Genomic DNA, 55,961 nt, shown 5'->3' on the forward strand with positions numbered 1-55,961 from the left:
TCGATACGTAAGCATAAAGGGTTTCATTTCAATTGTTGTGTCCATATATATATGTACATGTGTGTAATTCATTTTGGTAGGGTTTATTTTGTTTTTGAGTTTAAGGGGAATTGTTGAAGATATATTATATATTACATGCTGCTAAGGAGCCAAACTAAAAGTGGAAAAATGGAGACTACAGCAGGGACGAGTACTAGCCAAGATAAAGAAAGTTCGCGAGGTTCGGACAATGTCATGTCGAATAGTGTGTTAGAGCGGATATTGGAACAGATGAATCAGATGAGGAACGAAATGATAGAAACTAGTAATAAATTGAAGAGTGATTTGAAGAGTGAGATGGGTAATTTGAAGAGTGAGATGGGTAATTTGAAGAGTAAGATGGCTGAGAATAGTAGCAGGCTAGAGAGCCAGTTCGGTAATTTGAAGAGTGAGATGGCTGAGAATAGTAGTAGTCTAGAGAGCCAGTTAATGGAAAGTTCTGACGTATATCAAGAGCAAATTGGTCAATTAAGAAATATAATGAACGAGAGATCTAATAGATTGGGAAATATGATAGAAGAGAGCTATAATAGATTGGGAAATGTACTAGCCGAGAACAATAATGAAGTGGAAAGTAAATTAATTGTGGATATTAGTGAATTGAATAATAAGATAGCCGAGAATAGTAAAGAAGTGGAAAGTAAATTAATTGAGGATATTAGTGAATTGAATAATAAGGTAGCCGAGAATAGTAATGAAGTGGAAAGTAAATTGATTGAGGATATTAGTGAATCGAATAATAAGGTAGCCGAGAATAGTAATGAAGTGGAAAGTAAATTAATTGAGGATACTAGTGAATTGGATATTAAGATAGCCCAAAATAGTAAAGAAGTGGAAAGTAAATTAATTGAGGATATTAGTGAATTGAATAATGAGGTAGCCGAGAATAGTAATGAAGTGGAAAGTAAATTAATTGAGGATATTAGTGAATTGGTTAATAAGATAGCTGAGAATAGTAATGAAGTGGAAAGTAAATTAATTGTGGATATTAGTGAATTGGATAATAAGATAGCCGAGAATAGTGATGAAGTGGAAAGTAAATTAATTGAGGATACTAGTGAATTGGATAATAAGATAGCCGAGAATAGTAATGAAGTGGAAAGTAAATTAATTGAGGATATTAGTGAATTGAATAATAAGGTAGCCGAGAATAGTAATGAAGTGGAAAGTAAATTAATTGTGGATACTAGTGAATTGGATAATGAGATAGCCGAGAATAGTAATGAAGTGAGGAATAAATTAGCTGTGGATATTGATGAATTGGGAGATAATCTAGATGAGAATTGTAATGAATCGGATAATAAATTAGAAGAGAATATTGATGAAGTGAATAATATGGTAGCTGAGAATTGTAATGAAGTGGAAATTAAATTAGCTGTGAATATTAATGAGTTGAAAGAGAAACTAGATGAAAATAGTGCTGAACTGAAAGATAAGTTAGCTGAGAATATTATGAATTGAGTAATGAACTAGCTGAGAATAGTAACGAAGTGGAATTTAAATTAGCTGTGAATATTAATGAATTGAAAGAGAAACTAGATGAAAATAGTACTGAACTGAAAGATAAGTTAGCCGAGAATATTAATGAATTGAGTAATGAACTAGCTGAGAATTGTAATGAAGTGGAAATTAAATTAGCTGTGAATATTAATGAGTTGAAAGAGAAACTAGATGAAAATAGTACCGAACTGAAAGATAAGTTAGCTGAGAATATTAGTGAATTGAGTAATGAACTAGCTGAGAATAGTAACGAAGTGGAATTTAAATTAGCTGTGAATATCAATGAGTTGAAAGAGAAACTAGATGAAAATAGTACTGAACTGAAAGATAAGTTAGCTGAGATTATTAATGGATTGAATAATACGATAACAGGAAATAGTAATGAAGTGGAGAGTAAATTAGCTAAGGATATTAATGAGAATACTGAGGAATTGAATATTAAAGTAGCCGAAAATAATAATGAGCTGGAAAGTAAAATAACTATGGATATTAATGGATTGGACGATAATCTCGATGAGAATAGTAATGAATTGGAGTATAGGTTAACCGAGAATAGTATCAGGCTAGAGAGCCAGGTGTTAGAAAGTTATGGAGCATTCAAGGAGCAAGTAAATAGAGTAATCGAAAAGTTTTATGAGTTTGGGAGCTATAGTGGACTTGAGAATGAGAATGCGGAAACCATCACAAACATGGGGCGGAGGGCAGAAGAAGCCTTCCCACCCCACAGAGGGTACAAAAGCAATGACCATAATGACGGTTGGAGCAGGGATCGGCCACACAGTGCTGGCGGTCATGGTTTACAACCCTACAATAATGACCGATTTTCTAACAATGGTACAAAGCGGTACTGCGACGATCAAAGGAGTGAATATAGGAAGGGCTATTGGAGGCCACATTTTTCTGCAGGAGGAGAAAAAGTTAAGTGGAAGCATGCTGGTAGATTTAATGTGAGGAGTAGCGTGCCTCCACGTGTAAACTGTCAATTTAAGAATGGCACAATGACATATGAGGAAGGCCGCAGACGATCCCATTCGGAGAATGACGATCCGATTCATGATAGACATCCAGGCGACGTACCAGGTTAATAAACGAGAATTTGTGTAAAGTTGAAAATAATATGATTTTAATTATAAGAAAAATAAGAATGTGTTTGTTTTGTGCATGTAGTATTTGAGCGGTATAAGCAACTAGAACCAAGAACTGATTTCAGTGCTGAAAATGTTAACCTTGGGAAAATTTTTGTTACTTTTGTTTTCTTTTTGCCACCTTCAGAATTAGTTGTTTTTGTGTGTTTTCTCGTACGATCACGCGATAAGTAGTATTCCCTGTGGCAATAATTTAAAGATGATATTAATAAGAATTAATAATGATTAATAATAATGATAGAATATTTTTTTTAATTAACTTCATTTATGTTCATTCATTTGTAGAGGTTGAATGATTCGATTTGAATATGTATCCATTTTTTTTAGAATCAATATTAAGTGCCAGACCATCATTTTAGTTCGAGACATAAAGTTGTCCTCTATATTGAGGGGACGTTATTCGAGATGTGTATTCAAGGTTGCAGCTCATGTATGAGATATGATAAATAGAGTCAGTTAGTATTTCAGAAGTATTATGTATCGTTTGGTATAATTTTGATTCTGGTTAATAATTATTTCGGTTTTATGAATGTAAATGTGTTTTCAAGGCTGAAGCTAATGTATGAAGTATGATATAAAGGGTTAATTGGTATTTTAAAATGTAGTGTGTATTGTTTAGTGTATTTTTATTGTGGTTCATAATTCTTATTTCTATGTTATAAGTATAAGTATGTATCAAGGAACCGATCATGAATGTGAGTGAGAGAGCGCCATTGTATTCGGATGTGCCCTGAATGTTACGATTGGATGCTGTATATATGTCAGGTAGAAGTCAGTTAAACTGGCGTGTGAGATGTAGACAGGCGTGAGGTGTGTATATAGATTCATACATGTAAATAGTTGTAAATATGTAATAATTGTAAGTGTAAATTTGTACATTGTTTATAAGCATAGCAAAAGGTGTATCCAAGTGTGACTAATTAGGGACACCGGAGACTAGTAGCGAAGGGATTTTATGGGACGCCTCATAACAACAAATATTCCCTTGGGAATATTCTTTGTTATGAGAGGGCATTTGAGACGGTTCCTCGTATAGGATGAGGAGATTTTCATTAGATTAGTATTCCGTGTTAATATTCTTATATGGATAGGATGCGCGGACGTGTAAGTTAGTTTCAAAATCTGAGACGGAAGTAACAGGTGGACAGGAAGACCGAAAGGAAGCTAGGCGGACAGGAAACATGTGTCCAGGCGTGGAGTTGACTGATGAGGGAATGTATGGACTTTGCCTGCGGGTGGTCAGTAAGATGACGCCAAGCCAGGTTCCAAAAGAGATGATCTGGTATATGTCAGAGAATTGTCAGGACGCCGGAAGTAGGAGATGTTCTAGTTAACGAACAATTTTTGAAGAACGCGTCTTAAGTGACGTAAGTGTAATCATGGCCAATCAGGATTCTTAATAGAGACACGTGATATATAGATAGGAGGGTGAAATTCTATGTTTGGTGGTTGAAAGTAGAGGGTAGATTTCGCAGATAGACAGAAGGCATATAGAACGCGTACGGAGAAGTTGCACTCCACATATTCTCGGCAAACCTAACTCGGAAGTATAACAATTTACGGACTTAGAAATTTTTAGTGGGTGTAGTAAGAAGTCGTGTGTTGCATTATTATTATAAGTCTGAATTCTTTCCTCTCATCACGTTATCAACTGTCCGTTATATTACTGGTGTTTTATAGTACAAAATATATAATTACGTGAACTCAGAAATTAGTATACCAACTTGCGGGAAGTGAGAGCGAGATATTATACACTTGGACGCGCATTTCTGCTGATCTGAAACGAACACTTAATAGTAATAATAAACGCTTTCATAGTTCTTACCAACAACTTCTGGTGTGCGCCTACATCATTTCAACCTACGAGCACGTCTCCCAAACCCCATGTCCCGACCGTTTTTGCAGCTGACCTGGGAATCTCATACCTCTACCGGAGTAATCTCGAGGAGGCTGGCGCCCAAATTAATCAGTGTATATAATTAATTATTGACATCGACGTGGCATCCTCGAGATACTTCCATATACGACTGAGCTGGCAGCCGAGGGCAAGGAAAGGCGTCGTGGGCAACGACGACGACGACGACCGACCGCTACAAATTTGGCGCACCAACGACGACGAAGCCAACCGCTTCATATTTCGGCGCCACAACGATGGCCGGGCCGCATCAGTATGGATCTATGATTAGAGAAGGAATTAAAAGGAGGGTACGCAATTTATTTATTTATTTATTTACTTACAGATCTTATATTTTTGTCTCTGCCTCTGTGCAACGTCACATTTACGGTAGGGAGAAGAGGAGATGGCAGATGCTTTTTAATACCCTGGACGCCCATGACTAAGTAAGCCACTTGAAATTTAACGGTCACTGACAGGCAGGAATATAATGTAAAATCTGATGTTTCAATATACAGTATCTCTGCCGATCAGTGATTGTTAAATTTCAAATGGCTTATCTTAGCCGGGGGCGTCAGCGTATTAAAAAGTATTACAACTTCTTCATCCTCTGATTGAGGTTCTGGCTGATATGTACCTCTATTATCAGGCAGTACCTCTCAATTGACGATATGTGTCAGAGGAATAACAAATTGTTTGTATAGATCTGACGTCTGATTAGTGCAACATGTAGCTAATTGGTGATTTATGCAATGGAGGGGAAAAGGAACTGGCCATCCTACCCCATTATCTCCTGGCCTAGTTGTCTCATAAGTGGTGATTTTTGGTTATCATTTGTGAGGGTCAGACTTGTCTTCGGACAGTTCACTAAACAACAACAACAACAACCTTTTCCTATAGCATATAGTGGTGTGACAAGATTAGATCAGTGAAGTTCTCAGAAAAGGAACTCGTCAGGACTTAATTGTTTTCTAATAAATATGAATATTATGGCAAAGCAAGCATGACAATGGCGTTGTTCTGGAATCAGTATTGACAAAACTATCGAAGATTAAACGACTTCGTAGTTCATTTAGGTAAGCTGATGGTTAATGAGAATATTAAAATAATGATCAATATTATATTATGTGCAGCCTTTTAGATTTAGAAGCAAGCAACAATTTGGTCAGAAGGAAAATTTTCTGGAAATGTACAGGGAAACTTTCCTTCTCACAGCACTTCACAACCTCCAATCGCAACTTCTGTAACTCTCGGGTTGCGCAGGGCAAAAAAGTATCGTGTGAACACTACGCGCAACTTTGAAGCTGCAGTAAAAAAGTTGTGCGTGTGACCGGACCTTAACCTATACCCCTGGGCTATGCTTAACCATACTAGATGGTGTTGGCGAAGGTGGTCTGGAAACGTTCTACTGTTGGATGTTAGATGTCGCGCATTGTTATATCATGACACGAGATTGTTAGCGAAGAACTGACACACGAAACACCTGTTCATTTTAAAAGCTAACCAAAACGGAAATAATGAATTTCACTCTTTTTTTCTGTCAGTAAATCATTCAACAATGTTGTTAATATGTTATCTCTATGACACCTATAGGCAATATCGATATTATTCTTTATCATCAATGACTAAATTAAATCAAGCAGTCGCGTGACTATGTCCAGCATGAAACAAAGTAAGAAAGCAATAATGTTGTTCCATTACTCGACCTCGGTGAGTGCTCTCTGAGTGGCCTGCGCCCCGAAGCGAGCGTGGATTACGTCGCATACTTTCGTTATCAATGTACAACACTACTGAATTGTTTCAGTCACTGTGTAGCTATCCCATTGTTTAGTGAGATCGCCATGGTTTGTTGCTCCAAATATACAGGCAAGGCCCGTCTTGACGGGAAGACTGCCATCGTCACCGGATCAAATACCGGCATCGGCAAATTCACCGTACTGGACTTCGTTAAGAGAGGTACGGTACCTACTTAGTCATTAGGAAGTTTTAAATTGTCAGTTCGTCCAGATTTGTTACAAAATAAAATCTCTCTTTTCAAATTGTTACGAGTAGAAGTTAGAGGCGCAAAGATTAAAACACATATATAATGATCAATAGTCATCAATAGGGTTGGCAGGCCTAAATAAAATTATTCCAAGAATAATTTTATCAGGAATAATTTTATCATCGATTTCTATAATATTAGGTTTAACTTTATGTATATTAATCATCAATATTTTTAAAGGCGTTTAGTTAATTTTAAACTAATATCCTTCAAAAATGTAAATAAAGATTAAATTTCTTTAAGCCTTAGTAATTAATAATCATTAATTAATTCTCTAGTATTTTTGTGTTGTATTTATTGCTACATACTATAATATAAAATTAATACACATAACAAACAAAGCGCACACCCGTCTGAGCAAGCTCGTGTCAGTTCCAATAAATAATTATTTTGTACTCAAATACAATATAACAAAAATTCAATAAAATTACAAAATTTAAGGGGAGTCTGTACTGCCTATCCCAGCAATGTAAATTTCATCTAATTTAGGTGCACTTTTCTCAGGACTTAGATAAGATACACATTTGAAATTTTTAGGGGTTATTCTTCAAGTATTATTGTATGTAACAGGCTAAAATTACGGTCTTTATCTTTTATTGCTCTGCTTTACATTGCTGGAATGCAGTACAGACTCCCCTTAATATTGAATGAATAAATATATTGATATTAAAAAAAGAAAAAGAGGCATTAATATTAATGATTTTGCTTAATTTTAAAATTAAATTTATCAAAATTAAAATTACCTAGGTTTGGATTCATTGTCACTACGGAGTTGTATAACTTTGGCCCGTAACTCTGACTATAATTTGGTCCAGTGGTTGTGTAGCATTTCGATTCAGCTAAAGGATATGTCAAATTTCTTCTGGTGGAATAAACATGCAGGTCTACTTTATAATATTCTTTTACGATTTTTATGATATTTTTTAATATTGTATATTTATTTGTTCAATTTCGAAAACATTAAAATCGGAAAAAATCAAATTTGTTGAATAATCATTGACATCTTTAAGCAAAATTCAATTATCCGCTTTTGAAGCAATGATCAGTGGAAAAAAGTGTACATTTTGTTATTCCTCCCCATCCGATTATACCATACTGAATGGCAGATTGAACCAAACCTACTTAAACTAAACGCAGAATATTTGTAGGGATGTAAGAGCGAAGAATAACAAACTTATAAATATTATTTTACGAAGTTCGTTACATGAGATAGAAACATGTTTATCACACCTAAAATGCTGGTCAATAATAATAGTAATAATAATAATAATAATAATAATAATAATAATAATAATAATAATAATAGTGCAGAGTAACCATGAGCTAAAGAAAACTGCTTCCCACAAGCTAGACACATTTTTTGTGTTTAAATAGAAATGTATCACTAACGTTAGAGTGAAAGGCATTATATTGTACGTATAGTGAACAAAATGCATGGAATACTACTTTAACTTTATCATTTTAGTTTCACTAAAAATTATCATTTTTAGTTTAGTTTCTATTAGGCATACATAACTTAATATCATGCATGGAATTTATAAAATTTATTTCTTCTGGTTTATACACTATAACAAAAGCTACATTTTTTATTACAGCTTAGACTTATTTTTAAATTTTTGAACTCTTATTTCAATTCTTTGTATAGGTACCTATCTAATTGTTTTTCTGATTATGTGAATTATTTCACAAAAATTAACATGTTGCCCACCTGATTTCTTTACTAGCATTTTGTCAGATTAATCAATACAGTTCGAAAGTTGGAAATCAATGACATACTCATACTCTCAGTTCTACAACAAATGTTCGAAGTGAGCGCCATTCAGCAACTATTAAGTTAAATTTGTTTTGGAAAATAGAATTCATGGCCTGCTATAATCTCTAAATCATTTACATTCTCTGCACCTTGTTATTCTGGTCAAAATCAGTAGCAGTTACACAAGCCTAGTTTTTACTGAACTAAAATGTATTACGGAAAAAATAAAATTAAGTATCCATACACTGAATTGTGAGCGGACTTCAAAAATGTGGAAATAAAATACTATAGATTGTCATTTAAAAATAATAACGAGCTTTTTGTCACACTCTGTATAGCTACTAGCGGAAATAAATTTTCTAAATTATATGAATAGGTCATTAGAAAAAGGGCCCAAATCCACAATTCTAAATTTTTCAGGAGAGACAAAAAAAGAATAGTGACTTCTTGTAATTTGCAGAGCTCAATGATTTTTTCTCTCATGGTAGATAGGGTATCCACACACTTGCATGTAATGTTTGAATGTTCTACTTGCTTTAGTTTATTAAATACATATTTATTAATTCTGCGAATTTGGGCCCTTTTTCTACTGAATTAGTTTAGACGATATAAAAAATGGAAATTGGGGGGAAAAAAATGTTATTCTGCTATCATTGCATTAAAACAGTTAACTACTAGTTACATACAAACTATATATCACATTTAGAAACTGAGGAACAAAAATATGCAGTTATGTGCAATGAAAAATCATCATAATGTCTTACTCGTCGTCTGCAGTAATGATATGGGTAGCAATTTAGTTTCTATAATAGACAAGAGCACTTTATTTATTAATGTACTTTGTGAGTTTAAGAACATCTTTGAGTTTATTTGCATTTATAGGTAGCATTGTGTTAGGGCCTATACAAAGGCTGTGTTGGAAAAGGTACTGTTTTAATACCAGGTTTTATAGCCTAACTGAAATTTCTCACCCTCATGTCTCCACATTATCTTTATGTTGGTCCCTAAATACAAACTCCTTATATTTTGTTATTTGAAATTTATAACCTTTATTTGTTACAACTTTTTTTGAAATACGGTACACAAAATGCAGAAACATAGTCTTTGATCATAAATCCTTTGACATCAACAACAGTGAATTTTTCATTTATCATTGTCTCCGACGATAAATGGTCAGTTAAAGTTGTTTACATTTGATACTCTTATTTAATTAACAAAATGAAATGGAGGTGTGGAACGGTGTGAGATGGTTTCGGATCTTTTTAGGGATTACATGAAGCCCAACTGTTAAGAACTAATCAACCGCATTTCCAAAATTTAGCCTCCACAGAATCTGTAAAATTGTCTGCAAATAATACGCCACTGCACTGCTTGTTTCGCCCTCATTAGTTTTTGTTATTGTACCTATTTTAGAATAAACTGTTAGACGAAGGCTTTGATGTAACCGACATGTCAGACCTCGGGCTAAAAGGTAGGATGTTAGTCTGTCCGCGGTAGTTTTCTTAATCTCCATATTTTATTGATGAGAAATCTGAATTCTTTTTTTTCTAAACCTCCGAAATATGTTGTATTTATTTAATGTTTTCGGCAACAGTATATTTTATAGTAACTTGCTAGCTAATTTCATACACTGGCCGAAATTTAGTGAGCAATGAAAAATTTTCCATTACACAAGCAGACAAGTAAATTTACGCACTTGAATGTACCTACGTTTAAGGTTATACTTTCCTTCAAATTCTGTCTTGCAGGTATTAATAATAATATTATGAAGTTGACAATGAGTAAGCAATACGATTACGCAAGTCAACAATGTCGCAGCAAAACAACGGCAAGATAAACAGGAAGTCTTAAAGTGAGAAGAGGGAATGCATCATTGAGTGAACAGAAGAACGTCCCATATCCTGGAAATGGGACCTTTTTCTAGTCAACCCATATTTTAACAGTAATTTTAGCATGCTTAGAGTTGGTTCAGCGGGACACTTTTCCACTCAACAGATGCGCGCTTACATCTAGTATGTTTATATGCAAAAAAGTGAATTTAAAAAAAAAGTGGAGTTGGGCCCTTTTTCTAATGACCTAGTCATATGCATAATACGTTTTAAGAGATATAATGTCTATTTAACATGTTAATAAAAATTCAAATTAAAACGTTATAACATTCCCCTGTATATAATGTATATGTCTGTCCGTCTCTGTCTATCTGTCTACCCAGCTACAAATAATGAGCGTAACAATAACGATAATGAATGTACTAGCAGACATAGGCGGAGTTATGGGAGGGCATGGGGGGCACTGCCTCCCCAAACTTGTCTGAACTCTTTTTTTTTTTCTATTAACGTTACAAAATATTGAATTCAAAAGATCGTTTTTGCTTTTATTTATGATTAAGTTTCTGTGCTTAAATTGATGAATTAATGTCTTCAGATCATGCGTCTGGACTATAATATTTATTTTAAATTTCTGAATGTATAAGAATTCCTATACCTCATTTGAGGAATGGAAGCACTGTAATTTTTCTTTTGTAACAGCCTGTACTTGTGTTGGAAGTCTGCAGGTGTTCGGGCCGTCACTTGGAGGTGTATGAATAACATACCGCACAACAAAGCAGAAAAAAGAAAAGTGATCCGGTATAATGTGTACACTTAATGACGAGATTAAATAAAATAATTAGAATTTATATTTCATATGATATCTTCCGGAAGGTAAGCTTCATATAAAAAAATTTCTGTTAGCACTGTTTCGTAGTTCTATTGATGTATGCATGTGTTTCTGTACGAGAGAGAAAAAGAGGGAGATTGTTTTAAGTTATGCCCTATCATAATTTGTAGCAGACCTCCAGTTCAAGCCCTATACAACTTGGTTCGAAACATCGCGGATATGGATGTAACACTGTAAGAAACATGTCTCCCGAAAATACCTTTATTAAATAATCATATTCCGATATAAGTAATGTACTGTACCACGGTCAAGCTATAATGGGATGAGGAGGTAAATGATGTCCCCCATAACCCCGTTATATGGGGATTCTATGGTTTTGCTTTGCCCTCCCCCCTGCAAGGAAACGGATCTCTTTCCGCCTATGCTAGCAGACAATGTTAAAAAAAACGACTTTTGTTCTATCTTTGATCATCCATCTATTGAAGGTAAATCGCAGTGTTACGATGACTGACCAGTTATGAGTTAGGACGTAAGGCAGTGACTGGCTATTGTATGTGTATTCGAGATGAGTAAAAATAGCTCGAACAGTTTTTTTTAAACCATTTCAGTACAAAACAGTTTCGTGAAATAACCTGTTCCAACTGCTCGTGCAACAGAATATAGTACCGCTCAATTTATTTGTACGAATCAAATTCCCTAATAAATCCGATATTAATAATTATTAGCTGCCCATTGATGGAGAATATGTTTATGGTGTTTATGACATGGTGTTAATTAATAGGCCTATACCGCAAAAAATATTATCGGATGTGTTATCGTTATTAAACTCTCCTAGGGTTATATGCGTTATTTTTACTAAAATCGATCCATTTTTAATTGCAGTTACTTACTGTGCTCTTTAACAGTACGGTAACCTACGAAAAATGAGACTTTCGTCGTCATAATACCACTGTCTACTGTATACAGTCGCGAAGCTCAATATGTAGTAAAAATGCAAACATGGGTAGTTGCCCACCACTAGGATCGCTACTATCGCCTCATCATCACAGATCTCTCCTAGCAGATGACAAAATATGTTACACTTTCGTTGTCGTGTTCTTTTGGAAAAATTAACACCTTCCTTTCATTATTGAAATATGAAATGGATAAAGTTCATTTATTATTTTAATGAAGTATATTAAATTCCACCATAAACTCGAAGATACCTGCAAGAAATAAGTTAATATTATTTTTGTTCGTGCAAAACGAACTGAAATTTACTATAATCGCTTCACTCATTCAAGATTATAGCGATAATGAACTATGAAACCAATAAATATTAATTTTCATTTCCCTTTACAACAATATAATAACAATAATAATAGAAATATAAATTAATGGGAGTAACTTACGTGTACCGGTACTTGTAGTGTAAGCTTACGTAGTTAACAAAGTGGGATGAGGTTAAGCAATCATAATCACACCAGAATTGGAAATAAAACGTGATCAATAAATTTTATTGTAACAGACTTACTTTTTCTACGTCTCTAGTAAAGTAACAAATAAAAATAACAACAAAATTAACAGCTATAATTAAAAACATATCCTTTGAAAAAAAAAAGTAGGCCTAAGTTGTCTGAAAATGTACAATTATTCAAGGAATCAGCTGATACAGACGTAGAATTAGTGCAAAGCTTTTGTTTCTCAGCTGCAGGTAATAACAGAACAGGTTTATTTGAAACATCAAATAAAGTTGGAACTGCATTCCAGATTAATTTATTTTTGTTTTCATTCATAAATTGTGTGTTTTCGAAATGAAGAGAGCAAGACTTTATATTATTATAAAGATATGCTTCATTCTTTGTCATTAGATCTTCCCTCCTGCTGTTTATTAACCACTTTTTGCTTCTAGAAGTAAAATAAGAAATAGATGTTAGGATTTTTCTTCACGAGCATCAATGTGAAATACGCAACGACCTAGCACTCGATGGAAATACGACTCAGTCCACACTAAATCCAAAGTCGACCGTGGACAGTCTATTGTTTCTAGTTGCTAACCGTTTGGAGCGCTTTATCGCGAGATTTGCAAAAAATCACCTCAAGCTTCGCGACTGTATATAGTAGATTGTGATAATACACTGAACAGCTGATCTAAGGCGATTCAAGGGCTTTGAAACATGTTCCTGAAACAGATGAGAAGTTGAAACAGTTGGGACAGTTGGCACCGACGTTGTAAACATATTCTTATGAAACTGTTTCTTGTGGAGTAACGGTCAGCGCGTCTGGCTGCGAAACCAGGTGGCCCGGGTTCGAATCCCGGTCGGGGAAAGTTACCTGGTTGAGGTTTTTTCCGGGGTTTTCCCTCAACCCAATACGAGCAAATGCTGGGTAACTTTCGGTGCTGGACCCTGGACTCATTTCACCGGCATTATCACCTTCATATCATTCAGACGCTAAATAACTAGATGTTGATACAGCGTCGTAAAATAACCCAATAAAAAAAAAGACACTGTTTCTTTGAAACTGTTACTTTGGAACAGTTTCGTTCATGAAACAGTTACAGTCGAAACTGTTTCTTAAAAAGAACAGTTTATCCCATCTCTTGTGTATCGTTGCTTACGAGATAAGCAAGCAACGATGTGTATAGTCGTAGTGTATACCACTCCTTACATCCTTACGACAATCAGTCATGGACATTGGCATTTCACCGACCTTGACAGACTTATCGCGCTGTGTTGTGACATCACCTTCTTGAAGTAAGCACTTACTACCGGAAAGGATCCTTTCGGATTGTTATTATGGTATCGCTCACTGTGTTTGAGGCACAGACGATAATTAACAATTAACTGGTATAGTGTATACAAAAATATAATAATAATTGCAAGGGAAAAATGTTCCCTTGAAATATTATTCAGTCAGCTTTATAGGACGCTACACCTGAAAGCTATATCTATATACAAACATATATGTGTAGTCTCAGGAAGAAAACAAGGAATTGACTGCGTCACTGGCGAAGAAGAAAGTGCCTACTGAAGGATTCATTAGAAGGAATGGTGAACGGAAGACAAGTTCGGGGCTGAAGAAGATGCTGTATATCGACGGTGTTAAGGTAAAAGGGTTTATCCCACAAAAGAATTTTTTTTCAGAAACAGCTATAATCAAATTTTATCACATTATTATTATTATTATTATTATTATTATTATTATGTTATTTTATACGAATGAATGTAAACATAATTGTCAAAAAACACATCTTCACATTTTCTAATTAAATTTTAATTAATTACACTAATTATAGCAAAAAAGTCACATTTAAAAAATAAAGGTTAAGCCCTTTTATCTAAACACCATCGATATGTTAAATAACATTAAGATACAAGGATCGTATGCGGAGACCAAGAGAAAGGCGGAAAATAGGAACGATTGGAGAATGCTGGGTTTGCAGTGAAAGATTTACACTCGGGTAGAAGAACACAATGAAAATGAATTAATCATATGCTAATATCTCGTAAATGTTGTTATGTATTTATCTGTATATGAGTAATGCCAACCTTCTATTAACTTACGCATGTATCATGCACGAATCTAATTCGCGTCCATGCTAAAACACAACTGAATAACATTATTATTTTAGATACATTGCAATCCCCCCATGAATTATAATAAATTTTTCCCAGTAGGCTGTGGCTTATGTACCCATATATATATATATATATATATATATATATATATATATATATATATATATATGCAGATTCACCTTCTTTATAAGAACAGGCTTGTTCATATTCTTGACTTTATTGGATATGACTTAAGACTAAGCATTTCCATGGCAACCGAAGTCGAATAACGTCAGTGTTATTTCTGTTCCACAAATCCTTTCATTTCTTTTTAGTCGACTTCCGAAGACAGATGTGAACCTCATAAGTGACACCAATAAGACATCACTCATGAGACAACTAAGTTAGAAGATAATGGGGTAGGGTGACCTGTTCCTTTCCCCTTCCCTTGCATACATCGCTGACTAGTAACATTATTACACTAATCAGACTTCAGATGTATACAAACAATTGTTCTTCCTCTGACACATAGTCAAGTGAGATGTACTGCCTGGTAATAGATGTACAGATACGGAATTAAAATTTGGAGTCCACCTGTATGTATGCAACAATTTCATCCATAATTACAGTACATAAGGGGTTCTTGTTTACAGCACATGCGCAGAGTGTTGTAAGCGAAACATACAATAAAGGAGCTCCAATTTTTATTTCCATATCTGTACATATCAGCCAGAACCGCAATCGAAGGTAGCCTATTTTTATTAGTGTAGGCGTTACACGACAAAAGGTTCCCTCCGTTCAGTTCGTACCCTACAATTTGTTACATCATTGCCTCCAAGAACTACTACTCTGTTCTGCGCAGTCTTAAAACTTTCTTGCGTTCGAGTCAATATCGTGTCAATACCGTAACCTAACTGCACATCATGTTCACCGTGAGATAGCTATACTCTGTTTTTATATAAAGAAGAAAACTTCCCACCGTTGAGTTTCAAAGTTAGGGCGAACCTTGTCAACCAGTAACAAGAGAGGTTGGGGTGTGCTATTTACTACAGTAGGCCTATACCTATTTGACAGGATGTTCCTACAACATATTAACGTTCTTTGTTATCCTCTCTCACTCTTACGTCTGCTTGTAACCTAGTTAAGTTCAGTTTTTAAACACGTCATTTGCAAGTATATTTCAATCGGAATGATAAATTTAATATTGTGACTGGTGTGCTGAATGTTGGTGTGTTTTTAAATTACTTTCTATTTAATAGGTGGTAGAGGACATTACATACATTCTGGTACCAAGAAAGTCATGTATCGTATTTGTAGCCTATGTATTTCCAGAGAAAATATGACAATGCAAGAGATGGAAAGTAATTTCCGTCAGTCATGTATTGGAGAGAACAAAAAACAACGGATGTGTCTAAAATTTCTGTATATTGTTGCATGAAAGGAAATGAATCGGGAGAAACTCAATGCCCTTCCAAAAAACTTATTCGCGACTCTTCTATTACAACATTTGACACATTTAATTAGGAAGCTTTAAGACGGTCAATACTTGATTTATATGAAGAAAGTTTTATAACCAGTTTAGACGATATTTTGACGGAAGCTCGTAAAATACGAAACACTTACTTACTTACTTACTTACTTACTTACTGGCTTTTAAGGAACCCGGAGGTTCATTGCCGCCCTCACATAAGCTCGCCATTGGTCCCTATCCTGAGCAAGATTAATCCAGTCTCTATCATCATATCTCACCTCCCTCAAATCCATTTTAATATTATCTTTGCTGTGGTCGTGCCAGAGAATCAGTCCCATTCCGAGGCTTATTTGAAGGATTCGTAACAAGCTGTTTTTTTACGGTGATGGGTTGTTAACCCTTCGCCCAACCCCCAAGCTGGAGGACCACCCCTCATCGGCTGTCCGCGACTGCTTATTCAATATATTCGCAGCTACCCTCCCTCCATATCTGGAGGCCGTCTCCTCGATCCGCAACCTGAGGACGCGCCATGCCGTGGTGATAGGGACCCACAATACATGGAAATACGAAACACTACAAATTAAAATTTCATCATTGTTCTACATACACTTTTAAGGTTTTGGAAAATGAAGAACATCACTTCGAAACTAGTCAGCCAGGTAATTTCCTCATATTAACAGAGTAAAGAGTTATAAAGTTAATCAGTGTAAAATTTAATGTTCCTCAATGCAGAAAATACTAAAAGCTATTGGATTCCAGTACAACAGAACGTGGCGACATTGTTGCACCTGGCAACGAATGTTTAAGGACAATAAGAAAAATTACGGAATTAGGCAGACGTAATAATATTTGTATTTGAAATTATTTTAGTGTATTTCTGTATTTTGCGTTCCTTGTTTTTATCAACTTGGTTCTCAAACATTCTATAGGCCTACAGTAGCCCGCCTCGAAGTGGAGGTGATCAGACCGTTTGAAATTTCTGCGGGAAGCTTCCCTCTGTATGAAAAACAGTATAATTCCATTGATTTCGACCAAATTTATGACGAGACTTCAAGTACGACTTAACACTTTTGCCGTGTATCAGCGCCATTAATTTTATTGTTCCATATGTAAATTTATGTTAATTTATAATCTTAGTAGACTGGAATATATCTTTATTAACGTCCATCGAAATACGCTTATTTAAGCGAGTCTTAAGCGTGTCTCATGCTTTTGATAACTTTTGCCACTATGCCAGTTTTATTATTATTATTATTATTATTATTATTATTATTATTATTATTATTATTATTATTTCATGCAAGAAATCTAACAAGCAAATATTCTGATGGGGCAGATAAAAAAGTTATTTGTTTTTCTTTCGCCATGATAATGATGTCAAAAGAAGTGCTTATACAAATTTTGGCCACTCGACTGCAATTACGAGGGCCGTAAAATAAGTTCGCCAGGGGTCGTTAACAGAAAGAAAAAACAATTTCATTGGAAAAATTTATTGAAACAGATACAGCAATTGAGCTATTTTTCAACACATTCCCCACCGGAATTGAGACATTTGTCATAACATGGGATCGACAGAGAGGTGCATACGGCTGTCAAACGCTAGTTCCGATCCCAGACGGCTGACTTCTACGACAAAGGGATATTAAAACTGATCCCATGGTATGACAAATGTCTCAATTCCAGTGCAGAATATGTTGAAAAATAGCGCAACAATTGCTGTATCTGTTTCAATAAATCTTTCCATGCAGTTGTACTTTTTTTCTGTAAACGGCCCCAGGGAAAATCACTTTCAGGACGGCCTTGCAATTGCGGTCGAGTGGCCAAAATCTGTACAAGCACTTCTTTTGACATTATTCACAAGGTGGAAGAAAAAAAACTTTTTCATCTGCCTCCATCAGAATGTTTGCTTGTACGCAACTTTTCAATCTAGGGATCTTGCAATAGTTCATGGTCAGGCGCGGATACAAGGGGGGGTCTGGGGGGGCTATAGACCCCCCTATCAATTCAAAGACTTTTTTTATTTAAAATGTACAAAGCATTATTTTTTTATTCATATAACTTATATGATTTCTTCACTCTCTAAACTTAATATTATTTTGCTATTTTCTTTCGCATACAAACTCTCTTCACAGTTCGAGTGAATAGATCAGGTAAGTGGTCGCATTCCTTAGGGGTCGTTACCATGGGGTTTAACAATAGTTCGGACTTCGGAACGGAAATCTAACGGTAACCACCCCTACCACACTGTAGCTAGGCCACTACCAACACCTTAATTATCGTACTTTACAATAGCCACTACATTCGACTTCTGAATTGAGACGAGAAGTGATCAGTCCGTATAGGTGAATTATTTAGTGTAACAGTTATAAGAAATTATAAAATGTCGAAACGTAAGTTTCAAACAAATATCTTACAATTCATCAAGAAGCCGTGTGGTGAAGTGAAAGAAAAGTGCAGTACGGATGACAATGATACAACTGATGAAGAAAAGTGTATGCCTGTTAATACCGTAACAGTGGAATCGGTTATGTGCGGTGAAAGTGATGACGCTAGTTCGACGACTCATAATGTATTAGATATTGGTTGCTTAGTGGAAAAAGAAATATGCAGCGACGAGATAAAATACAAAGCTCTAACAAATCCGTGGGTTCCAGACGAAAAATATCTATTTCCGAAGACACTAGAATCGGGACAGTCTAGACAATTTCAGCGTGCGTGGCTTAAAAGATTTCCATGGCTCTCTTACAGTAAGAAGGATGAAGGTGTGTTCTGTCACGTGTGCGTTTTATTCGGATCTAAAGAGGGAGGGCGAAGCAAAGTGACGTTACAGAATTTAGTTACGAAACCTCTAAGAAAATTCAAAAAGGCCTCTGAAATATTCATGAGACATTCAGAGAACAGTTATCATAAAACTGCTCTCTTAAAATGTGACAACTTTAAACAAGTGTTTGAAGGTAAGGTAGAGAACGTTCTGGTTCAATTGAATAATGAAGTGTTACAAACAGTGCGCGAAAACAGGATGAAACTTGTCCCAATAGTAAAAACAATTATTTTGTGCGGCCGACAAAATATTCCATTAAGAGGACACAGGGATGATGGTGCGATTGACTTGGAAAGCGAAAATCCAAACGAAGGTAATTTCAGGGAGCTTCTAAAATATCGCGTTGATGCCGGTGATCAGATTCTGCATAGTCATCTTAAAAATGCCCCCAAAAACTCATCTCTAACAAGTAAAACAACGCAAAACGATCTCATAAACTGTTGTGGCACCATTATTGAAAAGAAAATTGTTGAAGAGGTTAACCAAAGTAAATATTTTTCTATCTTAGTAGATGAAACAACCGACATCAGTTCCAATGAGCAACTATCATTATGTGTGCGATTCGTAGACCGAGAAAAGTGTTACTTGCATGAGGAATTTTTGAGATTCGTAGTGGTGCAAGATCTAAGTGGAGAGGCATTGTCAAAAGTTGTTTTAAGTGAACTGTGGGACTTAGGTCTAGACATTTCGAATCTTCGCGGACAGGGTTATGACGGCGGTGCTAATATGTCGGGGAAGTTTCGCGGTGTCCAAGCGCGAATTTTAAAAGAGCAGCCTCTCGCATACTATATGCACTGTGCCTCACATTGTCTAAATTTGTCACTTTCAAAATCGTGCTCTGTTCCCAGTGTTAGACAAACTGTAGACACAGTAGCTGAAATAGCAAAATATGTTAGGGAGTCTAGCAAGCGGTCAATCATGATGAAAGAAAAAATTAGTCAAATATGCCCTGAACACAAGAAAACGAAACTAAAGACCTTGTGTGAAACAAGATGGATTGAACGGCATGACGCAGTGTTACAATTTTTAGACATTTTCTCCGCAGTTATATCATTCCTGGAAGATTTTGGATCCTATGGTACAAAGGCACATTTGATGCTTAACTCAATTCTAAAATTCGAATTCATAATTTCATTGCATATTTTAGCAGAAATATTTGGAATAACACTGTGTGTTTCGCGGAAGCTACAGAGCCCAAATCTCGAACTAAGTCAGTGCTACCAGATGGTTGAATGTGTCATGAATACTCTTCAGGCCTGCCGAGATAATAACACTTATAATTTTCTTTTTGAGAAGGCTGTTGCATTGGCTCAATCTGTAGACGTAGAAGTAAATGTACCTCGAGTTGCATCCAGACAAATCCATCGCAATAATGTTGCGTCTAAGTATCCTAAAGATTATTACCGCCTCAATGTATTTCTTCCTTTTCTTGATCACCTTCTAAGCGATTTGTCAGTATGATTTTCGCCTGCTAGGCACAGTCATGTAATTAAACTCCAGTCTTTGATTCCTAACTTTTTACACGATCCTGATAAAAATATCGATGTCATCCTACAAGCTGCAACGATTTATGAACAGGATCTGCCAGGAACTATTCCAGAGCTTAGAGGAGAGCTACATTTGTGGTTTCAATTTTGGAAGGAGCAACAAAAAAAACCAGACACGGCTATAGAAGCTTTGCTGCATACTAGGAATAATTTCTACCCCAATATAAGAGAGCTGCTCGCTATATTATGTGTCATGCCAGTGACAACTTGCACCGCGGAACGGTCATTCTCAACACTGAGACGTGTGAAAACCTACCTCAGATCGACGATGAACCAGGACAGACTGAATGGTTTGGTATTGCTCAACATTCATCGTAACATTGACGTAAGTCCGGACGAAGTAATAGAACTTTTCGCAAGAAAACATCCCAGACGACTTCAGCTTCGTTAAACTGTAAGTAACATTTAATCGACTTTCCATTCCAGTCACCATTTCCTTTAGAATTAGAACTAACTGAAGACTTAGAACCTAAGAGTGACAATATTGTTGTGGTTTATTTATTTGTTTTTAATTCCATTGTTCTGTGTTGTGATTATACTACTGTATTCATATGTTAATTGAGGGGTTGGGTGCAAGAAAGGCACTTCTCTCAAATGCAAGTTTTGAGAAAATTGATGTTGAAAATTCAAACCGTAATAATGTTATCTATGCACGCCTTTACATTTTGGGTACCGGTACTCCTGACCTCTATGATCACAGTACTAAACTACAACTTTGTGATCATATGCATAACAGATCAGAGAACACAATAAAGCGTTTTACTCAAAAAGGGCACATCCTCTAAAATGCCCTTCTTGCACCCAGCCCCTCAATTACTATTAGCCCCCCCTATTATTAAATTCTAGATCCGCGCCTGTTCATGGTCCTTTCTTAATGTGATGTTACAGTACCATAAAGTAATGAAGTTCAAATTAAGTGTCCCAACGTCTCTCGACAGAAAACTTGCTGCGACATCCTCAAAATTTCGCAACACAGGGCAGACAAGGCCGCGGGTTCTCCGATGTATGGACTAAGGAATGTCGCTTCCAGTATTTTCTATTATGCAATAAGCAGCATACCGTGACTCAGCCATTTCGTGAATCGCTGGAAAAAATCTGAATCGCAATCAAGATGTTGTTGTTGTTTAGTAAACCTGAAGACAGGTTTGAACATCACAAGTGATGACTTTCAATTTTGGGAGACCTTCATGCATAGGCCCCGACTACATGGGTGTTCCAGGGTTCGAGCATCCAACGGATATCTTTAATGGGTGCTGAGTGCCCATTGGATTTTTGTGCTGAAATTAAGCTGGTATTCATTGTTCATTGCTGAACCGGTTTCAATCAGCTGTTGTATACATAGGTATTTAAATACGCGTTTATCAGTTAAATTGTCAAATATTAGTAGTACTGAGTAGTCTATTATAAAGGCGAAAATAATCAAAGGATATTGTGCTCATAATTACGAGTGATATAGAATGGATGAATTCATGATAAAGTTGTCGAAAACGGGAAATAATGATGGAATGGAGAAAGGAAACCGTAACAATTGCGTCCAGACTGCCAAAGAATCCAAACCATCTTTCTATCTATACTAGTTTTTTTTTTTTTTTTTTTTAAGATGGGACATGACAGTTAAGCGACCGAGCTTGGAACTACAGTGCCATGTTGCCAATATGGACTACCACGCTGCCAGCTGATGGAAGCTAGCGATTGTCGTTAACATGGCTGACGTTAAAACGTTCATTGACAATTGACGCGAAGGTAAGAAAACAACACAAAAATCGACAGAGAACCAAAGACGAAACGTACCAATGCTAACATTGTGTGCACAATAAATGTTGACAAGAGAGCTATTAAGCACTCGCCACGTGCTAACTGTAAGTTTGGCAACTCAACCGTTGTTACCATAGCAACAGGTCTACCACGCTATGTGACATTCAGTTGTTTTTCCGATCGCAACACTCCTGTCATGTCCCATCTTTCAAAAAACAAGTATAATGGTTGTACGTGATTTGTAAACCTGTGATTTTGTCGCTATAGCAACTGATCTGTAGCCCAAAGTATTCGAGGTTATGTCACATTGGAGTCTGCAGTTCAAAAGTCTTTCAATAACATATTTCCAGGTCGTTTGATCGGACGCAATGGATCCATTTCGTAGCCACCACGTTCACCCGATATCACTACACTGGATAGCCTATATGTTTATGGGAATGTGTTAAGGGCCGTGAACGTGCTTCTGAAGTGCCTGACCTCCCAACTTTATGAGTTAACATCTGTGATGTGATTGCTATGATAACAATGGACATGCTAGAAGAACATGACATTCATTTCAGGCTACTTGTTATCAGCGCCACTAATGGATCACATGCAAATATTTATAAATAAATATGTTGATTAAATTATGTAAGTTGCTTTTGTATTTTGTGCAGTTTCGTGTCCACAAATTTCCTGCTGTACCAGTATGCTTCGTGATATATTAATGTTAAAGTGTAAATGTTTTGAATGGAACAGGGATGTATCTTATATTGTTTTGTTGTGATTTTTGTTAACTAAATCTCAGTTAAAATTACTCAGTGTGAGTTAATTTAAAGTATGACAATATTCTACAAATAGTGTTTTTTTTTATTTTTTAATAATTTTTTATAATATAATATTGTCTTAAAATAAGGATAAATAGGTCTACATCTTAGAGGAACTACAGTAATGAAAACGTTATTAACGGCAATTTCTTATTTATGAATGTTTACGAGTCTAAGCAAGTTCCTTCATTTACAGGGTTCGACAGAGGAATAGTTCATTATAAATAGATAGTTATTGACTCAAAGATGTATTATTCAAATGGTATACGTGACAGCATAGAGTACATAGTCTGCCACTTATTTCTTGAAAAGGACGTCCCTTAGTTCACTACTACTGAAATGGAAATGTGCTTAGTCAGACATCCACAAAGTGTCAATAAAGTCTGCATCTTCATCCATGCAATTTAAAATAGTCTCACAAAACGCCCTTCGGTTAAGAATAACGCGATGTTTTAGGGGGGGGGGGGGGAGACGGGTGAAATTTTGGTCATTTTCAGTCAAAAGTCGCATTTTAATTTTTTCTCTGAAAAATGAATCAGCAATCTATTATTTATATGTTCAGCAAGTTTCACTTGAACCATAAAAAATAACGTCATATTTAAAAGACTGCACCCTTGAATTTGAATTCCATCCAAATTTACAAGCTGCTTTCTCACTTTTTTTTTTTTTTAGCATATTTCGTCACGTTCAAATTGTAAACGCTCTTACAATTTTGATAATGGAAACATGGCATTTTATCGTATATTGTATATATTGTGGATAATGAAACATAACATCATTTTTGATAAACTAAATACTTCCGAAATTAGAAATTAAAACATATTTAGTGGACACTAAAAATTTTAATTTTCAAGTTGCATATTATATATTTTATTAATGTTCTCTCCATTTATATACGTAAATTTTGAATTCAGGATACTTAGTTCTTTTCTAATCATATCAGATTCAGAACTATTACTTATAAAAAAGGGCCATGATGAAACTTAAATTTTGTAAGAGAAGATAGATTTCGAAAATATGCAATTTTTTTTTTTTAATTTGAATAATACAAAAACCATTCATCTGATCATAATAAAACTTATATGCAAGAATACTTATAGGAAGGGGACGAACCGCACAAAATATATAGTCCCTACCTAAAAAAAATGGTACAGAATGAAAATCTCATCCATCACCCCCCTTAAATTGATGTATCACCTGAATTTTCTATAGATGTAAGTCACATGAACAGACGAGACGGGATTATGGCGCCATAAATTAATATGACAAAATTTACGCCTACTAGCCTCAAAACTGTCGTTGTTCTTTAACAGCTTTTAATTGCAAAAGCACGTTATGAACCACTCCACTTTTCCATTATGACTAAATGACATTTTATTGGCAACAGAATGTGCGCGCAGTTTATCGGTCCTCAAATGTGCTGTGAGAGATACACGCTCTTTAAAATTGGTCATTCCTCTATCTCGGTTGCAACATATCATATTTGAAAAACGAAGATTTTACAAATAAAATAAATAAATTCAATTACATATGTGGCACAATAAGAAGATGTTTAAAGACTGCGCGGAAAGACACCAAACTTGAATTTTACAAAGTGGTAGCAGTTCCTATGTTGATGTATGGTGCAGAATTTTGGGTTCTAAATAAGAAAGAAGAACGCAGAATAGAAGCTGCAGAAATGAAATTTTTGAGAAGTGTGGCTGGATATACTTTATGGGATAGGAAAAGAAATTATGGCATTCGAAAAGAACTCAAAATATTCAAATTAATAGAAAAAATATCTCAATATAGAAATGATTGGATGGAACATCTAGAATGGATGGAAGATGACCACATTCCAAAATTAATTTTAAATTAGAAACCGAAAGGTGTAAGGAATGTTGGCAGACCGAGAAGGAGATGGATACGACAGTTGTAATTCATGAGACCGGAACAAGCCAGTTAAGCCCTGAAGCTGATGATGATGATGATGATGATGATGATGATGATGATGATGATGATGATGATGATGATGATGATGATTTTGGAATTTGTGAAAATTGTTTCACTTTATTTTTTGTAACTTTTTTCATCTAATTCTTTAATAATTTTCATTATAATGGAATTATAAAAAAATATAGTTAACATTTAAACAGTTATCAATGTCTTTAAAACATTTTTTCTCGTTCAACAGGAGCCCGAGTAATAATGGCATGCAGAGATGCGGGGAGAGCTGAAACAGCTGCCAAAGAAATTCGAGACCTAACACAGAATGTCGAGGGAGCAGGCACAGTGGAAGTTGTAAGCCTGAACCTGGGGTCGCTCGCCTCCGTGAGACAATGTGCAGAGGAAATCCTCAACAAGGTCGATAACATCCACATACTAGTCAACAATGCAGGTAATGCATTCTTATCTCAGGGATAGTAAAAACGACTTTGGTTGTTATTAAGAATGCAGTTGCTGCTCAACTATAAACAATAATTGAGCTTAAATTGGTGTAAAATAAATCCAATGAAAACTGATAGATAATCATCATACAAGAGTTGGAGCATAAGTCATGGAAACTATTTTTTTTTTTGTAAGAATGAGGGCGCAATTCGAAATTTTGAAATATGCAAATTAAAGGGCAGGGTAGTGTACTAATGGCGTAGGGTACGGTAGGGACTAGATATCCGTAAACGACGCAGCATCATGCTACTTGAAAAGGCAGGGTATATGCATGTGCTACTCGAAAGGGCAGTATGTGTACTAGTGGAGTATGATAGGGTAGAATAGCGCTCAAACATCCATAAAGGACACAACATCATGCTACTCGTATTTACACGGTAATTGGAATAGCATTACAACACAATACTCATCCTAAAAACAAATTGGGTCACATTCATTCAGCAGTCGACTCACAACTGCATTACACATTACACGTAACAACACTCTGTACGATAATCACATCACACTGTCACCCCCACAGTGTTGCGACCACATACTCGTACTACAGATGTGCAGCATGATAGTGGACTCATAACTGGATTCATATTGGTCTTTGTGCGATAACCATACATCATACTGGCATCTAGCGATGCGACCACATACTTTGGATGCCATATGATACATGACATACGATATCTTGTGATATCATTGATTGACTTTGAAAAAAATATAGTTGCCACAACTTATGCCCCTACTCTCGTATTTGAAATTGTGTTTTCGGAAATGGATTATTATACAGAATGACTCATAAGGTGACTACATGGTCTTTATATTATCTTTTGACAAGCCATTCAATATATCACTTGAATGTAAGTAAGATGAAAACTTTCCCTGTTTAGCAATATCACATTATTCCAGGGTGAAATACATGACAATGAAACCTGCATCCAGGAGAATATACGTAGGGGTTGTAGTGGTGACAACATATAGACAGGCACTTACATGTTACCAGATCAGATTCTAAATTTTTCTGTGACTGCTTACAAAACCTTACAAAATTGGCAAAACACAACAAAGTAACAACTGGTTGGGTGCCAGGGCATAAGGGAATAGTAGGAATGAGGAAGCAGATACCCTTGCAAGGAAAGGATCTGCTGAAACATTTACTGGACCTGAGCCAGTATTAGGCATTCCCATCTCCACAATTCGTGAATCCATTGATGAGTGGTATAGATATGCCTATAACCACCATCAACATTGGATACATCATGTGGAAGGAAATAACTACAGAAAAATCCACTTTATCACTTATTGTGGATTTCCTAGATTAAATAAATATACCCTACGGACTGCAGTAGGACTTCTAACAGATCATTGTGATCTGAGGAAACAACTGCACACAATGGGAATCCTCAAGGAAAACCCACTCTGCAGACTTACGGAAAAGAAGGCGAAACAGCCTCTCGCATAACCTTCAAATGTGAAGAAATAGAAATATATATGGTAAGAATGTAGCCTATAGACTAAATTTGGATTCAGGCTTGCAAGTTCCCATTAAGTTAAGTAGGTGTATATGAACTGTACAAGTAGTATTTAGATAAGACTTGGATGTAAATTTACTAAATTCATATTAATTATCTATCCTATGTTAATATTATGTATAATTCGGTACCAGTATATAGAATATAATCATTTGTAGTGGTTACCGCCATAAAACAAAACATATTTATATGTAGGTACTGCCCTGGGTAGAGCAATAGCTCATTAAGAGCCATTTGAAAATAAATAAATTAAAAAATAGCATTATCTTAGTAGTAAAATATGCTCTAGAACAGGCTCCGCCAAGTCGAGTCAAGATCGCGAGAGGGCGTACAGGCCTACTTACAGCTTCCACTGCGGGCAGTACACTTGTACACTGCAGTCTATCAGTGGTGGAACCTATCGAGGTCGCTTGGGGGCACCGGTGCACTGCATTTTGCACCAGGAATATTTATGTGCTAAAAACATGAACCTTAGCAATGTAATGGATGTTGTTATGCGAACAATTAATTTCATAAGGTCTAAAGGACTCAATCACAGGGACTTCAGGGCACTGCTTGATGGTATTAACAGTATGGGGATTTACTCTACCATACCGAGGTAAGGTGGTGAAGTCGAAAAATTCTGGAACGTTTTCTCGCACTTAGAAATGAAACTGCCTTATTTATGGATGTACATGGGAAACCTGTTAGAAGCCTTGGACATGAAAGAATATATAAGAATAATGCAACAATTGTGCGAAGTTTCGAACGTAGATTTGAGGATATTAGAGATCTTGAACAACAATTTAAGATATTTGCAATATCTTTTTCAGTGAGTGTCCTGGATATTCCTGCTGAACTACAATTAGAAATATTTGATTTACAAAGCGATATTGAGCTAAGGGATAAGTATCAAAACAGAAAAAGTATTAACCACTTCTATACTTGTTTTCCACGAGAAAGGTTTCCTAAACAGTACAATCTTGCTGCAAGAACGTTGTAAATGTTCGGGACAACCTACGTATGCGAAACACTGTTTTGTTTAATGAAGTTTACAAAGTCACGTCACAGAAACAACTAAGTGATGAACAATTGAAAGCATGTTTGTGAAAACAATAGCTCCGAGAATTAAATAGCTGCTTACTAACAGAAAACTGCAAAAATCGCAGCGGATCTCTGATGTTTAAGAAAAAGTACTATTATTAGAGAATTGTATTTGAATAACAACGTTTGTACTGTTGTTTTATTTTGTTAATTGAATTGTATAGCAATGAGAAGAAGACAAACAGTATATTAATCTGTATAAAAGTGTATATTTTGTTTTGTTTCATTATTGTGCAAACATGCAAAAATTTGTTTCGTATATAGTTAACTGTACAAAATTGTATAGAGTACTGTTTTTCAGTATAGTGCAATTAACAGTGAAAGCGTGCTTCAATTAAAAGCTGAAATTAATTTACATTCTTATCACAAATTTGGTTCACATACAAGTTCTTAGCTCCGCCACTGTGGAAGCAGCTACCCTTGCCCGCAGCCGTACGTCAGGGCTTGAGGGTTTGTACGTATGCACTAGAGTGTAGTCACTTGACGGTCCCTGCTCTAGAACAAGTTTAAAGTTGTGAATATTTAGGCTAAAATTTGAGCTACGAATTGAAAAAACATAAGAAAAATTGAATAGGTTTAATTATGTAATGAATGCTATTAATACAGTAACATTTTTTTAATCTCTCTTGTTCAAAAACATACTAGAATTAAAGCCTACGAAATGTTGCCGAGACCAATTCTCATGTATGCTACTGAAGCTTGGATCATATGTAGGTAAATGTGATGAACACCGAATCACTGCCACTGAAACTGCAGGCTGTACTTAATTAGACAAGAATAAAAATACTAAATTTCAGAAGAATTAAAAATTGATCCAATTTTAGAACACATTCAAAATTATAGAACCAAAAGGAGATCTCATGTGCTTATCATGATTTCTGTAAGAATACCTTGCCATATGCTAAATTACTATCCACAAGGAAAAAGGTATTTGGGCCGTCCACTAAAATGATGGAATGAAGCCAGAACACGTCATTATGCCTAATACATGAAAGGAAGAAGAACGCTCGCTTTTCAGTATTATGCAGAGTGTTTGAATGGGCCATCCCACTTTTAACTAGCTATAACTCTGCATCCAGAGGCAACTTTTAAATTGTAAGTACAGTTAAACCCCGATAATACACGCCCGTTTGTTATGCCATTCCGCATTATATGCTCTTTTCGTCCAGTCCCTTAACATCCATATGTAAAATCCACCACTTAATACGCTCCTCATTCCATTTAATACACTCTTTCATCTCCTGAAAATTCTAAAATATCGTATTTTAAAGGATACTGAGAAAATTTTCCTGGACTTCTACATTTACCGCTAGCACCTGCATATTCAAGAATTTGTAGGAGTCTTTGGTGAATACAATAGCATGGAATGCGACCCTTGAGTACCTGCAAGACTACTGTATTCAGAGCCTGTCCTTTCTGGCAATTTTAAATTGCATTGTCAGTGAAGACTATTAGTGGAAGTGATAGACATTCCAAATCCTTCTCGCAATGATGCCCTTGCTGCAGTGTCTGTGATTCGTAGATTCATTAATGTTTCTAATAGTCAAATTACTGATGTAACTTCTGATTTAAATCGTGTGGAAAATGCAATTATTCATAATACTGGATCAAGTGCAAGACAGAAAACAATTTTTTACTTTTTTAATACAGGGACACTTTAATTCAGAAGACAGTGTATGAGGGGGATCCAGGAAATAACGACCGTTTTGTTGTAATAATTAAAAAAAATATATTTATTTGAAAAAACAAAGTCTGTTACATAACTGAAGCTTCCTTTATTTCTCTACATAATCACCAGCTACTTTTAAACATTTGTCGTATCTGTTCACTAGCTTTAGAATTCCCGTGTTATACTCCTCTGCCGCCAGTTCATTAAGCCAGGTGTTCACTGTCTTCTTCAACTCTTCATCACTTCCAAAACGCGTACCACCCAGAAAGTCTTTCAGCTTAGTGAAAATGTGAAAATCGCTAGGAGCAAGGTCTGGACTATAGGGCGGATGATCAAAGATTTCCCAGCAGCAGTGTGCGGGCGGGCGTTGTCGTGAAGAAGCACAACTCCTCTCGAAAGCATTTCTCGCCTCTTGTTTTGGATGGCTCGTCGTAGTTTTCGTAAAGTCTCACAATAACAATTTGCATTGATCGTAGTGCCTTTTGGCATGAAATCAAGCAAAAGAACACCTCTGCGATCCCAAAAGACAGTAGTCATGACTTTTTGTGTTGAGAGAGTCTGTTTGAATTTTCTCGGTTTCTTGGGTGATGAGGGATGATGCCACTGACGTGATTGGCGCTTGGTCTCTGGGGTGTTGTGAGACACCCAGGTCTCATCACCAGTCACAATTTGATCAAGAAAGGCGTCTCCATCTGTGTGATATCGCATCAAGAATGTCAATGCTGAGGCCATTCTCTGAGTTTTGTGTTGGTCACTCAGTTGCCGTGGAACCCATCGTGCACAGATTTTGTGGTAGCCAAGATGTTGCGACACAATTTCACCAAGCAAAGAACGAGAAATGTCAGGAAAGGCAATATGCAATTTGTCGACTGATGTTCGCCTGTCTTGCAAGATTCTGTCGTTCACTTTAGTCTTCAGGTCTTCTGTGATGAGTGATGGGCGTCCGGGTCGAGTTTCATCGTGGACATTTGTTCCCCCATTGTGGAACATTTCGCACCATTTTCTCACATTTCTTTCATTCATTACAGTATCACCATACACTTCTTTCAATTGCCGGTAAATTTCTGCAGGTTTCAAATGTCGGGCATTCAAAAATCGAATCACACTCCTCACTCACCTCACAGTCGGCGGGATTATCAATCACGTCGTTCATTTTGAAGTAACACAAAATGCACAATGGCGACTTGTTGCAATCAGTACTCACAACATTATGAGAACACATGTTAAGGAAGCCAGTTGACCTTCAAACAAGGGAGGGGAGTCAGCTGCACGGCGGGTATGCACGAACGGTCGTTATTTCCTGGATTCCCCTCGTATTTGTTCTGGCATTTTCCGAACGGAAAAAAAAAGTAACCTTTATTCTGCTTAACTACAGTATTTAATCCTTAAATTTTTTCAACAAATGTTTATGCCGATTCATACCTTTGTGTCAAAATTTAAAAAATCCAAAAATGACCCACTCTTGCTAATATGCGGTTCTGCTTAATACACTATTTTCATGCGGTCCCTTGAAGAGCTTCTTACCGAGATTTCATTGTATATTAAAATGATGCACGAAATCAGAAGTTTCATTGGATACCTGCAGATAGCAGATTATCTTCGATACATTGTTATAATCTTCATTGTTGTCACATAATCATTCAGCTTTCAGGCTATGTAAATTCCCATATCAGTAACACAAGGATATGGGCATCAGAAAATACTCATGTGTATCATGAGACATCACCTCATCCAGAAAAGGTTGGAGTGTGATGTGCAGTATCTAATCACAGGATCATTGGACCAATTTTCTTTGATGAAACTGTAAATACTGCGTGTATAAGAACATTTTCACGGACTTCGTGGAGCAACTAGACGACATCCAACTTACACAGATATATTTTCGACAGAATGCCGCCACATACCACACCTCTAATCAATCCATGGCAAACATCAGCAGCTTCTTCGAAGACCATGTTATCTCTAAAGTTTGTGGCCTCCAAGGTCACCAGACTTGACGTCAACGGATTATTTTGTATGGGGTTATCAGAGGGAAAGAGTCTACAGAAACAGACCACGAACCATGTAGGAATGCCAGACAACATCACAACCGAAATAAACAATTTTGATGTAGACATGTTGAGATATGTCTCTGAAAACATAGTAAAATGGGCAAGAATATGTCTCCAGGAGGAGGGAGGACACTTCAGCACATCTTGTAACTGTAAGTTATTTTCCCAGAGATAACCTCTCATTTACACTTCGTTATGTTAATGCTTTGTTATTTAGTCAAACAATAGACCTATTTAAAAAATGGGATACCCATTGAAACACTCTGTATCTGTGTATCATTTTAAGATAAATTATAAGCACAAATACAAGCATATGACAACTAATTTCTTCTTGGCTTCCATCAAGACCACGGTAAGGTGAGACAGGGAAGCAATCATTGATAGCAGGTTGCCACGTTTACTCATTAATAACATGCTCTCTCCATAACCGTTACATGGAAACTCATCAGCCAACATTCAAGTTTCCGCACATCAATATTATTTTTTTCAGGAGTGATGGCGTGTCCACAAGGCAAGACAGAGGATGGGTTTGAGACTCAGTTGGGTGTGAACCATCTGGGCCACTTTCTATTCACATGCTTGCTTTTGCCTCGCATCATTCGCTCAGCTCCTGCTAGAATCGTCACTGTGTCATCATATTTACATGAATGTAAGTGCAAAATATGCTATTCTTCCCAATTTTTATAAAAAATATATTATTTTCTAGTAGAGCCAGAATACCCTGTTCACAAATGTTAGATACTCCTATTAGAAAATAAAAGGTTCATATCTTTCCTTCAAAGGGTTAATCTAAACCTAGAATTACTGGTTCTGATAGAGTTACAACCTCTGCTTACACACTAGTCGTTCGTTTATTTTGCTGGAAGTGAGGTTAGAGATACATGTGTTTGTCCTACTAATGGAGGCAGGTAAAGAAGAACAGCGAGATGTAGTGCGATTTTTGACTGCTGAAGGAGTAGGAGGACAAGAATTCCATCATCGCATGTCTGCTGTTTACGGCGAACACAGCATGTACTGGAATGGCACAAGAGATTCCGAGAGGGACACGTGTCGCTGCAAGGCAATGTCCGCCCAGGACAGGCGCATTGTGCCATCACTCCTGCTGTTATTGCTGAGGTTGATGGTCTTATACGAGGAAATAGATGGATCACTGTGGAAGAACATCGTCGTTTGGTGGGAATAAGTCATGGTTCCATACACGTCATTGTGACGAAACAACCTGCATTACCGAAAAATCTACGCATAATGGGTTTCACATCAATTGAAGGAGGAACAAAAAACAAACTACTTCACTGGGTCACTTTGCAACGACACCACGAGGAAGAGTATGCATTTCTGGCTCGTATTGTCCTGGGGACGAATTGTGGTGTAACCATTTTGAAAACGGAGAGCAAACAGCCGAGCCAACAATGGAAACACATGGATTCTCCTCCACCAAAAAAGTCTAAAGCAATACACACAAGTTCCGGTAAAGTCATGTTGACATTCTCCTTCGATTCTAGGGATCCTCTGCTTGTTGAATTTCTCGAGCATGGAGGTCACAATCAATGCATAGCATTATGAAGAAACTTTACAGAAACTGAGAAGTGCCATGAAGTCAAAATGCCCTGGAATGCTATCGAACGGCATTACCCTTCTTCATGATAATGCCTGCACAAATACTGCCAACTCTGTGAGAAATATTATTCAGAGATTTTGTTGGGAAACGTTTCAACACCGCCCTACAGCCCAGATCTCTCCCCAAGTGATTTTCACATTTTTGGAGAGTTGAAGAAAGACATTCGTGGACTTCGTTTTGTATCGGACGAAAACATGTGTGACTGGGTAAAGAACTGGTTCGGTAGACAGCCCACAAGCTTTTTCAAGAATGAGATTGATCATCTTGTCTCGCAGTGGGATAAATGTATAAACACTTTCGGAGATTACTTTTGAGGTAATAAATGTTGTATTATACTTTTTGGTATCTGACCCATTTTCATTTGACTGCACCTCATAAATGCCTTCTTGTACAGTATTTCTTTGTTCCATTCTTCTAAAACTTCGTCCATATAAATAAAAAAGTACGAGTGATAAAGTACGGTATACACTCTTGGTATTTTTGTATAAACTTTATATTAACATAGATATATTCCACGTAAAATTCTAAAATTTCTTAGCATTTTGTTTTTTGTATCTCACTTTTTACTGGTATTATTATTAATTTGTCAGATTTTTTTTTCTTAGAATGTAGGCTTTCACGGCCAGTGTCATTAGAATTGGTATTATCCGGGCTAGAGGACCATGGTACTTATGGTTGCATTACCAACAGACCACGGTCCTCTAGCCCAGATAATACCAATCCAATTTTTTTTTTCTGTTAGTGTTATTAATTTCTGTTATCTTTAATGCTTGTCATAGCTAACAAGTTATTTTTTGAACTATTTTTTTTAAATAATGGTGAATACTTCAGTATTCGTCATTCTTCCATATGAATCCAGTTGTGTACACCAATTAGAGTCATAGCCCAAGGTGCGCCATTACACCCACAATGAGATGATTTTGGAGATTTGTTCTGATGTCACAGGGGAACAAGAGCTCCTGGAGAAAACCCTTGTGTTACCTGTATCACAGGCTTGCCTAACACAAGTTATAAATTGGAGGTACACAGGGGATCGAATCCGGGTCCACAGGATAATAAGTCTAGCGCTCTAGCCACAAGACCACTCTGGTAGTTTAACTTGTACAAAAGATATAAGATAGATACCTACGTCAAAATGTTACAATTTACAACATTTGTACAAAAGAATGAGTGAGTGAGTGAGTGAGTGAGTGAGTGAGTGAGTGAGTGAGTGAGTGAGTGAGTGAGTGAGCGAGCAAACGAACACAATGTATTACAAAATTCCTGAATAATGAATACAGATTACCTATAAAAAATTTCGAACTACAGCCAAGACTAGCCTAATGGTACCTGTGAAATTTAGAAAAGATACAGATTTGAATTTTTCTGTTACTGTCAATGAATAAGAAATTCATAACGTTTCGAAAATTGGCTCAATCTTCATCTTCAGATGAAAAATGGAGTGAGAAGGGCATTGTACTCGTTGAGGTCATTACAAACAGCTAAATCTGCTCCACTGACCAATAGTTTCTCTCTTTTTCAGATCAATATCTCTGAAACAAATTATGTAGTTGTGTCACTGGTGTCAACATTGTTCTATTTTTATTGCAGATGGAACAATAAAGTTTGACGACATGAATATGGAGAAATCGTACAGTGCTACTGGGAGCTACAACCGAAGCAAGTTGGCCAATGTATTATTCAGTCACGAGTTAGCTACTAGACTTCAAGGTAAGTAGCGAATATGTGTAGTACCTGAATGTCTACTAGTTTAAGTTTAAATATTTCATTTTCTCACTACACTAATAACAAAGAGATTAAGCCACGGACGTAAATCAGGTGATAGGCGTATCTGCTTGCTGATCAGGAGTTGCACTCGGCCGTGGGTTCGATTCCCATCTGAACTGATTACTTGCTTGGGTTCTCTCCGAGGTCTTCCCTAATTGTAAGGTGAATGTAAGGTAATCACATAGCGATTACTTGGTTTTGTTTTGCCAAATACCACGTCACTATTTTGTAACTCTTTCAAATCCCATGTCCTGGCATACCCTTATAACTTGTGTTGGGCAAGCCCTTGGTTCAGGTAACCGAGATTTTCTCCAGGATCTCCAGTTTCCCTGTGGCACCCCAACAAATCTCCATCATCAACTCTCCTCATCACAGGTGTAGTGTGGACCAGGGTCCTATGATGCACTCAGGGCAACGACTGTGTTAGTAAATTGGTCTGAAAAACTGGCTTCATATGGGTTAATGACAAACAGTCAAGTACTCGCCATTAGTAAAGAAAAAAATTTCTTCCTCTACTGTTCTCCGTCCCATACAATTCCGATGATGCACCTGAGAATTATTCCTATTAATGTTTCTAGTGCATTTTCATATTTTTAATCTAATGTCCATGCTTCTGAAGCAAATATTACTACTACGGGTCTTATCAGTACTTTGTGAAACAATAATTTAGATGTCCTTGAAATTAAACGGGATATTCTACATATTTTAAAAACTTGATAACATTTTTTGATATGAGAATTATTCTACACGGGGACGTACTCAAGGGGGGAGGGTTACAGGGTTAAAAATCCCCTCCCTTGAGCTTTAAAAAATACATATTTCTTTGAGTTTTTTAATCCATAATCGTTTTCCCTTCTCTAATTTTTCATTGTTAACATAAAAAAATCTACATCGACGTAAGGCATAATCTTCCTACCTCTCCTTCAATATATTCATCATGTTGGTTTCATTCTTCATAAGCGGTGAGTTCCATGTTCCATTATTGTGTTTAATTAAATTTATTTCAATATATTTTATTGTTTCCATGTATTTTCCCGTTATGTAAAGTAAAGTGTCTTACCTGTCATAATACAAATAACTGTTGACTAAATATATGTTATCGTTGTTGTTTTCTAATGCCAGGCGTTTGACAATAAAGTCATTCGACCTCTTGCACTCCAATATTTTTCAAAGATATTATCATGGTCAGTCACTGAACCACAGATTTTGAGGTGTTCCGAATTCATTTCTTGGTTTGAGTTGCACAATGGGTAGTTATGACTAAATATTTGTTGTTGTTGTTTTCTAATGCCAGGCATTTGACAATAAAGTCATTTGACCTCTTGCACTCCAATATTTTTCAAAGATATTATCATGACCAGCCACTGAAGCACAGATTTTGAGGTGTTCCGAATCCATTTCTTGGTTTGAGTTGCACAATGGACAGTTAGGGGACTGATATATTCCAATTCTATGCAGGTGTTTGGCCAAACAATCATGGCCTGTTGCCAATCTAAATGCAGCTACAGACGATTTTCGTGGTAAATCGGGAATTAACTGTGGATTTTGATGCAGAGAGTTCCATTTTTTCCCTTGGGATTGTGTTATCAAATTTTGTTTGTTGAAGTCTAAGTATGTAGATTTAATAAATCTTTTCACAGAGTAATACGTAGATTTAGTAACAGGTCTGTAAGTAGCAGTGCTGCCCTTCTTTGCTAAAGCATCCGCATTCTCGTTTCCCAGGATTCCATTGGAATACAATTCTTTTATTGAGTGATATTAATTGAGAGAGCATTTTAGTTATTTCTGCTGTTTGAGATGAAGATGTGTGTTTAGAGACTATTGATAGAATAGCTGCTTTGGAGTCTGACAATATAACTGCATTTTTAAATTTAATGATGTGGCATAGAAGATTCCTGAGACTTTCACTTATTGCAATGATTTCTCCATCAAAACTTGTTGTTCCATACCCAAGAGATCTATAAAGTGAGAAGAGACAGCACGTAACACCTGCACTGGCACCTTGTTCTCTGGAGATCAAGGATCCGTCAGTGTATAAATGAAGCCAGTTTTGTGGAGGGTATCTAGTATTAATTGTCTCTAAAGACAATTGTTTTAGTATTTCAGTGTTTACTTCTGATTTCAGTATTTCTTCTGTTAAATTTAGATTATATACCATATTTAATAGAGTTAAAGGGTTTGGTTTAATTTGTAGGTTTTCTTTTAAATTCGGGATATTGATTTTCTGTTTTAATTCTTGAACAATGGATATGAAACTTTTTTGAGTTTTCAGTCTACAGAGAGGACTGTATGAATGCCAATTGTTTCCTGGTAATATAATAAGTTTTTCATATTGAATCAGTGCTTTTTCTTCTATTTTCTTCTAAATATATATAAATGATTATTCATCTTGATTACACAATTTTTAACACTACCCTATATCACTTCGGAAAACGTATTATGTGTCTTACAACAAATAAATACAACCACGCAGGCGTATACAAACTCGAATGTAACACCTGCAACAATTTCTACATAGGACAGACAGGCAGATCATTTCAAATACGTTACAAAGAACACATAACAGCCATAACAAAATTACAAAAACACTTCCACATATGCAGAACACCTCACAAATGCTAACCACACATATAGAGTCATCAACACAGACATGGAAATTCTACACATCCAACCAAAAAGCCAGAAACTAAACACACTATAACAATACGAAATATACTAACACACAAAAGCACATACAAATTAAACTCTCAACACACAACTCAATTTCAGAACACACACACTCTTTGACTCCACATTACACTACACAAATACACCCCCACAGGAAACAAAACAAAAGGCCCCAAAACCACCAACAACAACCAGTTCTGATGATGGCCAATAGCAGGCCGAAACATGTTAACAAGGTAACATAAAATTTAACACGTGAAAGACACATAATACGTTTTCCAAAATGATTATTGTGTAAGTGTAATAATGACACAAGCATTTTTTATTGTAGAAAATTAAACAGAAGTCAAAATTTGTTAAAAATTGGATGGCTGTGAAAATATTATGTTTCAAAGATTTTATAAGGATATTCATGAATATAATATTAATGAATATACCATAACATAATAATAATAATAATAATAATAATAATAATAATAATATCAGTACATAAAATTTAAAATACTGATAATGTAAATTGTAAACAATTTTAACAAAATCCTGCGTACTTCACTGATTTTACAGATTCATTGCTGATGTTTCTCTGAATACCCTTCCCCCCCAAAAAATGATGGCAACATGTAGGTTCAAAATATCACTGGCTTGCAGTCCTTTGCATTAACATACCTACTAGTATAAGTTGCAGAAATTTAAACAGTGACAGAGGATTTGAGGAAACCCCTACGATTGTGATTGTGTATAACATCTATACAGGAATTAGGGTAATGGAATAAGGATAAATAAATACAAACTACCGTAGGATTTGAGTGTGTCTAATGAACAGAATGAAATAAGCTAAGAATAAAGTCAATCCTTCAGTAATAATAAAGCACTAAATCAGAATTTACTATTAAAAGGATAAGAAATCAACTGTTTTTGAGCCACAGACAATTAATAATTACTACACGACCAAGGCGGGAACCGTTTTGTTTGATGGCGCTGCGATTCGCTTCACAACACAGGCCGTACTGTAAAGTCCGCATCAGATGCAAAATGAAGCACATGCTGAACTGCGCTCTTGTTTCATTATTATTATTAACATGCTTTATATGTTATATGTTCGTATATATAGTTAACTTTATTGTTTGGGTTTATTTTATCATATGCTTACACACATAGGACTCTATTCAGAAAACACATCACAACATCGGTGTTCGTAAAAGAGGGAACATGAATCGAAAGTAACAGAAACTAAAGTAGGTACCTACTGTATTTTATACAATACCGGTATTGCATTTGATATACATTTCTTACCTTAGCATTTTAAAGTGGCCGGACTTCGGCCATCATATATGAGGAAATCACTCGTTATAAAACCATCATTACCACCAGCATGGGCTACTATAAGTCGTTGACCTGCACTGATATTTGTATAAACTCCAGGTAAATAACGGGCTACTATATCAGAGCGTTCTATTAGCTATTTCCTTTTATGTTTACTCCATGGTTAGTATGAGTTTTCGTAAAGTTTCCTTGCACTCTTTAAAACCTATCCCTCTCTTACAAAATTTAGGCCTATGCAACTTTCCTAATGTTGAAAGCTCTTTGTAGAGACTATAATATTTATGAAATTCTCTTCTTATGGTACATTTGTCCATGTCGTCTAATTGAACCTTTTTTGCAGGAGGTCGTCTAACTTTGTTAGGTGTCGATATTTCTACACCCTTGTCCTCACATTCTTTACCTTCCTTTCTAATCCTACTAATTGTTTCCTCATTTAACTTCACAATAGCTGCAGCACTCTTTGTTGTCTTCGATAGAGGTAGAAATAAACCAGTTGTATTTTCTTCATCACAAAACTTTATGGCATTATAAATAATGCTCCGCGCTTGGCTACGAAACACACGTCTTCCTACATGTGGCATTGCGACCAGATTGAAACGCTAGGCATTGGATGTAACGACACTCCAGCAGTAAACATACGCAGCGAGCACGGAGTTCCTCATTCTGCCACGACGGATCCCGCCTTGGTCGCGTAGTAACTGGTTTACTGTATATAAACACATGAGAATATCCCGTAAATATTGTTATTTATCTATCTGTACATGAGTAATGCTAATTTTCTATACTTATGCACATATTGTGCATGCGTCTATTTCTCGTCCCTGTCAAAGAAAAACTGAATAACATAATTTTCTTGTAAACATATTGCAACCCTAATATAGATTACCGTATAATAAACTCTTTCCACGTAGGTCATGTATGCATGCAGATTCTCCTTGTGTATAGGAATGGACTCGTTCACATTGTTAAGTTTATCGGATATGACGTAAGCATTTCCATGGCAACCAGTATCACTTCCATTCCACCGAATCCTTTCAATTTTTTTCTATTAATCTAGATTTAATATAGACGTTACATGTCAAAATTGATATCAATAATTAAGCCAATAGCCGAGAAAAATTATTTATTTTTAGTTGTCAGTTTCTCAGCATTGGAAACCAGTCAACCAGATTTTTAAACATCAGCATATAATGAACTATCTCACTGCTATAGGAACTGGTGTAACTACATACTCGCTCCATCCAGGGGTCGTTAACACAGACCTGAAACGTCATATGGACGACTCTTTCTTCAGAGGGGCAGAATTCATAATTAAAGGTTTTGGAGCATTGTTCTTTAAAACTCCCGAAGAAGGTGCACAAACCTCAATATATTGTGCAGTGGATGAAAAGCTGGCTGACAAAACAGGACTCTATTACAGGTGAGATTCATAATGTCGTATGAGTAGAGATTGGTGAAATTGTTCTCATTTTGTCAATCTTTTTCACTTCTTTATACCTCTTCCAGTAATCCCAAAAAAATGAACTTCTGAATCGTGAAATAATGAAAGTTTTTAAACTTATTCCAGCAGTACTTGTTTTATTCGCGAGATCTTAAGAACATGTATTTTAAGTAGCACTTTCATAATTTCAGTTTTTTTTTCGATTGCACATTTCGTTCAGCCATTCAGTCAATAAATCAATGCAGTCATATATTAAAATATGTACTGAAACTTGATACTCAAAATGCAGGATATACCATTCTTAATTAACGTGTTTAATATCTTAAGCCAGGATAATAAAACTAAAATTTAAAATAACACCACCAAATTGGTAATAACAACGAAATCTTAACATTTTAAAATGAATTTTTCTTAAAAATAAAACCACTTTCACGTGACTCTACCCATGAGAAATAAGTATTAAATTTGCTAGTACAAAATTTCTTACTTCGTCAAGTGGCATCCACGGTTCATGAGAATTTGTTTTTCTATTTACTTTTTTCATACAGTAAACTTATTCCATTGTGTCTCAAACTGGTATTTATATCATAATTATTCTTTCCTCTATAAACTTGCAGTACTTAGCTCTTTCAAGAGGTATAGTAACAGTTAATTTCAAGTCCAAGTGAAAGTGGACTTCTTACCTCACCACAATATCCAAAACAGCTCACGAGATAACTAAAATATTACAGTACATACATGATTGTGACAAAACAGTATTAGCAGAAATAATTATGTTACAGTAGAACTTCAATTATCCGGACTAAATGAAGATTTCCACGATCCGAATATGCAGATATACGGGTAATTGGTTCAGAAATGAAAATCATTCTAGCAACATATTAAGTTCAAGACCAGTGGCAGTTACTGGGTATGAGCATAATTGCATATGCATACCCAGAACAGTAAATAAAACGCCTTTCCTTCATTTTAAGCATTTTTTAAATGTGTACTTCATTCCGCTCCTACTTTGGTTTCCCTGAAGTGTAGTTTCATGCAACTATCTTTGCTTTCCAAACACTATAATCATATCCTCGACATTGTACATCAAAACATTCTGTAAAAATATTTTCCAAAATTGAGAAATCATGACTTTATATCGTGAATACATTCTTTTTATGATGATGTTTTATGTTAAAAATCAAGATACTTTTAGTACTCGTATATTAATCATGACATTCATAATAGAGTTATGTAAGAACTATAATTTAAAATTTCTCACCTGGCAATTCAAAGGATGCACTAACTACTAGAGTTGAACAACTATCGAGAAAACAAGACTAACAGTGCCCACAAAGCCAAAAATCCGCATGACAATATTGTATACATCGCGTCGTTGACATAAAGACTGCTTGTGAGTTGATCACTTCTGAAGTCCCGAATGTCAAGCAACCTTGAATCGCCACAGTTGTTTATACCTGACTGAACTTTTATTTACTTTGGCAACTGTTATATATATGTGTAAACAATCAAGTAGCCTATTTGAAACATCATCTCTACCTTTCAGTGTAAAATAATCCGTTCCTCAATCTTTATTTAATTACTGGGCCCTTATTAAAAGGCTAGGAGTTTTCTTTTCGTATGTTTGAGATCAAGTGTACAATCTCAAGTAAGAAAATATTAACGTTATGGTTTATGTGTCTTAGAAATGCAAATTTATTTGAGAATTGTTTTTTTTTTTTTTCTATTTATATAAACATAGGTAATATCATATAATAGAACCAGAATATTTTGATAACTAAGTTACTGTTCTGAATAATTTCAAGGGAAAAATTGTTGCGGGGCCAGATATCGATCCCGGGACCTCTGGTTGAACGTACCAGGGCTCTACCAACTGAGCTACCAGGGAACTCCACCCGACACAGTCTCAACTTTTCCCTTTATATCCACACAACTCGCGTGGGCTGACAAAACGCCAGAGACCCACATCGAGTGCACACAATCTCTGTGTGACTTGGAATTGTGGTTTTCTGTTAACGTACACAGTGACTTATATATTATGAAAATCTAGTCTTTCAGGTGAAGCTCCCTGTAAAGCTCCCTGAAAGACTAGATTCTCATAATATATAAGTCACTGTGTACGTTAACAGAAAACCACAATTCCAAGGCACACAGAGATTGTGTGCACTCAATGTGGGTCTCTGGCATTTCGTCAGCCCACGCGAGTTGTGTGGATACAAAGGGAAAAGTTGAGACGGTGTCGGGTGGAGTTCCCGGGTAGCTCAGTTGGTAGAGCGCTGGTACATTCAACCAGAGGTCCCGGGATCGATACCCGGCCCCGCAACAGTTTTTCCCTTGAAATTATTCAAATTTGCTTTACAGGGAGCTTTACCTGAAAGACTAGATTTTCAAGTTACTGTTCTGTTTTGTCTTTTTGTCTCATTTAAACATTTATAATGTTATTTATTTCAATTATGTATGTTATTCAAAGTTACGAAATCTTTCCACTCTGACCAAATGCTATTTCGATAATGATGAGTGAGACTTGAAGTGCACGAGAATGACGAGACAAGACTCAAAAGACAAATGCAACGAACACAGCAAGCGAAAGTGGCAGTTACTTTTGGTCATCTCTACTAACTACCTACTTAAAAGGCAATTTTTAGAGCTTGACTTGGTCGTAAGAATATAAACTCATTTATTTGTAATTTACAGAAAATGCTGAACCTTTTAAGGCCAAAAATTGTAAGAATCTACATAGGCTATTTTAGACCTTAGTGATGACCAGAGTCCTGCGTTTGGTTACTTTGAATACAAGTTAGGTGTACCTTGATCATACTAGCTTCATGCTGCAGTCTCTCCCCACATGCTCAGTACTGTGTGTTTACATCTATTCGTGAATCCTGTGTCTATAACTCGGTGTACAACAGAAATATTACTGATGTACAAAATATCACTTGAATTTAATAACAATAAAAACGAAATATTTATTTAACGGCAGCTTATATGCAATAAAAGATCATTTTTACCACGGTTAGACAAAACTAAAAATTTTCAGGAACCAACTCTTTATTTTTGGGACTCACCACATTTTTCCCACACATGCAATAGGAAAACCATTCGAGCTAAGATGATACAATTACTGAAACATATTTAACAATATTAAATATCTACGCAATGGAAACTCTGTGCTCTCCACTGAAACTATGCAGTGACAATATCTTGAATTGCGCAACAATATTAATCTAAGAAGCACATTCTAATTTCTTCCTTCAACCGCTTTTGTTAACATTATATATTAATCGTAGTGACATAGAAGAAATCAAAATCTTGAAAAAAAAAAAAAAATTGAACTCAATAAACAATTAGTAGTAGTAATGATGGTGTTATGACTAGCAGTAGTAATGCTAGTGGTAGATATAACTCGAAAAAGTAAAAATACAAACAAAAATATTTACTGAAATAAGATATAAAAAAATGAATAACTGAACATCTGTGCAGTGACTGTAAAGAGAAGAGAGTTCCTGCCAAGGCCCGAGATCCTGAGACAGCCAAGAGGCTGTGGGAAGTGAGTGCAGAGATGGTAGGACTGGGCAGCTGGGATCCTTTCACAGCAGCTGATGGGGCACTTCCTCCAACTACTGCTTAAAGGTCAACGAGGCTTCGATCTCTAGTATTTCACAGATACTATGAGCAACAGATGAACAAATTCGTCAGTGTAAAGCAGCACAAGTATAGCATGTTAACATTTAGCACATAAAAGAATTATAAGCCTTCAAAAACTGGCCTAAGACATTAAAAAAAAGTATTAATAAGTGCATTTATGTCAGGTAAAAAACCTGAATTTAAATATTTTAATGTTTTTCATTTGGATAGCTTTTATTTTCATAAATAATTTTTATTTAGCAGGTGTTACATTGTTTATTACACCTTCCTGCTTCCAGTGAATCTCTTCTTGTTCTTCTCGAATGTTATCTGTTACTCCAGTACTTTCTTTCACAAAATGCTTAAAACGCCATCCATCCATCTAAATTTAGATCATCCCCTTTTTTTCTTCTGTCGGATGACGTCGATTCTCTTATTCTGTTTGGAACTCTATCTTTTTCCAGCTTTTTGTTACGTGTCCATACCATTTTAACTGTGCTTTTTATGAAGTCTATTATTGAATTTCGAATATTTATCTTTTCTTTAATCACACTGTTTCTTATCCTATCTCTCATAAATTACTCCAGAATGCTGCCAGAAATCCATTCTTGTCGAAAGTTATCTTCATTTTAATTCCCATGTTCCTACACTTCTTACAGTTGTAATGCAAATTATAGCTTTTGTTTTAGGACATATTCCAATCCTAAAAATACCATTTCATTCTAATATTGTTGTTTTGCCTTTATTTATCTTCTCATTTATTTCAACTTCATGACTTCCATCTTTACTAATTTTTCATTTTTATTTAACATAATATTCCGAGATATGCGTAAGTTTCCTTAGTTCTAAGTTTCACTGTTAACTGTTTTATTTTGAAATAGATCTGAAAAATAGAGACGAAAAAATAGTACATTAAAATGCTTATTTTTTAAACCTGTTACAGAATTTTCTGAAACCGTAGACAATCAAGGTCATCAGTATTTGAAACTCTGGTAATTTAAGCATATAATGAATGTCATTAAAAAAATCCATACTTTTAATGAGTATTGTTATAAATAAACACTGTTTTTTATTGTCACGTTTACTATGTAGATTAACAAATAAAAGGCACATAACAAATAATTGATGTTATTAATATTGTTAACGTAAAAGTACAGTAAAATCCCTCGTAACTGACACCCAAATAACCGGCAATGCCAAAATAATGGCACTTTTGGCTAGGCCAAAAAAAAAAAAAAAAATTTAAATCTGCCACATTGCCACAGTCTGAGCCAATAATTTTGCCACATTAGAAAGTTCGCACGAACATACATGGTTTAATGACTGGAGCGAGGGACACCATCCCACTATCAAAACATTTGGAATCCATGACATCATTCCAAAAATAATTACTTCTAGCATTAAAGGGTCTGTGGCAATTCTGAAAAATCATTTATACGGAATATCATAATCCCCCCCCCCTTTCTATCCGTTAGTGTGTGATTGTTACAATATATGTACAAATTTATTATTTCTTAAATTTAAGCTCCTAGTTCACATTTCAATTTGACTCATCTCTTTTACTGTAATTGTTATTATTCTTATGTGTGTGTTATTCTGTGTTTTTGGCAACCCAGGATGCCTGAGCAGACTATTTCTTGGAAATAAATTATATATTTGTGTTGTGCGATGTGTTTTAATAAGGAAAATCCACACAGTTTTTATGTTTATTCAGTTATGAGCAAGTGATAGAGAAATAAGCTTCACATGTCTGCAGTTTCAACATTTGGCATAATGAAATACGAACTTTTGTTTTTGTATATACCGGTATTTATTCAATTATCTGGCAAAATCTTGTATCCAGAACTAACCTGGTCCCTTTGTTGTCGGATAAGAGGGATTCTACTGTATCTGCAATATTACTTTCTTGTACTAAATTAATAAAGAAGCTACCCAAAATCTAATTGAATTATAAAAATATACGTTGGAATTATCTTTTCCTGAAATCCTGACTCCACCAACACCATAGCCATTCCATTTCTGCTGTTTCAGAATCATATGCAACACCCATAATACATAAATGTTTAGTAGAATGAGCATTCTCTGAAGGAGTTTAGAAGACCATTGTGTAAGCTTTTATCTTCTGTGACATATGGATAAAAACAGAACATAATTGACACAAACACAACATGTCACAAATCCAGTTCCTACATACTTGATCATATTTGACACAAATCGTACTCAACTTCAAACTCAATCCTTGTTTCAAACTACACACATAGTCAAGGAACAAGAGTTCAACACTCCATAACAAAGAACTATCCCATAAACGGGGAGATACATAAGAGATCACATTTGCAATATGAAAGAATGATAAGGTTACCACATGATACATACTGGACAAGCTACCAATTTAGATGCAGAAAACTGAAAACGCAAAATGGATTTCTACAGGCAATCCAGAAACTAAACGATATACTGTATTTAATTTTAATTTAAAACCAGAAACGTTCCTATTACCTAAATCACCATTACAATATGGCAACATAAATTACAATACAAATTTAATTAAAGATTTGAAGAGAGAAGAATCGTGTACTTACTTACTTACAAATGGCTTTTAAGGAACCCGAAGGTTCACATTGCCGCCCTCACATAAGCCCGCCAGCAGTCCCTATCCTGTGCAAGATTAATCTAGGCTCTATCATCATACCCCACCTCCCTCAAATCCATTTTAATATTATCCTCCCATCTACGTCTCGGCCTCCCCAAAGGTCTTTTTCCCTCCGGTCTCCCAACTAACACTCTATATTCATTTCTGGATTCGCCCATACGTGCTACATGCCCTGCCCATCTCAAACGTCTGGATTTAATGTTCCTAATTATGTCAGGTGAAGAATACAATGCGTGCAGTTCTGTGTTGTGTAACTTTCTCCATTCTCCTGTAACTTCATCCCGCTTAGCCCCAAATATTTTCCTAAGCACCTTATTCTCAAACACCCTTAACCTATGTTCCTCTCTCAGAGTGAGAGTCCAAGTTTCACAACCATACAGAACAACCGGTAATATAACTGTTTTATAAATTCTAACTTTCAGATTTTTGGACAGCTGACTGGATGATAAGAACTTCTCAACCGAATAATAACACGCATTTCCCATATTTATTCTGCGTTTAATTTCCTCCCGAGTGTCATTTATATTTGTTACTGTTGCTCCAAGATATTTGAATTTTTCCACCTCTTCGAAGGATAAATCTCCAATTTTTATATTTCCATTTCGTACAATATTCTGGTCACGAGACATAATCATATACTTTGTCTTTTCGGGATTTACTTCCAAACCGATAGCTTTACTTGCTTCAAGTAAAATTTCCGTGTTTTCCCTAATCGTTTGTGTATTTTCTCCTAACATATTCACGTTATCCGCATAGACAAGAAGCTGATGTAACCCGTTCAATTCCAAACCCTGCCTGTTATCCTGAACTTTCCTAATGGCATATTCTAGAGCGAAGTTAAAAAGTAAAGGTGATAGTGCATCTCCCTGCTTCAGCCCGCAGTGAATTGGAAAAGCATCAGATAGAAACTGACCTATACGGACTCTGCTGTATGTTTCACTGAGACACATTTTAATTAATCAAACTAGTTTCTTGGGAATACCAAATTCAATAAGAATATCATATAATACTTCCCTCTTAACCGAGTCATATGCCTTTTTGAAATCTATGAATAACTGATGTACTGTACACCCTTATACTCCCATTTTTTCTCCATTATCTGTCGAATACAAAAAATCTGATCAATAGTCGATCTATTATGCCGAAAACCGCACTGATGATCCCCAATAATTTCATCTACGTCGTGTACACTTGAATTAAAACAGATTGGTTTTGAAAGTATAATAATAATAATAATAATAATAATAATAATAATAATAATAATAATAATAATAATAATAATAATAGAAATAAATTGCGCACAATGTGCATTGATTTATATGTCCTTTACGAGTTCACTGATGGAGCATATTCTTGCTGGACATCTCGTGATATGGTATCTGTCGCACGGTTGGGCACACAGTTTACACACGCATGTATCTCTTGGGTCATGAAAACTTGTTGTCACACACATTTTGAAATGGAAATCATGCACAGCTAATCCTGTTACTAAGTGTCTCATCTGAAAGTTTGTCTCAGTCCACTCGCGTTGCGTCATTGCCTCAGTAGTGTAGAACTCCTCCCATACTTCATCCTTCTTCCTCTGCAGCTCTTCAAGCAGCTTCTTGTAGCATTCTGTAGATGGCAGCTGCAGGTTGATCCTCCGATCCTCCACTAGATATGTCTCTCGGGCTAGTATGTAGGTCAATCTCGATGGTGCAAATTTTGAAATCCCCTTTATCCTCTTCAGGAACCTGGCCTTGAGACGCTCCATTGCCCTCATTTGACTTAAAGTTAGATGCTCCCATATAAGCTCTAGCCCATACGTGAGCGTAGGACACACTTTCGCTTCGAAAAGCCTCATAGCTGTATTTAGCAACAACAGAGTTGGAGATGTAATGTCATAAATTGCACGGACTGCTGCTATTAATCTGTTCTTCAGATGTATTCAGAACGATTTCCCCGTCGTCTGGATTGTCAGCCCCAGGTATTTGCAATGACTTCTAATGTTGAGGGTTTTCCCATTGCATGTCACTTTATCTCTCTCGGAGACTTTTCCACCTCTCCTGAACACCACAAGTTCTGTCTTATCCTCATTGATTTTGACTTCATTTTCTATTGCCCACTGTGACAGATTGTCAATTGCTTTTTGCAGGTCGTCTATACTTTCTGACCCCAGAGCCATATCGTCTGCATAAATATATATTCGTGTCTGTGTGTTCTACTTTATCTTCTGTCCTACATCGTGTGTCAATACGTTGAACAGGAGGGGGCTGAGGGGATCTCCTTGGAGTACACCATTCTTTTGTTCAATCCAATTTGTCTTCCCCATGCTATTGTCTACTTGTACATAGTTCTCTGCCAATATGTTGGACACGAGCTTTGTCACCCAGTTCATCCCCACTAGTGATTCGAGTTTTCGGAGCACAGTTTGGCTGTTTATCATGTCAAATGCTTTGGAATAGTCCACAAACACAACATATAGTTTGCTGCCTTTGACACCCTCTAGCGTCTGCTGAATGTCCGCAATGAGATTTCCTGCTGCTGTTATCGTAGATCTCTTTGGCCTAAATTCGAATTGCTCCTCAGGTAAATATGGTTCTATAATTTCACTTAATCACATCGTTAGTGTTCTTGTTAACAACTTGAGTCCTACCGTTTCCAACGCTATACCTCTGTAAGCATTGACATCACTTGTGTTTCCTTTTCCTTTGTATAAAAGTTTTATGGTGGACTTCCTCCATTCTGCAGGTATGTCTCCTGTTGTCAGGCATTTATTTAGCAGCTCTACCCACACTGGCAAGAGGTACTGCATAGACTGCTTCAGGTGTCATTTCGGATCCCATCTGGGCCAGGTGCTCTGTTGTTTTTGGCCTTTAGGATCGCCCGTCTTAGTTCTTGCTCTTGAAACTATAAATATATTCTACCTCGACACAGATTGGTTACACATTTATACAGATGGCTCCAAATATCAAAATGTTGAACCAGCTGGAGCAGGAATATATTGCAAATTATTCAATCTTTATTTGTCTACAGGGAGTCCTTCTACTCACTTTGATGGAGAAATTGCAGCTATCAATAGGGGATTAACAAAACTTATTTATCAAATTAATATGTTCAAAAATGTCATGAAGATCCATTCCCTCCTCTTCCTAATACAGTTAGAATTTTATTTTAGTAGGTTATTTTACGACGCTTTATCAACATCTTAAGTTATTAGCATCTGAATGAGATGAAGGTGGCAATGTTGGTGAAATGAGTCGGGGTCCAGCACCGATAGCTACCCAGCATTTACTCATATTGGATTGAGGGAAAAATCTCAACCAAGTAACCTGCTCCAACCGGGAATCGAACCCGAGCCACCTGGTTTTGTGGCCAGACGTGCTGCCTGTTAATCCACAGGTGCGTACCTACAGTTACAAATTCTGACAAAAGAACTGACGAGAAATACAGTGTGCAAAGATTAAACTGTAGATCACTAGAGAGGAATTTGGTAAAGTTATTCGCTGATCAAGTCTCTCAGAATTTTGATCCCAAGATAATACTTTTTTTAAGTAGGTTATTTTATGATGCTTTATCAACATCTTAGGTTATTTAGCGTCTGAATGAGATGGTGATAATGCCGGTGAAATGAGTCTGGGGTCCAGCACCGAGAGTTACCCACCATTTGCTCATATTGGGTTGAGGGAAAACCCCGGAAAAAACCTTAGCCAGGTAACTTTCCCCTACCGGTAATCAAATCCGGGCCACCTGGTTTTCCGGCCAGACACACTAACCATTATTCCACAGGTGTGGACAAGATAGATACTGTTACCATTACTGCATAAGATAAAAGTTTAAGGTAAAGTAAAAGAAACTTTTTATATACTGTAGATCCTGAGTTTCTAAATGGGATATTTCTTGTGAGGCTTTGATTTAGTCAAAGACTGTAAGAATATCCACGGACACTTCATAATAAAAGTTTTCGGAAAATGTTCCTGAAATTAAACAATTTTCTTAGTTTACTGACTTTGCTAGGTATTATAATTCATTATTGTACTATTACAATTATCACTCACATCTTATCCTGATCCGGAGATGAACTAATTACTGCTCAAATAGCCACCATATATATATTACATATTTTTTGTGTTACAAATCACACGAAAACTATACACATGCAATTTGAAACAGATCAGAATTTAAAACTAATTTAATTTGGAAATTAACTATACGAAAAAAGTGTATCAGACAATCATAGGCAATAAAACGCAGAATTTCTCACATGCTATGGATGATTGGAAGTGAATGAGTTGTGAATGTGAAGTAAAAATATAAAAGGGGGCGTCCACAGACATAACGAAGCTGGGGAATCACGAACCACACACCATATTACTGATTTCCTCAGTCAATAATAATTATTTTAAAATAACAGGCATATATCAGTTCCAAGTGGAGCAAATAGTGTTGTGATAACTTACAGACAAACAAAGTTCTCAGAAAATTATATTCATCAGCGCTCGTTTCTTAATCACTATCAATGTTATGGTAAAGAAAATGTGACAATGGTGCTTGTTTTGAAGTTAGTATTGACACAGCCATCAAAAGTTCAATGACTTACGCACTTCCATTTGATAAGCTGGTGGCTGATAAATGAGCACAATATACAGTCAACTCCGGATATAGTGAACCTCTGCGGGATTGCATATTTCATTCACTATATCCAGAATGTCTCTCCCCTAACCTTAAATGACAGAAATGAATAAAATTGTGAACAAGAAAATAAAATATTTCATTTTTTTGGAATGGATTACACTGTATACTGTTACTCACAGTTGATTTATCTAAACTATGCTGTCGACCCACGTCCCCTTGCGAAAGACCACATTCAATGTCACTTATAATATTCGCCTTATCTTCCAAAAAAAAAAACCTTTATGCTTCGACATTTTTATGCAGTACATTCACTGTTGGAACACTAGAAACAGACTGATCAGATAAAAATTACAAACGCTGTTATGGTGTGACTGCGTACTCAGCCTTGAAATTTCCCGGGTCACTTAATGGAAACTGGGAGAGGGTTGATGGAGTTTGAAAGCCATCGAAATCTTACCTTCATTTATGCTCTGAACATAATGTCCATCCCCTTTTAATAAATGAAGACAATTTCATTTTCTGTTGTTTCGATGCTATCCGTCAAAATGGAAATGTTTCTGAGAATAAAAGGCAACTCTGTGACGGTGGAGGATTAGAAATAACAGTAGAGTAGAGTGCCTGAGAACAGAATGTCAACCCTTCGATGGCGGAGTGAGGCAAGGTTGTCACGCATTACCTGGATTTACAGTATAGATCATTATCTAGGAATCCTACCTTTGTCCTTAGACTAAAGGAGTAAGAAACTTAGAATGTTGTTCTCAACACATTCTTTCAATTTTATACAAGAAGGTCCAACTTCAAATAAGAATTTGTCAGGATACAAGATTCACTATAACCGAAGCGAGTGTTCACTATAAACGGAAATATTAATGTACTTTTTAATGTATGTGGGTTGAGACCAATGATTTAGGTTCACTATAGCCGAATGTTCACTATATGTGCAACTCTCAATGCTGTAAGCAAGAGAGCAAAGAAAGCAACAATTTGATTAGAAGGAAAACTTTCTTTCTTCCATCACTAAGGACTGCATGGAGGTCAGCTTTTCCTGAAGGTTGCTAACCAATTAATCAATTTGCAGTTACAAACCTACTCGTACCTCAACATACCTCCCTCCCTCCCAATTTATAACTTCTGTTGGGCAAACCTGTGATCCAAGTAACACGGAGGTTTTCTCCAGGAACTCTGGCTCCCCTGAGTCATCCCAACATATCTGCATCAACATCTCAGCTCCTCATAAATGGTGTAAACTAGCCTCCTATGGCGCACCCTGGCCAACAACTTTATCAGTAAATTGGCCTACACAACTGACTTCATATTGGTGGATGATAAACAGTCTAATACTCTACATTAATAATATAGTAATATATATATATAAGCCACCGGCATGGCTCAGTCGGTTAAGGTGCTTGCCTGCCGGTCTGAAGTTGCGCTCGGGCGTGGGTTCGATTCCCACTTGGGCTGATTACCTTGTTGGGTTTCTTCCGAGGTTTTCCCCAACCATAAGGTGAATTCCAGATAATCTATGGCGAATCCTCGGCCTCATCTCACCATCACCAATCTCATCGATGCTAAATAACCTAGTAGTTGATACTTACTTACTTACAAATGGCTTTTAAGGAACCCGAAGGTTCATTGCCGCCCTCACATAAGCCCACCATCGGTCCCTATCCTGTGCAAGATTAATCCAGGCTCTATCATCATACCCCACCTCCCTCAAATCCATTTTAATATTATCCTCCCATCTACGTCTCGGCCTCCCTAAAGGCCTTTTTCCCTCCGGTCTCCCAACTAACACTCTATATGCATTTCTGGATTCGCCCATACATGCTACATGCCCTGCCCATCTCAAACGTCTGGATTTCAAGTTCCTAATTATGTTAGGTGAAGAATACAATGCGTGCAGTTCTGTGTTGTGTAACTTTCTCCATTCTCCTGTAACTTCATTCCGCTTAGCCCCAAATATTTTCCTAAGCACCTTACTCTCAAACACCCTTAACCTATGTTCCTCTCTCAGAGTGAGAGTCCAAGTTTCACAACCATACAGAAGAAGTAGTTGATACAGCATTGTTAAATAACCAACTAAAAAAACTATATATATAGTGAGTTTACTGGAACAAACTGGTAATTCTCATTGCTTTCCTTGATAGTTATGGACTTTTTCCAATAAACCCACGATATATTTCTGTATAGTCGGTGACTCAGGAGAAGAGTGAGGAGAAAGGGTGACAAACAAATAAAATATAGCCCATTACTTTTTTCTGGTATTGCACATGAAACCTAGTGCTGTCCAATGAGAACTTCACAAAAAAATGAATATTCTGTTATTACTAATCTATTTTATTTTTGTTAGTAAATTAATAACTTTACAGACTTAATTTACATTTTATTAATGTTTAACAGTACAATAGATTTACAAAATTCACCTGTGTTATTTAACAATATTACAAAAACTACATTTATTAACAAGAAGAAAGAACAAAGTGGGGGTGTTCAAGATCAGTACTGAGTACTACTTATAAAAAATATATAAACCACAAATTCTTTATGGATGTGAAAACTTACTTACAGCATCAACAAAAACCATTGACAAATTAGAAGTGGCACAAAATAATGCTATGAGATTAATCACTGGTGCAGTTAAATCTACTCGAATAACAGCAATGCAAATAATAACAAAGAACATCCCATAAAAGAGAGATACATAAGAGATCAAATTTGCAATATGAAAGAATGATAAGGTTACCACATGATACATACTGGACAAGCTACTAATTTAGATGCAGAAAATTGAAAACGCAAAATGGGTTTCTACAGGCAATCCAGAAACTAAAAGATATACTGTATTTAATTTTAATTTAAAATTAGAAACGTTTCTACTATCTAAATCACCATTACAATATGACAATATAAATTATAATACATATTTAATTAAGGATTTGAAGAGAGAAGAATCGTGTACACTTGAATTAAAACAGACTGCTTTTGAAACTATAAATATATTCTACCTCGACACAGATTGGTTACACATTTATACAGACGGCTCCAAATATCAAAATGTTGAACCAGCTGGAGCTGGAATATATTGCAAATTATTCAGTCTTTATTTGTCTACAGGGAGTCCTTCTACTCACTTTGATGGAGAAATTGCAGCAATCAACAGGGCATTAACAAAACTTATTTATCAAATTAATATGTTCAAAAATGACGTTATCTTTAGCAGCTCAATTTCTGCAATCCAAGCCATAGCTTCAAACAATATTCCTACAAATTCCAAAATCGCAGAAATTCAATCATTCATACACATACCGGCAAAACAAAATAAAAATCTGTATCTCCAATGGATCCCTGCCCTTTGTGGTATTATGGGCAATGAGATTGCAGATTGTTTGGCAAAGAAAGGAACTAAAATATTACAAGTATCCTTTAAAAGAGATTTCTTATCACAGTGCCAAATTGTTCATACAAACACAATTTCAAATCAAAATTTTAAAGAAATTTCAAGAAAACAGTAATAATGAATCTTGGTCAGTATTGCTTACTGAAAAAGAACATATACCTGATTCTCCTCGACATGATGCAGTAGCAAAACTTCGAATGCTAACTGGCCGTGACTGTTTAGCAGCACACCTGTTTAAAATTGGAATTTGGGATTCGCCGAAATGCATCCTGTGTAACCTAGAAGATTCTTTGACGAATCAAGAACATTTACGAAAATATCCAACTTTGGTATCAAATCTTTTGGATTCAGACTCTAAAGTATACTGGGAAGCTAGAAGGCGAATAGAGAACTTCCAAGTGCCTGAGCAATAGATACTACTACTACTACATTTATTAACAATTATAGAAAATTTATCACAACTTCAGACATTTAACTGTCTGTTCAGGCACATGACTAGACATTTTAACATGATAAAAATAGAACAATTATCTTAATAAAAACAATGTTCGGAAACCAATATACTAGAAAGTAAGTTCCGATTATGTGTCACAAAATATATAATTCGACATTTGCCTATTTGGAAGGCAGGGTAGCTCAGTTGGCAGACCAACTGGCTATGGACTGGGAAGTCCTGGTTCAATACCAAGTGATTATGGGATTTTCTCGACAAAATTTCCAAAATGGCCTCAAGGTTCAATTTCTTATCAAACAGCATAGTACTGGATCTTTCCAAGGGAGTAAACGATAGTATTGTAATTTCAGGACTATTAAGATCAACTGAAAACCTTGACAACATTTTGGTTTTGGTCACTGATGCTGCAGCCTATATGCATAAGGGAGCAGAACTGTTGCTGACGTATCATACAAAGATGATTCACAACACGTGTTTGACACATGCTATTCAGAGTTACAGAGAAATTCGTACAAATTTCTCCCATGCCAATACTGTAATTTCTTTCATAGAGAAAGTATTTGTAAATGCACCATCACAGATATCAGCATTTAGAGGAACATTCCCTAAACATCACAGTCACCATAGCCAAACCTCACCTCATAATACATGGTATTAAGATGCGATATACTATGCTCAAAG

General features: G+C 36.0%; 1 protein-coding gene across 3 annotated transcripts; it reads left to right on the top strand.

Moving 5' to 3' along the window:
* The first annotated feature begins 6,298 nt into the window (after window positions 1-6,298).
* LOC138712120 (retinol dehydrogenase 14-like) lies at window positions 6,299-45,457 on the top strand. 3 transcript variants are annotated; one of them, XM_069843539.1, is made up of 6 exons: window positions 6,299-6,534; window positions 25,146-25,349; window positions 32,213-32,371; window positions 34,931-35,050; window positions 40,310-40,517; window positions 44,019-45,457. In XM_069843539.1, the coding sequence occupies exons 1-6, from the start codon at window positions 6,420-6,422 to the stop codon at window positions 44,164-44,166; spliced, it is 954 nt and encodes a 317-aa protein (XP_069699640.1). In that variant the 5' UTR covers window positions 6,299-6,419; the 3' UTR covers window positions 44,167-45,457. The 3 variants fall into 3 exon arrangements, with proteins under 3 accessions (XP_069699640.1, XP_069699643.1, XP_069699641.1); XM_069843540.1 differs by lacking the exon at window positions 6,299-6,534 and adding an exon at window positions 13,986-14,121 and having other exon boundaries at window positions 44,019-44,315; XM_069843542.1 differs by lacking the exon at window positions 32,213-32,371 and having other exon boundaries at window positions 6,337-6,534; window positions 44,019-44,315.
* Window positions 45,458-55,961: the final 10,504 nt, after the last annotated feature.

Source organism: Periplaneta americana, chromosome 13, assembly GCF_040183065.1.
Source record: "Periplaneta americana isolate PAMFEO1 chromosome 13, P.americana_PAMFEO1_priV1, whole genome shotgun sequence".
NCBI lineage: Eukaryota > Metazoa > Arthropoda > Insecta > Blattodea > Blattidae > Periplaneta > Periplaneta americana.

Bases quoted from the DNA above. Each gene is read 5' to 3' on its own strand.
- LOC138712120 (XM_069843539.1), top strand. From the start codon at position 6,420: ATGGTTTGTTGCTCCAAATATACAGGCAAGGCCCGTCTTGACGGGAAG. The intron at 25,350-32,212 runs GTAATGCATTCT...TATTTTTTTCAG, and splicing joins CATACTAGTCAACAATGCAG to GAGTGATGGCGTGTCCACAA. The intron at 40,518-44,018 runs GTGAGATTCATA...ACATCTGTGCAG, and splicing joins AAAACAGGACTCTATTACAG to TGACTGTAAAGAGAAGAGAG.